The 72,089-nt window shown below is 35.5% G+C and overlaps 4 protein-coding genes and 1 long non-coding RNA gene across 9 annotated transcripts; 2 read left to right on the top strand and 3 right to left on the bottom strand.

Annotated features, from left to right (window-relative positions):
* Nucleotides 1-649: 649 nt before the first annotated feature.
* Nucleotides 650-21,063, bottom strand: LOC129941301 (zinc finger protein 1). Of its 3 annotated transcripts, none has more exons than XM_056049900.1 (4): nt 20,908-21,063; nt 3,438-3,965; nt 3,224-3,372; nt 650-3,160 (listed from the first exon to the last, which is right to left on the bottom strand). In XM_056049900.1, exons 2-4 carry the CDS (start codon nt 3,925-3,927, stop codon nt 2,186-2,188), a joined length of 1,614 nt encoding a protein of 537 aa, XP_055905875.1. In that variant the 5' UTR covers nt 3,928-3,965; nt 20,908-21,063; the 3' UTR covers nt 650-2,185. The 3 variants fall into 3 exon arrangements, with proteins under 3 accessions (XP_055905875.1, XP_055905873.1, XP_055905874.1); XM_056049898.1 differs by lacking the exon at nt 20,908-21,063 and adding an exon at nt 9,331-11,346; XM_056049899.1 differs by lacking the exon at nt 20,908-21,063 and adding an exon at nt 7,485-9,285.
* LOC129941300 (protein O-mannosyltransferase 1) lies at nt 7,347-58,982 on the top strand. Of its 3 annotated transcripts, none has more exons than XM_056049896.1 (7): nt 7,347-7,499; nt 40,873-41,911; nt 56,589-56,890; nt 56,954-57,214; nt 57,278-57,867; nt 57,934-58,120; nt 58,186-58,982. In XM_056049896.1, the coding sequence occupies exons 2-7, from the start codon at nt 41,232-41,234 to the stop codon at nt 58,902-58,904; spliced, it is 2,739 nt and encodes a 912-aa protein (XP_055905871.1). In that variant the 5' UTR covers nt 7,347-7,499; nt 40,873-41,231; the 3' UTR covers nt 58,905-58,982. The 3 variants fall into 3 exon arrangements, with proteins under 3 accessions (XP_055905871.1, XP_055905872.1, XP_055905870.1); XM_056049897.1 differs by lacking the exon at nt 7,347-7,499 and adding an exon at nt 21,461-21,546; XM_056049895.1 differs by lacking the exon at nt 7,347-7,499 and adding an exon at nt 34,114-34,219.
* A 6,454-nt stretch (nt 58,983-65,436) lies between these two features.
* LOC129951774 (uncharacterized) lies at nt 65,437-66,345 on the top strand. The gene has a single exon (XM_056064096.1). The coding sequence runs from the start codon at nt 65,437-65,439 to the stop codon at nt 66,343-66,345; it is 909 nt and encodes a 302-aa protein (XP_055920071.1).
* A 2,736-nt stretch (nt 66,346-69,081) lies between these two features.
* Nucleotides 69,082-70,364, bottom strand: LOC129938731 (proteasome subunit beta type-7). The gene is made up of 4 exons (XM_056046451.1): nt 70,182-70,364; nt 69,901-70,080; nt 69,366-69,837; nt 69,082-69,304 (listed from the first exon to the last, which is right to left on the bottom strand). The coding sequence occupies exons 1-4, from the start codon at nt 70,241-70,243 to the stop codon at nt 69,203-69,205; spliced, it is 816 nt and encodes a 271-aa protein (XP_055902426.1). The 5' UTR covers nt 70,244-70,364; the 3' UTR covers nt 69,082-69,202.
* Nucleotides 70,365-70,780: 416 nt separating this feature from the next.
* Nucleotides 70,781-71,241, bottom strand: LOC129943282 (uncharacterized). The gene is made up of 3 exons (XR_008781198.1): nt 71,164-71,241; nt 71,062-71,103; nt 70,781-70,882 (listed from the first exon to the last, which is right to left on the bottom strand). It is a non-coding gene; the product is annotated as an uncharacterized LOC129943282 (long non-coding RNA).
* Nucleotides 71,242-72,089: the final 848 nt, after the last annotated feature.

The following is a 72,089-nucleotide window of genomic DNA, read 5'->3' on the forward strand; positions in this document are numbered from 1 at the left end:
ACGGGGAGGTGAGAGTAGGAGTTGATAGACAAAGGAGCTTATCGATCTGCTAATAACAAATTTACAAAGTTTTATTTTGTAAATATCTCTATTTATCAAATATTTAGCAATTTACTAAAGGACTCCAAAATTGTAAACCTTTTTCGTTCGTTTTGGTAACCAGAAAATTTGTAATTGCCCTTTATTTTAAAAGAAAAAAACGACCATTTAATTTAAAAAGTGAAAGTTCGTAAAAATAAACAAAGCAGTTACGCTTAAACGGGCCTAATAATTGGAATTTCCAGCTGTTGACTGGACCACTCTCATATGGATTCAGTAAATTGCTAAAAGTTAAGTTGATTAAGGGCATGTTTACAAACGGTTTATTAATAATTTCAAGACATTATCACACCGATTGTAAAATGAAAAGGGTTATCAAATGTTAATTTTGACATTTATAGTATCAAAAATTCTGTCATCGACATTTATTTCCATACTTATTCTTATTTATTAATTTTGCATAAGGTTTTTTAAACAATGGATATCAAAATATTTCACGTTCATCGTTTATTTTGAAAATTTTCCTTACTTGCCATTAAACTTTAAATGCCATTAGAAAATGAAGAAACTCGTTAAAATCAAAAAGCTCTGTAAATAATACAAATGGTAGTTTAAAATTTAATTTAAAAAATATTTATTTTGTCGACTTCTTTCCTTGCCACGAAATCTATTTTTGTTTTCTTTACAATTACACACCATTTGTTTTACATTTTTGTATTTTCAATTTATATTATTTTAAACCATTTCTACGTGTAATTTGTTAAGTTTTTTCTTGATTTGTTATACTTTGTCCTTAAGTATTATAATATTTTTAATATTTTTTTCTATAGTAATATTTAATAGTTTTTGTTTTGTTTTGTTTTAATTTTTAGCGTTGTAAAAATACATTATTCCTATAGGTAAACATTCATTTTTTGTTTGTTATATATAAATTTACATAGTTTATGAATACATCAATAAATTGCTTATTTATGACTAATGCTTATTATTAATGTGGAACTTATACAATTTGTTGTTGTTTTGTTTATTTAAATATAAAAATATATGTTTTGTGTATATGCATTTGAATTTACTTTATTTGTTATATGAGTGTTTGAACATAAATTTTATTTTTGTTTAGTTTTTATTTTCGTGCATTTTTTAATTGCATAAAGTATATTTTATTTGAAAATATTTATAAAAAAATAAAAATTATTCTACACAATTTAATTAATAAATTATATATAAACAATTGCTTTACATATTAAAAATCTGTTTTATTTTGTTGTTCTGTTTTTTTTCTTAGGTATTTTATCACATATTAAATAAAATAACAGTTTTAAAGGAATTTTTAATAATAAGAGAATTACGGAAATAAGGTTAATTTATAAACATGGCCTTTCTTGTTCTATAAAATATACAATTTTGAATCTGAAGAGTGATTATGCGGCAGCGAAACTTTAATGGACTAAATTTTAAGTAAGGAGTGAGACTGGGCATGACTTTGACTTTTACAGTGACGGAAGACAGGCAGTAGAGATGATTTCTAACCAAAAGTCGAAATGGGCTAAATGAGCTACAAGTAACAATGCGTGCCAACTTCACTATTTTTGTTGCAATAGCTGTTAGAAAAGTTTCTTTCATGACTTGTTATTAAACTGCTCTCAATTAGTAGCTCGTTTTAGTTAATATTAAAATAATTCTGATTAGGAAAAGGAAGTAGCTCACATAAAGATACGATTTTTTAAGGTGTCGTTCACATTGGAATATTTTGAGTAAACATTTTTTTGAAGTTTTATTTAAATTGAACCAGACACTTTTAGTTATGCTAATGTCACATTGATAGATCAACTGTCAAATCAATCAGAACTGACAGAAGGTGCTTAATATAAAGCAATTTATATTGTGAAGTGCTGAAGGACTTAGGATATTTTGTCATATGTCATCGAAAATCATTAAAAATTAACAAAACTTTGAACAATTTATATTAAGATGCAGAGACGTTGTTTGTTTCTTTATAAAATTAGGCTAAAATTTGTATTTTTTGTATCTCTTATTCTATTATGTACTAATCAACAAAATTCCTGGAGGCATTAAGGATTCTACTTACATCGATTATAGAGGCAAGGGTGGCATCAGGTTGAAGACCGCTTTGCCTCTCGCACCCTCAGTTCATCATTTGATTTTGTTGTGGTTGCTGTTGATGTTGCTGTGCAACATTTGGTTGTGTTTGGCCGAGATGCTGCTGCATTTGTTGTTGCTGATGCATTTGATGTTGCTGTTGTTGTTGCACAACTTGCTGTTGATTGGTTTGTTGCTGGGCTTGTTGCTGTTGTTGTTGTTGTTGTTGCTGCTGCTGCTGTTGTTGCTGTTGTTGTTGCTGCTGTTGTTGTTGTTGCTGCTGTTGATGTTGCTGCATTGCGGCTTGTGCTTGTTGCTGTATTGTTACATTTGGTTGCAACATACTAGTTCCGCCATTTTGATTTTGCATACTCAACTCAGCCTTAACGCGCCGTGCTATGTGCGACCTAGTGTGTTTCCGCAGGTGATCCTTGCGATAGAAACCCTTGCCGCATTCGATGCATATGTGACGTTTCTCTCCCGAGTGGATGACAAAATGCAGACTCAGCTGTTCCTTTCTCTTGAAGGCTTTCAAACAAACCGTACAAATGAAAGGTCTTTCAGGATTATGCGACTGTTTGTGACGCGTTAGATGATCTTTCCGCTTTAGAGCGGCATTACAAATATCGCAGATATAACGTCTCTCAAGATTATGTCCCACGAGATGCAGTTCCAGGAGATCCTGTTCCGGATAGGCTACTTGACACTCGGGACACATATAGAGCGTACTGCCATCGAGGGCTGTAGTTAGACGGATTTCACCTGGACGCAATTTGGGTTTTCGTTCCTTGGGGTGTTTCTTACGTTTTTTCTTCTTGGTAGTTGTCCCCGTTGTTGTTGCCGTTGAAGTCGATGCATTAACTGAGGTGACTTGCTGAGGATGCTGTTGCGTTGTAAGTTGTTGTTGTTGCTGTTGCTGCTGTTGTTGTCCCTGCTGCTGATGCGGCACAAGCTGGTTTGCTGTAGCTTGGTGCTGAGGTATGGTTATTGTGCTTAGTCCAATTGGTGGTGCTGTTTGTACCTAAAATCAATAAGAAATGTATGTTAAGCTTAGAATTTACATTTAAGCTCTGTGTGCACTTACTACATTTTGATTTTCTTTCTTAATTGTTTCGGCTGAGTATTTTAAAAAATGATGAAGGGACAGTGGAAGGGTACTCGCAGGCAGATGTGATAAATAGTCCGCCACTGTTGTTCCAGGAGTCAGACTCTGCCACGTTGTATTCTGCAACACTGAAATAAAAGTCAAATGTCAATTGATGATTTATTTTGACATTTGTTGTCGATTGTGGTTTTACCTCCTCGCTTTGTGTCCACACTTTGCTGTTGCAGTATTGCATTACAAAGATCTTGTGTTAGTTCCTGTGGCGCCTGTTGGATATGTCCACCTGTCACTCCAGAAACAGTCGTCGAAGTTAGGGCATTCTGAGCATAGGAGATGGTTGGTACAGCTAGGCGCTTATCACCGTCCGTCTGTTGGTTATAGGGATTTGCTGTTGTATATTGTTGTTGCGTCAATCCTGTTGTCACCAGATGACCATTGTTGTACTTGTCTGCATTTGTGGCATCTTCTGTGCGGAACTTAGCCGTAGGAATTGTACTTGTTGTCGTTTGGAGGGGTTGATTGAAATGTGTCATATTGACAGCTGCTGTTGAATTGTGATAACGATTACTGGATGTATCTTGATTTGTGGTTACAGTTGTAACCAGTGGCGCTGATGTTGATGTGAATTGTGGTATTCCAGGTATGGTTCCGGGAAAAGGACCCCCAAATGGTGTGAAGTTCATAGTGAAGAACAATAATTAAAAGGTGCCACAAGGAAAATCTATAAGAAAACAAATGAATGAGTAAAAACTTAACGAATCTTCCTAGGATAAAATAATTTTTAGATATCTATTGACTAGGGGCATATGACAGAAGGTATTGTAAACACTTGATTCGAAATGTCAAACGATCAACTTATTTTGTTTCACACTATATAACTCATTTGGATTTTTTCTATCTTTCAATAATACAGTTTCAAATATAAGAAAGTATTTGACGTTAAAGTGTTTCCATGTGAACGATCTTTTAAGCGGTTGATTCTTTTATTTTAATAAAGATTCGGTTTTCTCTCCTCTACTGACCAAAATATTACACCAAGTATTAAAGAAACGGTTGAATTAAATTTGGATCCATTTGGGCGGACAAACGAAATCGTCTTTAAAGAATTTAACAGATGTCAGCCATGACATCTACATCAAATGAAGTTTAACGTTTATGCATTCGTTTTAATTTAAAATCCTATTATATCCTATATATGTATGTATGAATGTCTTGTAAAAATAAAGTCTAACCTTTTTCCAAGTAAGTTTAAAGAAATTTTAAAAGCTTTGTTTTTATCTTTGACTTTAGAAAAAAAGTTCCCTTTTTGCAGAAAAAACTGTTTTAAGAAAAAACGTTGTAAAACTTTGACTTGTGTCGTAGTTTTTATTACTTAAGGCTTTATAATAATTTGTATTTCAATGGCGTCAGTGAATGTGAACGGCAAATTTTTTCAAAGATGAGGCTGCAATAAAAATAAAAATGTTAAATATACGTCAAAGTTCTTGCTGTCAACGTACCGCCAACGTGTAAAGTGTCAGTAAATACTTATTAACGCATTGACTCGTATAACTTTGAAAATATAACGTTTTTGTGACTTCTACTTTTGACATTTATTTTCCATTTTTACAATTAATTAAGCTGAGCATACACTGGCTAAAAAGCCAATTTGAAAAATTGATTATATTCATATTTTTCATTTAGGTCTCAAAAAATGTACTTATTTTTTTAAATACTAAAATTAAGGCATTTGTAGGCAGATAACCATTTCAGAAAATAGAAACTGTTTCTACTATTCTTTGTTTCAAAGTTGGAAACTTACACTAGAGAAAATCAAAATAGACAGACTGAGATAGCTGGAAAGAAGTTTTTAGATTGTGTGCTGAAACTGTGTAATCAGACAGAACTAATTGGCTTGTTCATTCCCCACACACGACATTGCCGAGCCTTGGTTTGTTGGCTGTGGCACACTGATTTTTGACTTTATGGAAATCAAAATGAATCGACAGAGCAAAACCAAGTCATGGTTGCCAACTCCTCAAGCGACCTATAGACACCGCACATGTTTTTAGACTTGTCTGTGTGTTGGATTGAGCAGACACCGATTTTCGGTGTCAGATTCTTTTCAGTTGCATTTGAATGGCTGTTGTTTCAATTAAATCTTCAAGCTTTAACGTCACTCATTCTGATCTGTCCTCAGCTTTGAGATTTCCTCCAGAATTCATGTATGTGTCTACGATTTGGTAGGTATTGAGGCAGAAGCGGCAAAAATGGGTTTAACGGTTAATGAGGGCAAAACAAAGTACATGCTGTCGTCTAGAAAGGACATACAACACCGATGTTTTGGTCAAAACGTCACAATCGATAGATGTAACTTTAAGGTAGTCAAGGACTTCGTCTACCTAGGCTCCGCTGTAAACGCAGAAAACAACACCAGCGCTGAGATCAAACGCAGAATAACTCTTCCTAACCGCTGTTTCTTTGGACTAAGAAAGCAATTGAGTGGTAAAGTGGAAGGTGACCTCACCCAACTTGGAGCGCGAAACTGGAGACATCTAGCTAGGGACCGAGCTCTATGGAGAAGTTTGTTGGGTGAGGCCCTAGTTCACACAGGACTGTAGCGCCACCTTAAGTAAGTAAGTCTACGATTTGGTGTTCCTTTGTGGCGAGCCACAACGGGTACACCGGTGTGCAAACAAGTGTGATTTCTATCGGCCGCTTTACAGTATCTAAACAGAATTTACCAGAATCTTTAAATTTTTAATTTTCCAACAAAAGTATACCATCTGTCAACTTCATTATAATTGTCAATAATGATTTGACCAGATATAAAAATTGTCAGTTCCAAAGAGAAGTCTTACAAAACTGTGACACTACAGGCTCAAGAACAACATTATCAATGCGTTCACTCAAAAATATATGTCAAGGCAAGTGTCAATGTACCCGTCAACGCAATGACAGTAGGCAGGTTCAGACAACATAAGGGACTTTAATTGCAGTCAAGTTATTTCTTTTCCAATTTGTCTAGAAAATCTTTTACACAAAATATTAATTGAAATTGTGCCAAAAATAAATAAATCGTGGAGAAATTAAGTCCAACTTTCAATTAGCAAAAAGAACATGATCGATTGTCAGTTTGACATAAGTTCACTTGATAGTAAGAGAAAATTTTCTTGACAAACTTTCCAGTCCAGTTTCCAATAAAGTTGCTTTAATTGAAAGGCAGTTTTTTGGCAGCTGGCCAATCAGATGCTAGAAACTTGCCTGCCCAGTATTTTTCATTGGCAACTAAACGAAGTGACATTCTTGGGACTAATTGTGACGTCAGAAAATTGAAGTGTAATAGTAGCTTAAGCCTTGAATTCTTAGATTTTCACACTTTAAGCTCCACTTACATTATTTTTAAAATAGATAAAAGACGACTTGTTCTCTGATAAGAAGATTAATTTAGAAATATTTTGTCTACAAATTACAAAAGTCAAATTATTGATTGTCTCCCGAAATGGATGCTTTTAGCAACACTTGTTTTGTCAATATCATAATATTTGTAAGTGTTTTCAATAAAAAGTTTTACATATTTCACTTTAGTAGTTTATGGTGTAAACGCACTTTTTTCACCAAAACCTTTATAAATCCATAAATGCTTCAACAAAATAATTTTAGTATAGATTTTATGACACTTTCCATATCCTTTGCAGTCACTCTAATTCGTCCTTCTGGGAACTCAATCAAAATATTTACCATCTTAAAAAAATGTAATTGAATGCGAAAAGCGAGAACAACGCAACAGGCATTTTTTATTTCGGGACACAATCTTCGAAACAACAACAACACAAAGTTGTTTCTTCTGTCAAAGTTGGAGTGTCAACAGGAAAACAAAAAACAACCATATTCTAAGATTAAGTATATACAACCCCAGCCTGGATTATATTCACTACCTGGTCATGATGTTGTACTCGTGTTTGTATATAATCAAAACATTTGCCATAAATAAGGACATGCGCTTTAGAAGAGTTGTCATTGTTTTCAAAACCTACTCGTATAGAGATAGACTCCAATTCAACACAAGAAAATGTATGCACATGAAGACAAAACCGATACAAACGTCAAACTAAAATATCCTCGAAAAGGATTTGATTTATTTAACTTAATTTGTTGTTTGTGTTTTTTATTTTTTTTAAAAACAACAATTTATCGTATGAAAATTAATATAAATTCAATTTGAATTTCAATATTTATATTTGACAATTAACACACACACCTTTCCTTTGGTCCTGTGAGTATAATTCATCGTATCCATGTTTTATTTTTTTTGTTTTTGATCGAAAAAGGAACACAATTTTAATATTTATTTAATTAAATACGAGTATCCGAGTTGTGTGCGACGACAACGCAGTAAACAGTAAGTGAATGTAAAGCCAACAAATCAATTGAAAAAAGGACCTCTTTTTATTTTGTATTTTTAAAGAAGTGTGGTTGGGTGTTAAATTTTATTTTTTAAGTAGTCCGACAACGACAACGACAAGAACGATGCAACTTGAATGCAGTGAAAACAAAAAATAAAACCCACTATTTCTTCCTTGCCCTGTAACACTCACGAAAAGACTCGCCACGACCGTTAATGCAGTACCTGCTTTTAACCCCACGTTACACAGAATTGAACTGCCAAACAAACCCGTCCCCGGACGGAAAGGACTGAGTTAACTCCTGAGCCGGGTAAAAGTATCGCATAAAAAGGGGACTGGTTCCCCCTTGTTTTCTGTGTGGTGATGTGAGGTGAAGATAGGGTAGTAAAAAGACAACCACCTCGCCTGACGCATCGAGGTTTGAGGTTTGAGGGCCTCAGAAGAGGAGGCGTTGTTGGTATTGTCGCCACCGCCCGCCACCACCGTATCGTATCGTAACGTAGAATAGTGCGAGAGTTGGGGTCCTTGAAAAGTGGGTGGACGAAAAAAAAAAAGAACTGCTAAAAAATTTAACGTATGGATTGGGTGATTTTTATTTTCCGTCTGTTTTTCGCAAGGATAAGGATAAAAATTGCTAAAGAACGCGAAAAAACTACATGTGGAGAGTGAAAATTGTACAGTTTGGGGGACTATTTGTCTGTCAGAAAGTAGGCTGCAGAAGCTGCAGAGCAATATCAGAAGTTGAAGAAGGGGTGGGGCTGACAGACAGTGTGGCAGAGTAGTGTGTATATCCTTGATGTGGCTGTGTGTATACGAGTATGTGTTTTCTGTGAGTGAATGTGAGTTTTGGAACAAGATGGCTGTGCTATGGCGAGCGCACACCTGCTCCTACATCCCCCATAAACTGTGTTTGATCCTTTCACTTGACGATATCCTTTTGGCGGTGCGGTAGTGATGTGCAGTGGCATGGGTTGGGTGTTGCGATGGCGGCTCAGCGGTGCGGCAATGGCACAAAACGGCAAAACGGCACAACGGATGGATATGATGATGCACCATCGCACGACGACGACGACGACACGATTGTGTGTTGCTTCCCGAAAAACGGGCAAATCGATTTCACTTTCACACGGGGATCCTAGGCTTGTAGACTTGTAGTACACATCCTGATACCGATAGGTGCTTTTATGCTTTGTTGGATGATGGTGTTTTGTGAACGAACAAGGGGAAAAGAGAGAGAGAGAGTGAGAACGCCGAGGAAGGTGAAGGTGACCAACGAAACGAAACGACGATGACGACGACCGACGCCTTCCGGGTACTGCGATGGGGATTAAGCAAATCTGATTTCGTGGTCCTGGGTCCTCCTGGCTCGCATATAGGATGTTGGCACGCAGGAAACACATGCATGCGATGGGTAATGATATCGTCCACAGTGGTGGCTTCCATTCGCATTCGTATTCGCATTTTAAGCGAAAGTTTCGCGTAACGTAGGTAGGTATAAACTCTACGCTAGATTGTATGCTATGCAGCTATGAATATCTACAGCAGAGGACGCACTGCAGGATATTGATTTATACCCACTTCTCTGCAAAGAGAGTTGTACGTACGAGTATTTGCCGTTTTCACTCGACCTGTCGCCCGTTCGTCGTGAGTTGGTCGTCCCTATAGGTACATATTCATATATTTCGTATCGTAGGTACTTACCACCAAAAATGTTCAAAGGAATTTCACGTCGTCGTTTTGTTTATTCCTCGTGATGTTGATGGTGATGCTTCTGGTGCTTCTCGTACTCCACTTCCACTCCACGTATAGCCGTTTATCCTTATTCAACTCCCATTTACAGCTGATGTCCTTTGTACTAATAAAATGGTGGGTCGTCCTCGTCCACCACCCACTTTCGAAACCAGAGATGAAAAAAAAAACTTTCGCCGTCGTGCGACACTTTCCCGAAAACCCGAAGACAGAATAATACGTTCGTAGAGCACACAATCCTTGAAAAAATAAATAAAAAAAAAAACAAAACAAAAATTCATCCAGGACGAAACCCAACAACACGACGACGACTGTAGGTATCTCTGTGTGTTATGGGTTTTTCTTTTTTTGGTTAATTTTTTTGAACTATTTTCTTCTTTTATTTTCGTACCACTCGCGGCGGGCGTGTAAATATGGGCAAAAAGCAGCGGAAGACGTCAAAGTGAGGTGGAGTAGAGTAGAAAGGACGAAGGATGAAAAAAGATCTCCCCGAATGTTGTTGGCCGTGGTCGAAAACGAAAAATAAAGGATTTCAAAGAACCGGCAAAGAGAGTAGTCGAGTTCGAGTCGAGGTGTAGGAGTTTCTGGTTTTTTTTTTTTCTTTGTCCCAATAAATTTTTTCGTCCTTTCGTCCTGAATTTTGGAGAGTGTTGCGGTGGCGTTTTTATATTTCTACTCGTCGTCGTCGCTCGTCGTAGTTGTTTCTCGGGAAAAAAGGATACGGTGATTTTTTTTCGCCTCCCCTTTTTCTTTTAAGCACAGCAAAGGAAAAAATGTATATGTAGCGTGTATATTTTTATAGAGAGCGAGATGTGTGTTCCACAAAAAGAAGGTAGAAGGTGGCTGGCTATGGCTTTGGCTTTAGCTTTGGCGTTGGCTTTGGCTGTACACTCGCAACGAAACACAGCACTGAGAGATCCTTTTTGGTTGTTGAAAAGGAAGAAAATTTATTGTTTGTTTGCTATACGGTATTCGGTATTCGGTATTTGGTATACGGAGCCACACTCCACACTCCAGTCAATCCCGAATTGGACTGTTTTCTGTGGGGGGCTGTTGTTAGGGATGTCGATTGTGCTGTGCGGTGTTGAGGGGTGGCAGGGCGGCTGCTGTATGTGTGTCTGTGTGTTGGGGTTCGAGTTCGATTTGTGTGTTTTTTGCTTCGTTCTTCTTTTTTTGTTTTTGCTTTGTGTATTTGATGATGGGGAGTCCTTTTTTGCTGTATGACGAGGCTTTTTTTATTCCTTCCCTATTTTTATACCCTAACTACAAACCATATACAATCAATTTTTTGTTATGTGTTCGGTCTATACGGCGCGGCGCGACGTGGCACGGTGGTGGAACGATTAGAGAGACGGTGCAATGGGGGGGATGTGCAGTGTTCAGTTTTTTGCAAGGACTCGTATTTGGTATCATTTAGAGCTATTTGGTCCTTTATCGTGCTGTTTCAGCTGGCTGTTTTTATTTATTTTTGTTATTGCAAAACAATTGAGAGCGAGACAAAAATATTAAATCACTGGATGGATATGACGGCACGAGGATGTTGTTAAGGGTGTAGGGGGGGAGGGGTGGTATGCAAAGGACTATAGCCATAAGGGAGATACATTTTTGTATACGGAATTTTTGTGTGGTGGAATTTTGTGTTTTTTACGAGGGTTTTTAGTATATTTTTAGGAAATATCTCGTTCGGCTATAGCATTGGAGGAGGGTATTGGAAGTTGGGCTTTTTGAGAATCGAGTCAAAGTCGGAGAGTTTTTGTGTTTTTTTTGTTGAATTTGTTTTTGTATTTTTGTTTTGTATGCTTGTGTCTGTGTTTTGGTGCGAGAATCTTTGTGCCTTGGGTTGAAAGTTGAAAGCAGGCGCATGCACCAGCGATGATGGTGGTATGGATCCCTATTGGCATTTGTCACATTTGTATATGTATGTATGGGGGGGTTTTATGCATTTTGATACATTTTTATTTATATATGTATGTATGTATTTTTGTATACCGTTATCTACAAATATATATACAACTTATAGAGAGAGATAGTTAATTTTTGTTTCATTTTTCTATGTATGTAGGTATAGGTAGGTTTAGTGTTGTGTATCGTGTTGCAATATTATGCATTTTGATGCAATTCTTAGTCCTCTTGTCTCGTATAGAGTTTGCTTTGAAAGGGGTTGGGGACGGGGATTGGAAAATAAAGTTGTTTCTTTTGAATCAAAACGACTTTCGTTAGAATTGGAAGGTACATAGATAGGATGGGATATTTTGAGACACTTTGAGTGTATGATAAGTGTTGCCGTGCGAATGTGGGATGAATTCGAAGAAGACGAAGGCTTGAAATACTGAATAATGTGGGCCCGCGAAAGGAATACTTTGGTGGTACCTAATTGGGTGAAAAAGAAAATCTTTAGGTTACAATGTCAAGTTAAATAGGGAGTTTTTATTCTTTGATGGTGGGAATAAAGGTTTTTCAGAAAAGTGGACTTTAAGCAAAATATATTTATGAACAAATTTGTATCGTAACATTGATTAATATTTAAAAACTATTTTTTAAACAAACAAACAGAACTAAGGACAATAATCTGATGGCTATAAATTTTAATTATTAAATAGTATAATTTATTAACATTTTAAAAATCTCGTCAATCTCAATAAATCTTCAAAGAGAACTTTGAAATATAAAAAGACTGATTTTTAAAATTGAAATGAAATTTACTTTCTTTTTAAAGGTAATCTTCTAGCATCAAAATTTAAATATGATTTCTGGCATATGTCTATATTCTTACCTTGAGGTTGAATTAACGATGATCTTTTTTAACATTTTTGGCCGTATATCTGCAGTAATGCTGTGAATGTTTTCCTCTAAGGGTCTATAGCGTTCACTATTGACTTTAACGTTTTGGTGAGTACAGTTTTTAAAAAAATACGTATACCAATTATTATAAACCTTAAAACACACCCAACAATCAGTTTCTTGTGTACATATGCAACAATGTCTTAAAATACCCTTTAGGTTTATCATCACTCTTAATACGACAGCTTTTTACTTTACTGACGTGTATATTGAAGAAAAGCTTCAATACTAAACAAATTTAGCTTATGGAAAACTCAAAAACAATGACTTACAAAAGGGCTTTTGAATAGCTTAGCTTTCCCATACTTCCGAACGGATAGAAAACACCATTTTTGCAGGTGAATCCTCCTTCCCCTTCAAATATAGTCGAGTCCCTTCTCTCTAATATCATGGAAACGCTGATTAATTATCAGCTTAAGAAATATCTCGAAGAACGAAAGCTTTTTAATGACCTGCAGTATGGCTTTTGTAGCATCAGGTCCACTGGTGATCTCATGGTTTATCTCACCGAACAGAGGAACACATTTTTACATCGTTTTGGATAAAGTGAGATTATCGCACTTGATATTTCAAAGGCATTTGATAGAGTTTGGCACCAAGTTCTCTCATAGAAGATGCGTACTTTTGGTATTGATCAATCTTTTCTTCTTTGGATTAAAAATTTCCTTTTAAATTTGAAACTCATAAAATAAATGCTGGTGTCCCACAAGGCTCCATTTTGTCTCCTATTCTCTTCCTCATATTCATAAACGATCTCTTGTCTGATAATTTGAATCCATTAAACTGTTTCGCTGATGACAATACTTTCAGCTTTTCATATTAGTTTCTAGATCGGCAGCTTATTATAAGATATCGACAGCATTGTCCAATGAGGACCGTGTAGAATTTAATACTTCAATAGCTCAATGCTGTTTCCAGTCATAACCCACCACCGATGCCGTTATCCATGAGTGACACTTTCATTCAGGAATCTAATCAACTTTCCGTACTCGGTATGTGTAAGACAGGTCACCTCTTATAAACGGTGATTTTTTAAGAGCTTGAGAACTTTAAAAAAAAAAAACGCATAAAATTTGCAAAATCTCATCGATTCTTTATTTGAAACGTTAGATTGGTCTATGACATTTACTTTTTGAAGATAATTTCATTTAAATGTTGACCGCGGCTGCGTCTTAGGTGGTCCATTCGGAAAGTCCAATTTTGGGTAACTTTTTCGAGCATTTCGGTCGGAATAGCACGAATTTCTTCGGAAATGTTGTCTTCCAAAGCTGGAATAGTTGCTGGCTTATTTGCGTAGACTTTAGACTTGACGTAGCCCCACAAAAAATAGTCTAAAGGCGTCAAATCGCATGATCTTGGTGGCCAACTTACCGGTCCATTGCTTGAGATGAATTGTTCTCCGAAGTTTTCCCTCAAAATGGCCATAGAATCGCGAGCTGTGTGGCATGTAGCGCCATCTTGTTGAAACCACATGTCAACCAAGTTCAGTTCTTCCATTTTTGGCAACAAAAAGTTTGTTAGCATTGAACGATAGCGATCGCCATTCACCGTAACGTTGCGTCCAACAGCATCTTTGAAAAAATACGGTCCAATGATTCCACCAGCGTACAAACCACACCAAACAGTGCATTTTTCGGGATGCATGGGCAGTTCTTGAACGGCTTCTGGTTGCTCTTCACTCCAAATGCGGCAATTTCGCTTATTTACGTAGCCATTCAACCAGAAATGAGCCTCACCGCTGAACAAAATTTGTCGATAAAAAAGCGGATTTTCTGCCAACTTTTCTAGGGCCCATTCACTGAAAATTCGACGTTGTGGCAGATCGTTCGGCTTCAGTTCTTGCACGAGCTGTATTTTATACGGTTTTACACCAAGATCTTTGCGTAAAATCTTCCATGTGGTCGAATAACACAAACCCAATTGCTGCGAACGGCGACGAATCGACATTTCACGGTCTTCAGCAACACGCACTGTACGCATTCGTGTGGTTGGTTTAATGTTCAATAAAGTAAACTGAGTGCGAAACTTGGTCACAATCGCATTAATTGTTTGCTCACTTGGTCGATTATGTAGACCATAAATCGGACGTAAAGCGCGAAACACATTTCGAACCGAACACTGATTTTGGTAATAAAATTCAATGATTTGCAAGCGTTGCTCGTTAGTAAGTCTATTCATGATGAAATGTCAAAGCATACTGAGCATCTTTCTGTTTGACACCATGTCTGAAATCCCGCGTGATCTGTCAAATACTAATGCATGAAAATCCTAACCTCAAAAAAATCACCCGATAGAATGATCACATATTCGATATCACCGTAATACTCGCACTTCTAGGAATACTCAACAGTTTACCCTTGATCTCAATTTTGAACTTAACCTCTCATCGGGAATGTGGAATGCTTTACCGAACTCTTTTAAAATTCAACATTTGTAGACTAATGTCCACCAGTACCTCCTCTTAAATCCTTTCATATTTTCCTAACAATTGCACTGTGTTTAAAAGTTAACAACATGTTGAGGGTATTAATAAATCCAAAACCCTCCCAATCAAAAATAAAGTTTTTTCATTTAGGAACATTTTTAGAAAATAGATTTGGCAGTTTTTCTTTAAGAAAAAATAGGAACCCAATTGAAATATTAATTGAAATTTTTAAGAATTGATTTTTCCGACCCGAATATGCTCACACTAAATTAAAGCTTTAAATTTATGTTCATTTTGCGGTTTCAAAAGTAAACGTACATAAAACATTTGTGTATAAAATATTTTATTTCATGAACGTTGACATTCTGTGTGAAACACAAAAGCATTTAACGGACCACAACGCGAATTGTTGCAAGCATCGATTCTTTTGAGTTAATTTTCGACCACTTTTTTAAACTAATTGGGCGGTATTTCAGCCAAAACTTGAAGAATGTTGTTTTTAAGTGCTCAAGAGTTAAAGATTTATATGCATAATATATGAAAAAGTGCAGCAGTGTCAAATACCATGATCTTGAAGGCCAGGTTGATATCACCACGACGCGACGAGAAATTACGCGGCCAGGAAATTTCTCCCACACCGTCTTGTTGAAATCACATATTTTTCAAGTCGTATTCTTTCATAGCAGGTAAAAAAATAGTCGGTTATCATAAGACCGACGGCCATCCGACCAATACTTATGTACGGGGTTGCAGTATGGTGGACTGCACTGGAGAAAGTCACATACTCCGACAAACTCAGCAGACGCACTGCATGTCTCTGCATAAGCGGGGCATTAAGAACCACACCCTCAGCAGCGTTAGACACTCTCCTCCATCTGACACCCCTCGACATATTTAGCAAAAAAGTGGCAGCGAGGACAGCTATAAAACTCAACGCCTCATCTCAATGGACCAACAACAATGTGGGCACTCCATTATTTTGAACCTTTATAAGACAAAAAGCTCCTAGATGACAAAAGCATTCATTTTTATACAGATGGATCAAAGACAAATGAGGGAGTTGGTAGTGGTGTGTACTCAGAAAAGCTGAATCTAAGCATCTCATTCCGCCTCTCTTATCATTGTAGAGTCTTCCAACCGGAAATTTTAGCGATCAAAGAGATTCTCTACTGGATAAGAGAAAACTTGATATCAACTCCTGATATCCGCATCTTCTCTGATAGTCAGGCTGCTATCAAATCCATTGACGGTGATCGTCTCTTATGGAGATGGCGTAGCATCCACAAGGGCCACAGAGACATCACCAGGATACCTATTTCTCCTAAAAGGGAGAAGACCTATAGCTACATGTAAACTTCTGCTAAAAGAAGCAGCTCTTACGATAGCAAACTCTATGTGGCACACTTTATCAACGTGCGCAGCCACAAAACTCATATGGCCTTCACTGGACCTAAAGCGTTCTAAAGAATTGTTATCTCAAAGCAGACTTCATATTAGCTCCCTAATAGGTGTCCTTACGGGACACTGTCTTATAGGCAGACACGCAATACGACTTAGTGTAGCCTCAAATGACTTCTGCAGGAGCTGTATAGACGAGGAAAAAAAGGAAACTATCTTCATTAAGACTCAAACTTCATCTGGGAGAATACTCTTTTGATAATCCCAGTGAACTAAGTAAAAAGGATATCAAATATCTTCTTCGCTTTATAAAAAGCTCAAAATGGTTTCACTAGTGGGAAGTAACTCTCTAGATTCATGTGGTATCAGAATGAGCCTTTTCTTTTGGCCTAAGTGTGTGGATTATGAATCCGCAACCACTTTAACCTAACCTAACCTTACCTATCATAAGAGCATAACGCTCAAAATTGAAGGTGACAGTCGTTCCATCGTGGTTTTCGAAGAAGTAAGGTCCAATCACAACTCCGGACCAAAGAGCGCACCAAACAGTTACTTTTTGTGTATGTAATGCCATTCTCGCAACCCCTAATACAATTTTGTTTATTAACATACCCACCGAGTGATAAATGTGCTTCGGTCGCTGGAGGTCGTTAAAGAAATTTGTTTTCGAAAGATCGCCGTCCACCACCCGTTTTTCAAGCACCATTCGACGTATCAACGACGGTGTTATATGGATTTAGCTGTAGATCCAAATGCGAAATACGCCATAATGTGTCAGACTTTCAACTGAAAAATAAATTGGTTTATCAACTTAGTTCGACAGACGTCGAATTCCAGCCCTTTACTTTTGAAACCACCAAATAGATAACCCGCTTTTATACGAAAGGTTTTTGTAAACATTTGATTCCTTTTTTCGTTGTTTTTTAATAAAACGAAGAAAATTGTGCTGAAAAGGTTTGGGCACGATTGAGCGCATTTTAAAATTTGGCATTACGAAACCTCGCTTTCAAAACCTTACAAAATCTCTCATAATAACAACCCGCAACATTAGGATCTTGCAAATTAAAATCTCGGAAGTTATAATCTTGCACTGCCTTAAAATGCCTATGAGTATTTTTGATACCTCGAAATTTTTTCTGAAAGAACTAGATTTTGTTATGCGATGTTTTAATAATGCGAAATTTTGAAAAAGCGGGATTTTCTGAAGGGAAATTTTAAAAAGCGAGATTTCCTTACAAGAGATATTAGTTTGTGGTCAATTGTAAAGCTGCCTGCTGAAAATTGGTAAAAATTGAATCTCGACCCGTGTTTTGTTGAAAAATCTATCCATAGTATAGTAGGATTTTACACGAATAACAAAAACAATATCCGCAGTAGGAATACTACCGATAAAAGTTAAAGTAGAATCTTACTATGGATGGGGTTTGGCATTTATACAAGTCTCGAATGGATCTTATGTGATTTTGTTCTGAAATGTTGGTACGATTGATATTGCATTTGTATCTCGATGGCTGCGTCCGTTGAGTAGTTGTAACTTGGAATCATGTGCTTTCCATTTGGGAAAAAATCAATCTGTTACTGTTGGCGTTATTTAGTTTTGTTAATGAAATTGGACTAATGAGGCTTATTTCACAAGAGAAAACAATAGAAAAGTTACTTAAGTTTTGCTCTGTTTCCACCAAAAATGTAGATTAAATAAATCTTTTTGGTGTTTCCACCGCACAAGAAAATTTAAAAATGATTAAGTTTGACAGGACTTTCTAAAAGGCAAATGATGTTTCGATGTTTCTTATGAAATGCAAGTTAGATAGTTTGATTCGTATTAAACAATCAAGAATTGAATAGTTTTCAGTAATTCATTATATTAGTACAATTTTTTGGTTACAAAGTTTAAGTATTATGGTTATGAATTTTAGATAGCTTTGGCTTAGCCGTCATAATAAAAAGGAAAATTTAACTTCACATATAATCAGTCATTAACAAATTTCTGTATTTAATAATAGATTTAAGAAAATTACACAAATCTTTCCAGTTTCTTCCGTTTAAAATGTGTAATGTTTCCATCATTGTAAAACGTTCCTTTCCTTGATATGCAATTCTTAGGTGTTTGAAGATTGAACAAATGCTTATAAAATGAAAGTTGTCTTCTTTGGCCTTTATGTTGCACAGCGTACCACAGTATGGACTGCCGTTAAGGTAGATGAGCTAACATCTCGATTTCAACAGCAGCGATATTTCTACGTAGATAAGGTTATCCTGAAAGTAGTTGTTACTGCAGAGGTGATAATTTAATTGTGAATATATAATTCTGCTTTCAGATTGTCGTGCTTCTTCAATCAATGAGTTACGAGTGTAGTCTTTATTTATTAGTATTAATTAGTAAAGTTGTTCTTTTAAGGAGTCTAGGTTACTGAAGTTTTTAAAATGTAGTCTGCTTGAAACTTCAGGGTATTAGTAAAAATCTTAGGCAACCCTGTTTCAAGATATAATGCATAATTTGGGGTGTTTCTTGGTAGATGAAACATTCTTTTTTCAGAAAATTTCGGTGACATTTTAAAACCCCTTCAAATTATTCTATTCCCCAAATTTGAGCAGCATAACGGACCAAATTTGAGCAGCATAAACATACCATAATGCATTATCATTTCTTTACAAATTTTGACTCGACTCCTATCCCCGACCCGCATCGAGTCGAATCAAGCTCGGTTCAACTCAATTCAGGTATATAAAGAAGTGAGTCGATCTTCAACCCACTTCAACACCACATGTTAATGTAGTAGTTTACGAACAAACCCCCTCCTTAAAGCAATTGTTTAATGATCTTTTTTTTATAGAATCTCAATTTCCAGACAATTTCTTAACATTTCTTCTTGAAAATTGTCAATTTTATTAGTTTTAGTAATTTTTTTTACTGAAGTTAATTTTAACTTTTGATTTTTACAAAACTTTCTTCTATTTGTGTTTGTTTTTATTATTATTCTGACAGGTCTTCTTTCACTAGTACCAATTTTTAAATACAAAAATCTGGCTACTGCCGATGGGTTTTCTTTGGAATTTTCTACTATACTATTTACAGAATGCCAAAAAAACACGGGTATTATATGTGTCCTTTAAATTTATTTTACTTTATACAAAATATTGTTATTAACTTTAACAAAGATTGAGTTGTTTTACAAAAATAATAAAATGACACTTAATTGTTTCAAAAAATTATAATTTTAAAGAGGAATTATTTTTTATGGGAAATTATCAGTGAATGTGGAATCCATTACTCTTTATAGTAAGGATTGAAAATTCACATATGTAAATAACTTTGATTTGATTTCGAATTCGATTTGGGTCGAAATGCAATATCTTAAAATACTGCATGGTTAAAATTCTGTAACTCAAAATGCTGTGTTGTCAAAATACTGTATCTGATAATACTGTATCTCAAAAAGTGCGCACTTTTTTACATTATCAAAACGATTTTTAATTGTCAGCCTATTTACAGCATTTTGAAATACAGAATTTTGGTATACAGAGTTTAAAGATACAGAATTTTGATCATACAGTATTTTGTACATACAGTATTATGAAATACAGTATTTTGAGATACAGTATTTTAAATACAGTATTATAATCCATACAGGACTTCGAACCCAACCCGTTGTTTTATCGTATTGAAGATCAAAGAAAAACTTTCGTTTTCATTGGTGTCTATTTGTCTGCCACTAACTAAAGGCGTTGAAGTAAAGGGTTGGGCATAAGAACCTGACACATTTTAAGGACCCTCAGCGGCATCAAAACATTAAGAGGTCGGGTTTGAAGCAAATAAAAGTAAACAGATGATTTTTTGATTAATTTTTTTTAAATCACATCGTTCAAATGATGACCATTTCGTTCAATACAATTTTCGAGCCGTTTTTCCAATTTTTTGAAAAGTTTTTGTAAAATTGCAAACGATATATTCCCGATTTCGGTCTCCATATTCGTCCTAAGTTGGTCCAAGGTACGTGATTTATTGATGTAGACACGTTGCTTCAGATAACCCCACAAAAAGTAGTCACAGACGGATAAATCTGGCGAACCGGGCGGCCACTGAAACTCGGTGCTGCGAGAGATTAAACGGTGCTTGCGTAGGAATTCCAACGTAACTCGTGAGGTATGGCAGGTGGCACCATCAGATCGGCGAGAAATTTTCAACGCTTGAGAATTTTTACGGCCGAACGGAGAGGACTTTTCTGTAAAGCACTCCTAACTCGATCAACGTTTTCTGGTGTGCGCACCGTGATCGGACGCCAGGTTCCTTTTTATTAGTCTGGGCCGTTTCCCGAAAGTTTTTAATCCATACCTTAACCGTATTCCGCGACGCGACTGGATCACGAGGATTTAATTCGAGCGCACGCTGCGGAGCAGTCCACTTTTCCATGTTGACACTGAACAACTAAAAAAAAATAAACGTTCAACCGTCTACTTTCCCTTCTCGCAACCACTAATATCTCGCGTCTCGATAGGGTGCCAGGGGTCCTAAAAATGTGTCAGGTGTTTATGCCCAACCCTGTATATTGCTTATGATGATTTATTATTAAAAGTTGAAAAAAAGTCTAAAATAAACTTATTTCTTAAAATTAAAAATATTAAACTTGTGTGCCCCATTTATTTTAGTCAATCATTTAAAAAATAAATGGTCTCGAAATAATATTGACTTTGAATCTTAAAAACTTTTACAAATTTTACAATTTCCAAAACTTGACGAAAATTCCCTTACATCAGCATCACTTTCTTATTAAATAAGTATTAGAAAAGTCATAATTTAAAATAAGGATGCATAGATATAGAATATTTGAAAATGTGTAGATACATATATAGATAAAGGTACCTACCCCGCAACCTATTCCAACAAAATTTTACTCAATCGAACAGCACCACCATATACGATATCCTTGGGCTTTTATACACAACACTAGATTTTCTCTTTCCACCATTAGGAGGTTAGGTTAGAGGTATACCTCCTTTAAGCTTATGCTTATACTACAAAACTGAAAACTAAAACTATGCTCTTACTCGTCCTTCTCGTATAAAACGTACACTCAAACTCAAACTCTACCACAGGCACAGAGGCATAGAACTAGAACCTAACAAACACCGTCACCATCACCATCACTATCACCATCACCATTACCGCTCATCCTTTCTCTTCACCACTTCTTTCTCAACTATATGTATGTAGGTATAGACGACGACGGACGCTCCCCAAAAGAAATATCCTTGAAATCGTTCAACAACTATAACAGAAGAGCATAGAGCTATAATATAGTAGTTTCGTCGATTCGAGGATAGGAACAAAAGCTTCCACTTTCCTAATATTGTTAGGGACGGACGGACGGAATGAGTGAGAGGACTATATATGAATGATGGTGGATGCAAGCAAGGCAAACGCAAAAGGCGCACACAAAATGGTTAGGGTTCTGTCTGCCTGCGCGTTGTGCAAGGATGCACTAAAGTGGTGACTCACCCTTGGGGTAAGTTTGGAGTATTTAGAGACTATGTACTTTCATATACATCTATTATAGATACATATTTTTGTGATCAGTGTGGGGGGATGATGCGTGGCATAGGTTCGGGGAGCCCCCACCATCAGAACCAGGACCAGAAGGGTGAGAGGTTCAGAATCAGTATAGTGGTAGCTATAGAGACGTCGATAAGGGTAGTTAGTGTATTTTCTAGCTGATGTATGTAAATCTCGCCATTAGTGTAGAAAACGTTGAAAACGGGGTTGATTCTAAATTGTATCACGGTGTATAGCGATTTGTTTCTAGTTCGGCTTTTTGGACTATAGTTAAAAGCATAATATGTATTGGCACTCTGATGGTTTGATGTTTTTGTTGTAGTTGCTGTTTTGGGAGCTTATAAGTGGTTATATAGATTTTCACTTTTCTTTGAAATTCACTTGTTAGACTTAACTACAATTTAGAACTAAACAGCGTATCCAATAACACAAAGTAGACTGTAGACATATTCATTCAAAAACTTATTGTACATTTTGAAAAAAAAAATATTATTATTTTTTTATTAAGCATGTGGAACACTTTACATTAACTTTATTTGACAGCTGTCAAACATGGAATTACATCTAACAAGAAATTGACTCTTTTTACTTTTTTATTCTGAGAAGTAGAATATCTGCATAGAGCCATTTATATCCATACATGTACATTTTATTTTTCTGTCAAATGTATTCCAGTTTTTGAACATAAATATGACAGTTGAATTTTCTGTATATTATAATGAAGATCAACCATCCCTGAGTACTCGCACACAGGAATGGCTGAGAGTTGTAAGTCACAAGGCCCTAGTTCTTAACGGACTGTTGCCCCACTAAATTTATTTTGCTATTGAAGATCAACGATTTAATATTAAAATGTTTGAACGCTTCTTTAAATGTCAATTTTTGTTGATCCGGAAACATCTATGAATCGATATTTGACGTTGTTTCCCTCTGATTAGAAATGAAAATTATATACTGATTGATCGAAAATCACACAAAGAATTTTTTTTTAAAATGAAAAGTGTGATTGCGCCTTTATTTTTCTCTAAAAATTTATTTTTCTCTAAAAATGTATTTTTCTCTTTAAGGGGCCAGTTATAGCTATCATTGGATTCGATCGGGAAAAATCTTTGAATCGATATTTGACGTTGTTTCCCTTTGATAAGAAATGAAAATTATTTACTGATTGATCCGAAATCACACAAAGATTTTTTGTTTAAGAATAAAAAGTGTAATTGCGCATTTATTTTTCTCTCTTTCTATTTTCCGTCCGGAAAATCATTTTCCTGAACAACTGATACTTTTATGCCCAAAGGTGAAACGAATCATTCCACTGATTTGTGATTCAATTTCACACAATTCCAATGGCAGATTTCTGTCAGTACAAATTTTTCGGTAAATTTCAATCAGGAAACTTTTTTTAATGACAGACATTTTTAATGATAGCTATAAACGACCTGTCAAAAATAAATTCCAATATTTGTTTTCAATGATAAAACCCAATGACAGCTATAACTGTCGTCTTAAAGACGGTTTTCACATTGGACTTTTTTGTATAGAGACTGAACTTGACATTTGACATATTTTGAAAAAAAACCAAAACAGGGTTGCCTCATATTACTGTCTCTTTTTGAGCATATGTGCAGAAGAAAAAAAGAGACAACAATAATTATGAACCATCAAAATGGCTGCGTTCAATCTCAGATAGGAACATATGTTATCCGGATTTATCTTTGCTAGTGTACAACGTGTAACAAAGTATCTGCTCCAAATAGTAGGGCTATCAAAAAATAGATCCAAAACGTCTGATATGTGGCTATCTGACAATACAGTTGACTCAACATTTGGTTGAATTTAAAAGCTCATTAAAATTGATTTAAACATTTAACATTTTTTAGGAAAAAATAATGAATGATATTATTTGAATTAATATATGAATAAGTTTTATAAAAACGAATGATGAAGAAATTGTTTGACATTGATCGCAGCCAAATTGAAAATTCTGTAATATGTATGTATTTGATTAAATGTCAAGTAAGTTTGGGCACAATCATTTTTAAACCATGAAACTGGCATTATAGTATTCTTAAATTTCTTCTCAAGTGTACACGTTGTATTCTACTCTTTTTTCCATTTCACCAATTTCTCTTGCTCTTATCACAAACACGCTTCAGCTTCGGCTTCACCTGACGTTTACGAGTTCAGCCATAGGAATTCAATTCATGCTATCACAATGGAGATTCGACCTCAAGTTTCGTTTGACAATCGTAAGGAAAATAACGTAATGTGACTCCAAACGGAAGCTCTAGTTCAACATCTGCTTTGTCTGACAGCTCAACAGCTGCAAAAAAATGTCAACAAACAAAATATTTGCTCTTTGGTGGGATGAAATAATAGAAATGTCATTGAAAGCAACCTCGAAGCAGGCCGACCGTAACCCAGCCGAAGCTGAAGCGTGTTTGTGATTCAGCCATTAATGATTTAAAATGTCTTCTTCAATTTTCCACTTTTTTTTGAAACGTCAAATATAATGCCCCTTGCTAACGTCAGTTTTTAAATTTGACCAATTAGAGCCTCTGAATCCAAATGCATGAATGTTCCATTCCTGAAATTAAATTGAAGTTAAATAAAACACATATATGTAAGCCAAAACGTATTCTAAATAAATTGGCCCAACAGTCCTTTGCGAACTAGGGCCTAGTGACTTACAACTCTCAACCATTCCTGTGTGCGAGTACTGTTGTCAGGGATGGAGGGGACCTACAGTTTATTTGCCGAATCCGAACGGCTAATTTGAGAAAGCACTTTTTCATGACAAGAGTTACTCTTGGAGAATTTGTCAATTCCTCGCAAGAGGCAGTACCCGTGAAAAGACTTTAGATGGCATAGGCAGGGATCGAACCCAAGACCTCTGGCATGACAGTCCAACGCACTAACCATCACGCCACGGGTACTACAGTATTCTATTTATTCTAAAATTGTTTCTTTATGTTATGAAATCTTAAGTTATAAATATAAATTTTTCAAGGTATTGATTGTATAACTAATATGTTAAAGAGCTAAATTAAAAAAAAATAATTTTGACATATTCACATCTATATTTCTGAATTGTCCAGCTGTCAAAATAAATCACTTTTATTGACATTTAGTTATCAGATGACAGCTATTGCACATAAGTTCTGGAGTGTCTTTATACATATTTGACAATAATATTTAGTTTGCTCTCAATGGATAACTTCAGATAATGTTGCATTCTTTGAACATTAATTTTTGGTACTTAGTTTATTTATCAAATGTCAATAATTTTAAATTTGGAACATTACTTTATTAACCTCTAACTTTATAGTTGATCAAAGCGAAATCCTGCTTAAGTGTTTTTTGTGATCCAAAAATTAATTTTTACATTTCATTCCCAGTGATATTTTATCTTGTAAAATAATAGTTGGCATCACTTTAACTTTTTCATTAAAAACAGGGTTTCTACATCAATATGTTTATTTAAATGAAAATTAAATAGTTTTATAATTAATGGAAGTGTTTAGCAAAATAAATATAGTGCAATAAATTCTATATTTGACAAAATACGTAGGCACCATTTGTCTTTTAAAAAAAGAACAACAAAATCATCGTTGAACAAAATGATGGATGGGCAACTCCGATCTAAACGTCAAATAATATAATTTAAATATGATGATCTAAACTCTTTTATTTTCTAAATTTGATCTAGATTGAATCATTGTAAAAATAAAAAGTTGCTATTCCTTACAAAAAAGCTACAATTCCATCATAATGTTAAAATAAATTATACCAATTCTTTTCCCATTTAAAAAGGATTAGGAACTCTATAGGGTTTTATATATGAAACAAAACATGAAAGAGAATTGTGTAGACGAAAATGCATCACAGAGTAATAAAGTTCAGCTTTCAGTTGTATGAAAAAACATGATCACCTGTCAGGTAGATTTTTCCTGATTGACTTTCCTGTCAACTTTTCAATAAAGTTCAGCTTTTAGTTGTATGAAAAAACATGATCAGCTGTTAGGAAGATTTTTCTTGATTAACGTTTTGCTTAAAGTGGGCAAGTTAAGTGAACACACGGGACTTCATTTTGAGTCAACTTCATTCTTTGAACGTACATTTTGACAAAAGCAACTAATTAGTTTTTCAAGTGTCATAAATTTTAAACTCAGAACTATACTTCACTAGCTTCTCTCTTAAGTTGGTCACTCAAAAACTACTAAAACATAATTAGCTACAAAATACTCCTCAGGAAAGTTACAATGCCCACTCGAAATATTACTTACATATTTCTTTTCCAATCAAATACGATTTTGCAGAAAAGAAATAAATCACATTGTAATAAAGTTCAGCTTTCAGTTGAATGAAAAAAATGTATTAGCTGTCATTTTGACACAAGTAGGCTAGACTTGATAGAGAGATTTTTCTTGATTAACTTTTCTGTCAATTTTTCAATAAAGTTACCTCAATTGGTAGGAATTTTATTTGCAGATACCGGAAAATTTCTTTTCCTTAATGTGGGCAGGTTCAGTCAACACACGGGACTTCATTTTCAGTTAACTTCATCCTTTGAATGTTTATTTTGACAAAAGCAACTAATTAGTTTTTCAAGTGTCATAAATTTCAAACTCAGAACTTTACTTCACCAACCTCTAACTTCAGTCGGTCGTGCAAAAACTACTCAAAACATAATTAGCTTCAAAACACTCCTCAGGAAAGCTACTTTCAAAATATTACTTATGTATGTATGTATGTTCTTTTAAAATCAAATAAAATTTTGCAAAAAAATAAATAAATCACATTGTAATAAAGTTCAGCTTCCAGTTGAATGAAAAATTATGATTAGCTGTCATTTTGACACAAGTAGACTTGACTTAATAGAGAGATTTTTCTTGACTGACTTTTCAGGCAACGTCCCAATAAAGTTGCCTTAATTAAAAGAAGACAGTTTTTTGGCTGCTGACCAATCAGATTCTAGAAACTTGCCTTTAAAGTCATTCCCAATGAGGGATATCTTAAAAGTCAATATTTCGCGTTGATCTTGATTTTGATCTTGATCTTAAAAACACATTTATTGGCTTATGACATCTCTCCTACTGACGGGTAACTGTCAAACATAAAGAAGCTAGCGTATCAAAATTACTAATACATTTTGGATGAAGTTCTTTTCCAGTTCGCCTTTTCAAAAAAATATCAAGAACTAAAGAACCACAATTAACATTCCTTCCTATACCCACTCTCCTTCTTTAAGATTGCAAGAAACTATAAATAAAATCCATAAATCAATATTTTCCCTCGTCTAGACCCCAACAAAAGAATCCTTGAAGAAACCTTTATTATTGTTCCATATAAGCAAAGTTCATCGGATCCTTAAATCGTCCAAAAACTTCAAACCACCCAAAATTTGAATTTCCTTAATTCCACACTTTACGAGTAAATATTCAACCCAAAATGGAATACAACAGCGGAAAACAGAACAGAGAACCCCACGTCGAAAACGACGAACGACGACGATGATACGGATGATAATAACGACAACGAGAATGACGACGACGACGACATACACCCTTCAGCCATTTATCCATCCCTTTTGCTTTTCATTCACAAATTTAGCTTGAAGCCGTCTCGTCGTCGTTGTTGTCGTCGTAGTCGTCGCCACTACCACCGCTGCTACTTCTGCTGCTAAACTGAACTGAACTCATCGACAATCTGTCCCGGCCGGTCGGTGGTGGTGGCGACGATGATGGCGGTGTGGTATATCTCGTCGATGCAATGCTCAACGATATTCTGTATCTTCTTCACCTGAACTTCTACACTCGAGCCACCTCAAAAACACCTCTCTTAATACAACCCCAATTGAATGTACCACCTCCAGATACGACCATCATTTGACGAGCCCTACATATGGCCTACCTGATGATGTCTACCTGGAAGTTTCTGGGTTTCTGGAGCACAGCCGCTAAGTGCAATCACACTGCTGTGCCATGCTATTCCATGCCATGCCCTGCCACATTGGCATTGGCATCACAGAGACTAGGACGCACTTTTGTTTTGGGGTAGAGTGTTCTGTTGCTCCAGCTCCCTCGCATTTTCTATATATATATGTAGCATCCGCACCGCACCGCACAAAACCTACTACCTACCTCTTCTCATCGCATCGCATCGCCCAGACGTCACCCGCTGCGCCCACTACCATTCTGCTGCTGCTTCTACTGGTGCTGGTGCTGGTGCTGCTGTTGCTCGCCATTAGCAGGGATGAGAATTCTTTCCATACTTTGGGGTTATTTCCTACTATGATGACGATGACGATGGCGATGGTGATGGGTTTTTGCTATTGCTTCTGCTACACCATCAGTCGGTTTGGTGCTGTTCTGGAGCATGAGGGTGGTCCTCGCGTTGAGGAAAGGATAAAGGCAGACAGGCTGTGAAAATAAAAATACGTTTGGAGATTTTTTTTCATTATTTCTTTCTCATTCTTCCACTTATGTGTGCTCCGGCTTTTCCCTCCCTTCGCCCTTCTCTTTGTTCACCCTTCTTTTTCTTCTTGGTCCCTCTGCTCCCTGGAATGTTCGGTACGAAGGGCTAGGGCTATAACCAGGACAGGAGGTCCTTATAGCTGTATTATTGTGGTGGATTTTCTGTTGTGGTTTGGTTTGGTGTTGATGGAGGTATGAAAATAAAAAAATACACAAAAGAACAACGACAACGACAACGAATACGACGATTACGACGACGACGACGGCGACGGCGTTGAGGATGATGATGACGATGAGAATGACGACGACCTCGACGATGAGGACGATGTCAATGACATTGACATTAAACTAGGTCGAGGACAAGGACACACACGGCGAAGCAAAGCAAAGCAAAGCAAAGCGAAGCGAATGCCATGCCGTATAAACTGAATATACCGGTTCTCTGGCTGGCTGCAATCACACCCTCGAAAAAGGATGAACACTTGAAAAACAGGCGAGCTCAAGAGTGGGTGATGTTGGGTTGGATTGGAAAGTGTGGGACTACTATAGGTATAACTCTGACTGGGAACTGGGCGTGCGAGAGCAATCGGAACTCTTGGTCTGGTTCAGGTTTTGGTTCTGGTTCTGGTGGATGGCTGATGGTGCGATGGCGCTTCTGTTCCTGCTCCTTCACACATAATTTCGGCAATGGGCCTGAGCCATTTAAGGGGTGTGTGATGTGTTGTGTATTTATGGTGATGGTGGACGGCGAAGCGAGGCACAGCGGTGAGGTGGGCTTTGGGCTATGTATGAATGGCAGTGGGGTTGGTTTCCTTTTTTTTTTTGGATTTCTCGGAAAATCGTTGGTCGACCTTGTCGTCTCTGGGCAAACATAGACTGTTGATAGCTGGAAATCGGGTGGAATCCGTCGTGTAGTGTGGAAGTTTGGTTTTTTGTATATGCTTAAACTTTTCGATTCAACACCGGGTATCAGGGCAATGTTTATATCGTTATCGTCCTCACTTTGTATATGCTTAAACGTAGGTTATCGTAGGTATCCTATAGATGTCTAGATATGTGCATCTACCTACCTATGCTCCCTGAAGTGAGCAATGCGTGTATCACGGGTGAGTAGGTAGGTAGGTAGGTACATAAGTTTCAGAGGACTTAAATGCAACGAGTGTATAATTGACGTAAGTGAATTAAATGGAATTGGAGTTGGATGCGGCCGATGTGGCGTATGAGTAATATAAATACGATATGACACGAGAGTATTATTTAAGGATTTTTGGTGATGATAATCATGAGTTGAATTTTATTATGTTAATAAAATATACAACAATGAGTGATGGTTGATTTATTTAAATGCATTTATGTGTATGTATATTCCTTTTATTTATATTTGGGTCCATTCAACAGTTGATATTAAATTATGACATATCAAATTGTCATATTTATAAATTTGAGTTGTTTTGTTGTTCATAAGGAAATAAGGATGCACAATTATTTAATGTGTATTTAATTAATTAATTTGTAGTGTTCAAGGTTATAATAAATTGGTGTCAAATGAATGATATATTAAACTGAAAAACATATGAGAGTGTTGCCATCTTTAAAGATGAATTGGATCAAAAAAGAGGCTGGGATGCGATTTGTCTTGCTTAAAAGTTTGTAGGTTTTTGTGTTGGGTTAAGAAGATTGTCAGTTGAATTATTCTTAAAAATTTAAAATTACCAACTATATTTTTAATATAAAAAAAAGGTTTAGTTTGAAAATCTAGTTTTGTTAAATAGAGAACAAATTTTTACCAATTTTAGTAGCATTGTGTCGTATTAGGACACTGTCTAATAGGAAAGCACACCACGAGACTAAGCGTATTCTCAAATGAATTTTCAGAAGCGGTATGGACGAGGAAGAGGAAGAAACGGTTCTTCATCTTCTCTGCATATGCCCTGCTCTGGCTCGAAAACGCAAGAATTACCTAGGAGAATTCTTCTTTAACGATCTAAACGATCTAAATCATATCGGTATAATCAGCCTCTCACGTTTCGTAAGGAACTCAAGCTGGTTCCATTGAGCTTAGGAGGAAGCCTCAAGATTCATGTGGTTTCACAATGGGCCATTAAACTAGCCTAAGTGTGACCGTTTCCATTTTGGACAGCCACTATAACCTAACGTAACCTAGTAGCATTTCTTATTTTTTTTTTATAAATTGGATTAATGAAATTAATTTGAGAGATATCACGAACCGAACTTCAATTTTTACCACATTCTGCGTAGTTTTTATTTCTTGTAGTTTTTATTTCCTTATGAAAAAATGGACTGTTGGAATTTTATAAAAAAGCTAACTGAATGCGGAAAGAAATATTCTCTGTAAATTAAAAAAAAGTGTGAAGATAAAATTTTTAATTACTGAAAGTAAATTTTAACCAAGTTTTAGTAATGTTTTTTTTTGTTAAGTTTTAATTCTTTGTAAAACATTTACATTCTTTCTCAAACATTTACTGAATGTTGACAACAATACTTTTAAAAAGATAAAAGTAGTTCTAAGCCAACATCTCAAAGTTTAAAAAACGATATTTGAGTCGAAAATCGATTTTTACAAACTTTCATAATTTTGTTTGTTTAGGTTTTTATTTTTTTGTAAGAAAACTGATAATTCCATTTTTCTTACAATTTTTTCAAATGTTTAAAACGGCATTTCTTATAAGTTAAATTTAGTTGGAAGCCATAATCTCAAATTTTGGAAAAGATATTTAAGTCAAAAATTATTTTTTACCAAATTTTGATAAATTTTCTTTAAAGTTTTTTTTTTTTTTGTAAAAAAAAGTTCGATTAGATTTTTCTCAAAATTTTACTGAATGTTGACAACAATATTTTTAAAAGATAAAAGTAGTTTAAAGCCAATATCTCAAAGTTTTGAAAAGATATTTGAGTAGAAAATCAATTTTTACCAACTTTCAAAAAATCTGTTTGTTCAGTTTTTTTATTTTTTGTAAAAAAAACCGGTCAATTTGATTTTTCTCAAAATTTTTCTGAATGTTGAAAACAATATTTTATTAGTTGAAATTAGTTGGAAGTCATTATCTTAAGTTTTTGAAAAGATTTTTGAGTCGAAAATCAATTTTTACCAATTTTTTTTAAGTTTTTATTTGTTGTACAAAATTTTAAATTTTTCTCAAAATCTTCCTATATGGGAAGTTAATTAATTGGGTGGTGCAACGGTCCGTTCAGGAGAGGAGCCTAGTGACTTACATTTCTCAACCATTTGCTGTGTGTGAGAACTGTTACCAGGGATGGAGGAGACCTACGGTTTTAAGCCGAATCCGAACGGCTAATTTGAGAAAGAATTTTTCATAACAAGAATTACTCTTCGAGGATTTGTCAATTCCTTGCAAGAGGCAGTACCCGTGATGGTACTTTTAGATGGCATAGGCAGGTATCGAACCCAAGACCTCTGGTATGACAGGCCAAAGCACTAACCATCATGACACGGGTACTACTTTCTGTTTTAATTATAGAGGATAATATTGTTAACATAGACTTTTGTAGATTGCTATCCCGTTGGTTGTAGTTTTAGTTTAAATTTTAGTTTTATAGTTATATTTGCCATTAAAGAATATTGTTCGCCTTGAACAAGCGAGCCGAAATAAATGATAAATATTAGATAAATCTCTATGAATAGTACTTTAAATATTCCTTAAATTGTATGTATATTTATTAAGTTGACAAAAAAAAAAGATTGTGAGCGAAATTGTCTCAATAAAGATAACTTGAACTTGAAATTTAAAAAAAACGCTATATTTATTTGAAATCTTTACTATAGTGCTTGAGATATGGATGCCAAAAAAAGATTCCTGAAGGTACACACGCACACATATACAAATGTACATCAATCTAAAAATCTTTGATTTAGATTCTAGAGAGTAGAGACCATTAAATGTCCAGATATATCCAAAATTTCAATTCCACAAATCTAATATTTCCAGAACGAGTCAATATTTTGTATATAAGCACTAAATAACTGCATACTAAAAATATTTTAAAAATAGTGTTTATAAGTAATTAAGTAAGTAATTAATTTATTTATAAATATTTTAATACAGTTTGAGTAAACAAAACGAATTTTATTAAGCTATGGCATAGCCGTCAGCTCATATAATAAAATTTAAATGAATTGATTTAAATAAATTCAGTCATTAAGAGATTTCTATGCTTGTAAATTAAATTGAAAAAAACAGTACCATAATTTATAATTTACATAATTTTATAATTCTATTGTTTCTTCCATTGAAAAACTAAGTCTTAACATTGAGCAAATGTGTATAAAATGGAAGCAGTCTTTTCATTATCTAGTGATCCTTTCATGTTGCATAGGGAACAGAATTGCTGGAAATATTCGTTGTATGCACTGCCATTTCAGGTTAGGAGCTCACATCTGAATTTGAATATTAACGATATTTCGTTATAGCTGAAAGTGTTTTCAAAATAATAATATATTTAAAAGGTTATGATATAGTTGTATGTAAATTATTCTGCTCTCAGACTGCTCAGCCTTTGCTACTAATTTTTCTTAAGCAAAGTCTTCGTGTTTTTGAATTATCTTGTAAAGCTGCTCCTTAAGTTGAATCAGTTTATTCAAATCAAATTGAATAACTTCTCCACAACTATCGCCAATATTTTTCAACCCACCAGTCCTTATTCCGCATTTCATAAAGAAGCAAAGGAGTATTTTCTTTGTGAAACGAGTATCTGAATGTGAAGCAACTTTAAAGATGAAGTCGGTCTGCATCTCAAGGGTGTTGGTAAACAGTTTTGCAATCCCCTTTTCTAAATAAATTGCTTGGTTAGGTGTTCCATTTGGCAGATTAAAAAGTTTGTTTATGAAATTTCTTTGGAGCTTCAAATTCATTCGTTCCCCAAACTTGTGCCGCATAGCAAAGAGATGTTTTAACAACACATTACATTTTAGTTTGAGAAAATATTTCTGCATGTCCTATTCAGCAAGCTTTACGAAGACTTCGCCTTTTCAATTAGATGATTTTTGAAATTCATCGTTTTCAATTTCAATTTCACGACCAAATAATTGTAATCTTTAGCGATTTCAAGACGATGGCCATTGTAGAACCTTTGCACAGTTTAAAAGAAAGCTTACTGAACAGAAATTTCAACATATAGTTTGACATCCTTAATCTGAAATCAAACTTCTGTAAAAGTTTGTTCTGCAAAAAATTTCTTCACAACATTTTTTCAACTTTCATTCAAGATAATATTGTATTATATATTTGGTCTTTTTTTCTTGTCTAAGTTGTCCTATATACCTGTAAAAAATCAAATTAGTTTTTACTGTGTAAGTGACAAGTCTGAAATCTGTCATCTCAAAATGTAAAGCTTTAAGACAAAAAACTGACATTTGTTGTTCTTTTTAAAGATATTTTCTCTACATAATGAAAAATATGATCATTCTTAAAAGATATCAAAACTATCCAAGAAACTGACTCTCAAAAAATTCTCAGATTTTTAACAACATTCCTTCCGCTAAAAATTAAAGAATTTCCCTACGCATGTGTCATTGATGCTATTTTTTAAAACTTAATGTTTTCTTACTATATAGTTCCAAAGAACTACGCATAATGTTTTTGTCTTAAATTCTAAAAATACCTTGAAAATGCAAATAAGGCTATCCTCTCTCTCCATGTTGCTCTAAGGCTATAGCCAACATTTTTGAATACTCTTTCAAAGCTCAAGTCAAGTGCAATATGCGAACATTTTTGTATAAAACAAACCACATATCTATCTTGAAATTCTACTTAACAGTCATCATAACAACAAAAACAACAACAAAACCTCAAAGAAAACGTCTTTAAGAGAAACACCTGTCTGATGATGTCTCAACCTCAAAACTATACCTTTACAAACCTCAACCTATCTTACCTACAAATCACGGCTTTAGAGTCTCTTATTACACGACGACGACCTAATCCCATCTTTTCAATACCTGTTCGCTTCATTCTGACTCTGAACTGCTGGAGTGCTGGTAGATGGCTGTGGGAAGAAATGAAAGTAACACATCATAACAGTTCTTCGTGGTTTGTACTTACTTACACACTTTTTAGCCTCCATCTCCATCTCCAGAGGTTTTGTTTACAAAAATCTTCTTCGACACTAAACCAGGTGAGTTTAAAGTGAAAAAAGAAAGAAAGAAAATGAAATAACAAAACAGAAGTTAAAAGAAAATAACAAAAGAAAAACCACTCAACAAAGCAAAAGAGTACAAAATTATAAGAGATACTTTTTATTTCCAAGAAAGATACATTACAAGAAATGATACAAATCAGGTTATGAGTGTTTTAGATACATTCATATATGTAGATACTTTTGAGTTGAGAATACAAAATACCATATAAAGAGCTACGCGATACTGTTATAAGTTGCATAGTTACCTTGCCTTTTTATTGATTCTTGATAATAGCAGCAAAAAAACATACCTAACATAAATAGGGTACATTATGCAAAACTCCAAATAAAATGAAGTTCTAGTAAAGTTTTCCAAATTTGTGGAATTTGCGGAAATCAATCATTTATTAAAATTATTCTAAAAAGAGTGATTCAAATTTTCTATTCACTATTCATTTGATTGCATTCATTCAACAAACAATCAATTGATTGCAGTCATGGGAGAATTTTACACATTCTTTTCATTAAATTTTATCATGTTCAGTCTTTCTTATTAAAAAATAGGGTTTTCCATTCAATGGGAGATTTCATTTTGAAAAGAACGATATTGGGGCAGCTGTCACCTTTGGACATTTAACAAGTAAAAACAAGATGAGGTCTGGCCCGCTTAGACAACTCATTGCAATCGTTAAAATCTACTACAAATAAAATATAAAACTTGCTTCTATTTCCAAAGACTGTTTAAAAATAGTTATCCCAAACAAACAAATGTTTGGATTCCGAAAAAGGTCATAAAAAGTACTTGTTTTTTGTGTCACACGAATAGAGACAAGATCTAAATCTACCTGTAAGACACTTTAAAGTAAAAAAATATCAAAAAATCTTATGGTTTAGGTGAATACTGGTTTTAATGAATGGATTAAAATAGTTTCTAGTAATTTTTCCTGCCACCCGATTTCTAAATTACTTCAAGTAACCTGTGGTGCATGGATTCATAGGGTACTGTCAGATATTTGAGTGAATTTTGGGCCCAACACCGTTTGCTTCAATATTTTTTTCGGTTTTTTTGGTATTGTCGTCCTGTTTCGTAGACTATTCTTGAAAGCCAGCCCCACACGTTTTCCATAATGTTCAGGTCAGAGGAATATAGGGCCATAGTTTTAGTACAGCTCCACTGTTCCGTAATAGGTGATTGCTCCCCATTAAATTACACAGCCTCCTTTGATGTGCCGTTTTTCAAATAGATTTCTTCCGTTTTTTAAATCATCGAAATAGAAGCAATAGAAGCTCGTCCAAATTAAATTTTTTTATCGGAAAAGACGGCCGATTCCAACTACGCTGATTTGTTCTAAAATTAAGGCGTTAGCTCTTGCGTGTCGTATATGGTCTCCCTTCTGTATCAGCTGGGCAACAGGCAATCTATTAACATTTACCACATTCCTTTTCTTAATAATGGGAAACGTTGAATTTGAAATAGCTTTCACTATCATCTGCCTTTCCTCGAATGATTTGGATTTTTTACACTTCCTTTGTTCTTTTTTCCGTACCTCTCTGGGTCCTTGAGGTAGTTGTATACAATATCTTAACTTGTTTTAATTTTGCTGGCTATTAAACGGATGGTTTTGCCAAGATCCCGGTAAGCTCGAATTTGTCCTGTTTCCTCTTTCGTTGGACCTAACTTCTACCTATACTTCTTCATCAAATTAATACTCTTACTAAGCTCCTAAATAATCAGAGTATCCTTATATTTATCAACTTAATTCTAACATAATTGAACTTATAGAATGGATATAAACTTAAGTTTTAAGTAATAAAGAAGAAAAAACTTAAATAGACAAACTTGAGCTCAAAATAATAACTTAAATAATAAAAATAATCAACCCATCTGAAATTTAGAAAAATTGAAGGCAAAAGTCATAATTGCAGCTGTGTTCGATGTGCCCGCAGTGTTAAGTGGTGTTAGAAGCTTTGCTTTGATTTCATTGCCATTTATGGACAACTTATCTTCTTTATCAGGATAAAAGAACTTATAAGAATCTGGTTTCCTTTTTAAAAAAGTGACATCGTAGATATTGTCATCCTTCTCACTAATTTTGCCAACAAATTCTAGAATTTTGTCATTATTTTCATTGGAACATTCATCTAATATAAAGTCGTTTGGATTCAAATCGTCTTAAACCAAGCTAGTACATTCTCCCTGTTCTGCTACAACTAGATCAACTGATGAGTCATCATCAAAGTTGAAGTCCAGCACAACTTTATCCAAATCCGAGCTTTAGTCCTTAGGCTTTTTAGCTTTCTTTAAACGCTTAGCATTTTGATCTACTTTGAGTCGCTTATTAAATCTGTTTCTGTTGATCTTGGCGTTTCCTGCTGGAATTCTTAAACTCATTTTTTTCTGGATGGCGTCTCGATTAGTGTTTTGTCTCGGGCATCTTTTGGAAATGGCCTTGAAATTTCAGGTGATCTAAGATTTTCCTTGAAAATATCACGATAGTGTTCATTTGAGTATTGAACATTTGATTCGTTCTTTTCAGCAAAAAGTATTGGTTCAACCACTTGTGGTACTTCAGTCACTAAAGCAACCACATTTTCCTCTACTTGAGCCGTAGGATACTCTGGCAATTATAGGTTTGTGGCCGCTGCCCACTCAAAATCTTCTTCCGTGAAAGCATTTCTTGAAAATGGAAAAAATCCTTGTTTTGAAAAAGGTGAAACTATATTTTTTGGCACAAATGCTGCAGTAATGGCTGTATTGGCAATACCAGCAAGATCGTGTATTGTAATAGTTTTTCCAGGATTATTAAGTAGCTAGTCTTTTTGCGCCACTTTTGCTGAAATGGTCCCAAAACTGCAACATCGAGAGGTTGAAGACGATGAGTACAATGAGGGGGAAAAGCAAGCAGAACAATACTTTTGCAAAACTTGATTGAAATGGTTTTCATGATTGGTTGTTTTTTGGATGTGTTCAAGAACTTAAATGAAAAGCACTCCCGTCATCTAACCACTAGTGGGGCTATAAATATAACCTACACAACCGATTGGTGTTCCAGCAAGCATTTCCGTGATATAAAGCTCTCGGAAAGATAAATACTGGAGGAATTGAGTTGCCAGCTAAATTAACACACAAAGTTATCAACTGTCCTCTTTCAGCAGAAATACACTGTGCAATTTGTTTTTTTTTTCTTTATTGCTATGACGTTTGTGGCCTGTACCATTGTGGTAAGACCTGTTTCATCTAATAAATACACAATTAGTGTATTACCGCCTCTAGGCACATCAGACCATTGTATCGTATCTGCAAAATTCTCATGTCGAAAAAAACCAGTTAAAGAAAAACCTCCTATGAGAACCGTTTGGCAATATAAGAAAGCCAACTGGGACGGTCTCAATGAATTCTTCAGGAACTTCAACTGGTCACTATGCTTCCTCGATAGTAACGTGGATTCCAGCACAGAAATGGTAACAAATTTAAAATTTTGTGGAATGAGAAATTTTATCCCGAATAGGGTGAAATCTATCAAACCCAAAGAGAACTCATGGTTTGATTCGAGCTGTAAAGAGGTTATTAGGTTCAGAGATGTAAGTTTCCGTTGTTATAAAGCCAACCCGACTGAGGAAAACCGGAATAAGTTTAAACAAGCTAGAAAGACCTGCAATGGTCATATTCGACGAACCAAATGTTTGCATGATCAGAAATTCAGGCAAAAAATACTACAATTTCCCAAAGGTAGTACAAATTTCTGGTCATTTGTAAAAAATGTACGTAACACCACGTCATCCTCGGTTCCAACGCTCGTCCACAATGACACTCCCTATGTAAGCTCGATTGATAAAGCCAATTTGCTTGCAGCACATTTTGCTGTTAATTCGACGCTACCGGAAAGTGTCATGAGTCCTCCTGTTCTTGAGAGCGTAAATGATTCTATGGGACGAATCTTCTTTCGCTCTCGTGCAGTCGAAAGAGTACTGAAAGACCTTGACGTACACAAATCCACTGGCCCTGATAGTATCCCCCCTATTTTTCTGAAGAGGTGTTCTTCAACGCTGGCAAAACCACTGCGTAAGCGTTTCCATCTGTCCTATTCTACAGGTCTCTTCCCGAGTGGATGGAAAACTGCGTTTGTCCAGCCTATCCCTAAAAAAGGCGAATCCTCCTCTCCATCAAACTATCGTCCAATTGCACTTACGTCCCTTTTTTCTAAGGTCATGGAAACGCTGATTAATTTTCAGGTTAAGAAATATCTTGAAGAAAGGAAGCTTTTTAATGACCAACAGTATGGCTTTCGTAGCAATAGGTCCACTGGTGATCTCATGGTTCATCTCACCGAACAGTGGAACAGATCTTTACATCGTTTTGGAAAAAGTAAGATTATTGCACTTGATATTTCAAAAGCATTTGATAGAGTTTGGCACCAAGCTCTCTTATCGAAAATGCGTGCTTTTGGTATTGATGAATCTCTTCTTCGTTGGATTAGAAATTACCTTTCTAACCGTTCAATACAAGTTGTATTACTTCAAGTCTGAAATTCATAAAAAAAATGCTGATGTGCCCCAGGGCTCCGTTTTGTCTCCGACTCTCTTCCTTATATTCATAAACGATATTTTGTCTGTCACTTCTAATCCATTAAACTGTTTCACCGACGACAGTACCCTCAGCTTTTCATATTCGTTTCTAGATTCACATCCTTCTCCTTCGGATGTGGAATTTAAACGGCAGCGTATGATAAGCTCATTGACAGCATTGTCCAATGGGGAATCAAAAACAGTGTAGAATTTAATTTTCCGTCCCATTTTGATGTTCAGAACTTTAAGACCAATGTGCACCGGTATCTCCTTTTAAATCTTTCCCTATTTTCCTAACGCTCGCACTGTGTTTAAATATAAACATATAAAGGGTACTTATAACCCCTTGAGTGCTTGTGAATATAAAAAATAAAAATATACACACGGTCGGGAGTGAAATCAAACTTACCAAGTGGTCTCTGATAATTGGTTTGGAATTCTAGAACATTGTGCTTGTAAATACTTGTTGATCGAGACAAACCAGTGTTTTCGGGCTTTCGCAGGGACAGATTAGTGTGTCTTTTCATGAAGCCTTTAATCCAATCGATCCCAGTGTAGCATATTGGAATGCTAACGTTCGATTTTGAATGTATTTTAACCCATAATTCATTTTAGAACTTCCAAGTAAGTAATTCTAAAGCGTTGGTAAAAGCTTCTCTTGTAGAGAAATTGCTTGAATAGTCTTGACTTTTGAGCGATTCGCTTTGTTCATATTTTGTAATTCTATAAAATAAAGTATTCGGTAGAATACCGTAAGTACTAGCAGCACCTCTAAGGGTCATTGTTTTGTTTGAAACGGCCGTGATAGCACTCTTTATGTCATTTTCGTTAGCTTCTGTAGCTCTTTTCTTTTTATAAAAGAAAAGTAAACTGAAATTATTTAAAATGTAATGCTAATATTTTAAAATTATGTTCACCTACAAATTATTTTGAAACACAGATTGAAATGCAGCAATACAAATAACATATATAAGAAATCTTGGGGCAACCTTTGAACTGCCACAAGATGCCATTTCTTAAAAAATGTTTTATAAAAAAGCACTTTCTTAAATATTCATATTCAAGCTCACCTTCATGTGGTTCAAGATGAACGTCAACCTCTAATAAAATTAATTTGCGAATAAAAACTCTCACCAAAACATGTGTACACTCTTATAAAAAAATTTAAAAAAATCGATATCGGTAAAAACAACATCCACATCAAACTACTTTGCGTCGCTGAGACCCTGAGACACTGAGAGACCAGCGAAAGTCATTGAGGGTTAAAGATAATAGTATTGCTAAGTGAAATATTCTAATTTGGTTTGAAAATATTTTTAAAATCAGATTTTATCAGCACTGTTCAAAGATACCCGTGTTCAAAGGTCCCCCCCTCTCCCCTACTTTAAAACATTTCGTATATTAACCATGAACTTTTGCCTTAGTTCAATTTTATTTTTTCAATTATCGCGTTCAATGAAGAACTGATTTTTGATTTTATAAGTCGGAACAAAAACCGTTCCTCTGCGAAGACGTTACACATTAACCTAAAATGTTAGATTTTTAATAAGCAAGAATTTTCAAATTGCAGACATTTTCATTTATAGCTTAAACCAACCTGTCAAAAAAACCATGTAATCAATAATGAGAACCAATGAAAGCTATAACTGGTCCTTAAAACATCGCAAGACTAATATTAAACAACCTGTATTGATTCTAGGCATTTATTGTTTTTTCTTTTAAGACCGATAAAATCAAATTTACCCTACACAGAAACAACAGAAAAAAATGCAAAAACAAAAGCCTCATTCACGGATCGAACCTTTAACTGGACATCAACTACAAATTATAAAGATCTACCTATTTAGGTTCCCAGCACCACAGGCTATAAACCAATAAAATATATGAGTCTTTTTTCATAGATACTTTTGTATCTAACTCAAAGAGACTTCTTAAAGAGAGTATGATACAAATTATGTAGCCACTCGCTCTAACGTCTTTCTTCCCTCCATAGGTAGCCTCTATAGCTGTGATTTCTTGTTATTCCCGCAACTTCGCATATTTTCTTATAACTATTGGTTCAAAATATTTTTATATCATTTCAGACTCTTTTGAGACTTTTTCTTCGACTTCAAGCAGACAACTTCTTTAGTCAGAGTCTGGTGTTACGTGGCGACGGTAACGGAATTAAAAAAAAAAAACGACACACACATTTGATATAAAATTCGTCTTAAGCTTTCATTCAAAACATTTTAAAAGAAGACAAAATTGTTATTCTCGAGACAAGAGAAAGTGCCAAAACGTGGGTGCTCGCAATTTAAAGAGAAGAAAAAGTGCTAATTTGAAGAAAAACAAAGATGCCTATCAGGAAATTGAAGGCAATAGGAAGTGTTGTAAGTTTGTATATTTGAGTGAGAACGAACATAAAAAATAAATTATACATCATCATCATTATTCCAAAACAATGGCCACCTTAACGAGTACTACGGTCTTAAAACGACGTACCACCTCAGCAACAACAACAAATTCAACATCATCAGTTAAAAAATCGAATAATAAACTTAACCACGTAGAAAATTCTTCTACGCTAACGTCAAGCTCGATTGCTGCTGCCGCTGCAGCAGGAAACGAAAGACTCCATCAACGTAGTCGTAAAGGAGGTGGCAGTAGCTCTGGGTCTGCGTCTAATTCTGGTTCAAGTTGTGAAAAATTTGAGAAATTTTCCACAGATCGTTCGCCCTCCGTCTCAACAAATGCTTCATCATATCATGAATTGTGTTGCAGTGAAATATTGGCCAATTTTCAAAATACCACCGATACTGAAAAACTATCGCGAACAAGTGTTGCACGAGCATCATCATCAGCTTCAGCGTTTGCAAGCGATCGTGATGGTGATGCCGCCGCCTGTACGTGTTGCTGTTGCTCCGATGGAGCAAATTATTCCATCATCCTCAATTCACAGCACCAGCAGCAGCAGCGTCAACGCCAGCTACAGCAGCAACAACAACAACATCACCAGCAGCAGAAATACGAGGAGCGTGCGAACTTTATGATAAGTCTGAAGTTTGATTTGGTAGCTTTGTTGTTGTTTGTGGTGGCGTTTTGTACGCGTTTCTATAAGCTTTCCACGCCGAACAATGTAGTGTGAGTATGAAATTCTTTATTTTCAATTTATTTGCATAACAGTTACAGTTTTTTGAAATACCTCTGAAAGAAATCAAAAACTCAATCGTTTATAAGCGAAATTGAAAGAAGGTGCAGGTCTCTGGGACATTATAGAGACTCATACGCTCGAGTTGAATGTCTCCTTAAGAGATGTGGCCTACTTTTATGTACATATAGGTATTTCTTGGTTTCTTGGCTAACTTTTAAAGAGAGACATACTCGTGGACTGGTTGTGCTAAGAACAACTCGTTGCTGAAGCCTTAATCACCTATTGCCAGTTTCCAGCTCGAAGTGAGTCCGAGTCGAGTTGAGGTGCATGGGTTCTTCTGGGCTGTTAACACTAAGGTGCTCAATTAAGTAAGTTAAGTAGGTTTGTTGGGCTGGCTGGTTTATTTAGCTTTCGTTCCCGTTTTGAATCACTTGTGATTAGCCGATGGCGAGCGGTAAGGCTGTAGTGAAGTCGATGGTGATATGGCGGGAATTTTTGAATGTGCTAATTTGTTTGTATATGAAATTTCTGACAACTATCATAAAGTGGTTTTGGGGAATGCTGTTGAAATAAGTCAATTCAAGCTTGAGCTGCAAACCACTCCTCAAAAGACACATTTTTGTTTTGACATAAGATAAAGTCTGCGAATATGAGACCTTTAGGCTAAACTATCATAAGTATCATGAACTTGCTTCATTCTTGTTTTGTTTTTTTAAGATTTAATTACCAAAAGGTATCGCTACCTTGTCTACTTGGTGACTTATAAGGGAAGGCGTGTCGGAATGATAGTTTGTATCGTTTCGTTTACACGCTTTTATGTGGCATTTAACGACTTAATGACAACATTCTTGTTTTAATGACAGGTTTAAGTACACGTAAGAGTATGGTGCATTTTTTCAAACAGGGCAAAATGTTTGTTCTTGTTATGGTAAGAGTATTATACTTGGTTAGGGAACCTTTGTTTATAAAATGGATAAAGGTGCTTTTATGTGTGTGATAATCTAGAGATTTAAAAAAAAATGACGAAAAGTTTAACATTTCAAAAGGTTTTGATAATCGGATAAAGGAGTCATGCTTTTATGTTAGCCCTTTCTTTGTTTATATTGTTTTTGTCTTCTCTAATGTATAATGGACTCTATGCAGGGCCGTACTTTAGAAGAGGAAGGCATGGTCTAAATAGTTGAAAAACTTTTCACTTATGAAAGCTTTTCAACTGTTTTTTAAATAGGTCTCTTTCAAAAACTTACATGAACTTTTTGTATGTTCAATACAAACTCTTTTTAAAATACCTTTTCACTGTTTTGAACTCATTTTTTTATAATAAGTTAAGTATAAAGAGTTTGGAACGATTTTAATCCTTTAAGGAATAACACGTTTAACAAATCACTAAAAATTGTGCACCTTAGAAAAATATTAGCTAAGTGAAAGTATGCACAAACAATATTAATGTTTTTGGTAGAATTACTTTTATAGATTCAAGCCAAAAGTTTCGAGATTCAAATAATTTTTTTTAGTGGCCAAAGGTCAACACTGAATCCCTTTTTAAGTTTATAAGTAGGAACAAGTTGGATCCAAAAGAAATCAAAAATTGATTTTTTTAAATTCAAATTAAGGTGACCAAAAGTTTTATAATTTATGCAATAGTTTCGGAGAATCGAAGAAAACAATCGTGTGGAACTCGATAGCTCAACGCGGCGAAAGAAAGCTAGCTAGAAGAAAGATGTACTAAAATAGAATTTATTTCAAATTGTTTTCAGTTGGCCATTCAGATATGAACGCTGGAAATTCGGTTGATTTTCAGAAATTAGACATTTTTGATTGCTTAATTAACTTTAGTTGGCGCTACAAAGCATTGTGCTCCTATAGGGCGCAAGTAATAACTTTCGCCAGCTTACTCGATCTCTAGCTTGCTGCCTCCAGTTTCGAATACCAAGTTGACGTGCGTCGGCCTCATCTTGATCACTCCACCGGAGATAAGGCCTGCCTCTGAATCTTGTTCCCTCATGCTTGGCGTGGAATACCTTACGGCCTGGAGCTTCGATGTTCATTCGCTCGACATGCCCTAGCCATCTTAAGCGTTGTACACGCAGTTTATTGACCAGTGGCAAGTCGCTGTACAGCTCGTATAACTCCTGATTAAATCTTTTCCGCCAGATGTTGCTTTGCCTGTCAACAAAAACCTTTTGCACCATACAGCAAGACTAGGATGATTAAAGTTTTGTGCAGTGCCTCTTTGGTACTTCAGGATAGGGCCTTATTCCTCAACTGCTTACTTATAGGCCAAAGAAACAGCGATTAGCTAGTGTATAATTCTGCGTTTGATCTCCGCGCTGATGTCATCTGCGGAGACAAATTCATTTACCACCTCGAAGTTGTACCTGTCAATTGTCACATTTTGACCAAGTCTACGATGTGAATCGACTCTATTTGACGACAGTAAATACTTCGATTTGTCTTCATTAGTGTCAAGACCCATTTTCTTCACCTCAGACTCAATATTAGAGAAGGCACCCTTAACTGTTCGTTTGGTTCTTCTCATAATGTCGATGTCATCTGTATATCCAAGATATTGTGTGTTTTTTGAAAGATGGTGCCACTTGTATTGGCGTTGTTGTTGCGCACTACTCTTTCAAGAACAATATTGAAGCAGCTACATGACAGCTAATCGCCTTGTCGAGGTCCTCTTCTGGTTTCGAAGGTTTCGGTCGAGTCTCTTCCAATTTTGAGCAAGGAACATTTTCCAGCGTCATCCTGATAAGTTGTATCAGTTTGGTAGAGATACGAAAACTCAACATGACACGGTATAGTTCGTTCCTGTCTACACTGTCATAAGCTGCTTTATCGCAGAGAAGGCGGTCACCTTTTTTATGGATTGGGCAGATGGTGCCTAAGTTGCATTCGCCGGGCATGCTTTCTTCCGATCAAATTTTAGTAACTAGCTGGTGCATGATCCTTATCAGATCTGCTCTAGCGTACTTAAAAAGCTCCGTCTTCAGACCGTCATCACCGGCAGCTTTGGTCGACTTCAGCTAGTTTGATCTCACTCTGGTCGGGAATCGTTGACTTCATCACCATTAAGCAGCTGACTTTGTCTTGACAACGGTATTCCCCTCCTTATCTTTGCAGGCTCCAGGGCGGCTTGTTGTTTTCTTTTTTACTCTTCTATAAAAGCTCCGCACCTGTTTCCTGTTAAAATATCCCTGGATCTCCTCGAATTGACGCTGCTCATGGGCTTTTTTCTTTCTTCTGAGCAAGCAGTTCTCATCCCTTCTCTTGTTGACGTAGAGCTGACGGGAAGATCGTTTCCTCCTTTGCTGTACACCTCCGGGCGCATCTCGTCCGTTGTAGGGTTCCTCGCAAGCTCTAGGGATACTCGATCGGCAAAGCCATTGGCGCTATGCTCCTACTGCAGTCTTCCAACGTTAAATCTTCTCCTCGAGGTTGTTGTTTGCCTAAGAGCTTCCATGGATATTCGTACACGCAGTTTAGCACCAACTAGGTAGTGGTCGGAATCTATGTTGGCTGATCTGTACGTACGAACGGCAAGTATGATAGAGAAGGGTCTTCCGTCAATAGCAAAATGATCGAAACTTTCCGTGAATAAGCACATCATTCACTTTTGTTTTCTTTATCGGAGCCCAAACCTTTACAGAGTTTCAACTTATTGGTAATTTTTAAAGAATTGTCTCCCTGTATTCTCAATCGTTATAACGGGCGATTTCAATGTTCACAATTCTTCGTGGCTTCGCCATTCGGGCCAAACAAAGCATGAAGTAATGTGTGCTGGGGTTTTTTGCTGAGTTTAACCATTTTACTTAGCTTGTCAATGAGCCTACTCGTATATCAGACGTTAACGGCCGAGCAGAAAATACACTAGACTTGTTTCTCACTTCTGATCCTGATAAGTACACAATCAGTGTATTGACGTATCTAGGCACATCGGACCACAGTGTCATATCTGCTAATTTCTCGTGTCAAACAAATCCAGTTAAATAAAGAGCTCCAAAGAGAAGCTTTTGGCAGTACGAGAAAGCCAACTGGGACGGTCTCAATAATTTCTTTAGGATCTTTAACTGGTCGCTGTGTTTAATCAGTAGCGACGCAGATTCCAATGAAGATATGATTTCTAGTATGATTCATCTGGGAAAAAGTTTAAGCATAGCCAGGAAGGCCTATATTCAAAGGACCAAATTTTTACATGACTAAAAATTACGACGAAAAATACTGCAATGTCCCAAAGGCAGTAAGAATTATTGGTGCGATCCGAGTAGTTGGAAAACTGCATTTGTTTAGCCAGTCCCAAAAAAAGGCGAATGTTATTCTCCCACAAATTACCGACCGATAGCACTTACGTCCCTTCATTCTAAGGCCATGGAAACGCTGATTAATTATCAGCTTAAGAAATATCTTAAGGAACGGAAGCTTCTTAATGACCAGCAATACGGCTGTCGAAAATGCGTGCTTTCGGTATCGACGAATTTCTTTTTCGTTGCATTAGAAATTTTCTTTCGAACCGTTCAATACAAGTTGTTATGGGATTCAAGTCTAAAACTCATAAAATAAACGCTGGTGTTCCCCAGGGCTCCGTTTTGTCTCCGACCCTCTTCCTCATTTATATAAATTATCTCCTGTCTGCTATTTCTAATCCAATACATTGTTTCGCTGACGATAGCACTCTTAGCTTTTCATATTCGTTTCCAGACTTACAACCCTGCTCTTCGGATGTGGAACTGCAACGGCAAAATATGATTAGCTCATTAAATTCCGACGCAATGCTGTCTTGCATCGTTAAAGCGAGATAAACCTTTTTTTCCACTATCTATGAGTGGCACTTGCATCAACGAAACGGCAAATCTTGGCATCCTCGGAATGTGCATGATCAACCACCTTTTGTGGAGCGATCACATACGCGATGTTGCCAAAAATGCCTAGGTTTTTTAAGACGTTGCAAGAAATTTTTCTCTCCTACTGATCTGATCTAACTTATTTAAGCCTCTTGGACAGTATTCAAAAAAGAGCTTTTAAAATGATTGGTGATACTAACATCATCAACTCGTTTACGTCACTGGAACATCGACGCAAGGGCTCTTGCCTCACCCTTTTATATCGTTATTTAAACGGACTATGCTCTAGTGAAATAGCCAGTTGCATTCCTCCTCTTAAATAATTTAACCGTAATACCCACGCTTCTAGAAATGCCCATCAATTTCTCTTTGAGCCCAACTTCGGCCGTACTATGAAGTACAGAGATTCATTTTTAGCCGTACTACGCGAATGTGGAACTGCTTACAACGCTCTATCTTTCCCTGTCATTGCAATGTTCAGAAATTTAAAATCTATGTTCACCGACACGTCCTATCCAGCCCTTCCCTCTTTTCCTATTGCTCTAACTGTGTCTTTGGCATATTAACATATTAAAGGTATACAAAACCCTTTTAGTGTTAGCTAATTATAAAAAAAAATCCTGCCGTTTTTATAGAAAAATCGATTTTTGACCAAAAAAATTTGACTTTAAAGAATAGTTTAAAATGCGTTTAAGGCGAATCTTTATAAAAACCTTAATTTCCAAATTAAACTCCATATTATGTCACTAGTAAAAGTTACGTGTATTAAAAAATATTGCACTGGTACTTTTTAAGGAACTAAACTGTCTTGAAGTTTTTCATTACATCAGCATCCAAAATGCTAAAGACAGTGATATGATAAAAAGATAGAAAAGACCAAAAATCTTTTAGTTCTATACACAATTTAACTTATTTTAGCATTTTAATTAGTTTCTAGAAAATCTCATTGGTTATGATATGAGTTTTCATTTAACTTGATGTGCGGTTTCGTTTTGAAAAACATTAAATTTAATGCTTCATGGTCTTAAGTGTTGACCTTAAAGCCGAACTTCGATTTTAGTGTATCTGCTCAAATTTTAAAAGTACCCATTTTTAACATAATTTTTTTTTATATTTTTGCATTATATTTTAAAAACTTGATGTTATAGCCGACATATTCGTCATAAAAACAATACTTCGTTTCAAAAGTGATTTTTTTTTTAAAACTATAAATATTATTGAATATTAATAAAAGAAATGAATTGCTTCTTAAACAATCGCGAATCTTAGTGAAAAAATCTACGTGATGAATTAAAAAAAAATTGTTTTAAATATTTTATCGAATTCCAAAAGAACTATTTGAATTTGACGTGATAAAGTGATTTTGGATCTGAATTAACGCCATCAGAGTCCATCGGAAAATTGTAATTTAATTTTTTGGAACAAAAACCTTGTGGGCTAAGTAATATCTGTTATTATTGTAGATGTAGTGATACTTGGTAAGAGTATCTTTTCATAAAACATAAGTTTTGTCTCTAAAAATCTAGAGACACAAAGTTTTGGTTTAAAGCCTTATTTTAGTCATCAGATAAATGAGTCATGAATTTGTTTTTGTCTTCTAAAAAGTATGCTGGATCATATAAAAGTAGTCCTTTGTCCCAAAAACTTCATAACATATAAAAATAAAGTGCATTAAACAGAATATAAACAAAGCCACGTTTCTGCCATTCACCACTCCGCCACGCCAAGCCACGCCATCAACCCTGACAACGGCTGCTTGCCATATTGTCGACTAAACTTACCTTTTACGACTTGGTCTACTGAATCACTATATACAAATTGAACCTTTTGGCGAATATGCCAACAACTAAATCAAGCAACGTCACAAAAGCCGGCTTTTAAAATGTTGAGTCACTTTAATTTCCATCAAATCTACCGTTAAGGGCAATGTTTACAGTTCAATTTATGTACAAGTATGATAATTAATTATTAATTTAAAAGTTATTTATGCATAGGTAGGTTGACGAACACGTGTAACTGGTTAGAAATAAATACTTTATATGAAAATATGCAAACCTAACTCAGGAAATAATCATTAATAGTTTCGGTTGCAATTTGTGCTTCTTTTTTGTTGTTGTTATTCAAGGAGAAAGTGTAAATTAAATTGTTAGTTTTATTGAAGAGAAACGATTCGTTGAGTTTATATAAATAATATTTTTGAATTAATGTTGACATTTCGGTGAAAATATAAGTTTTTATGTATAGGTGAATCGTTTTATTAGTTTTCAATAAAATAAGGTTAATAATCTCTGTTTATAAATTCATGTATTATGAAAGCCGAACAAAATGAAATTAAATTAAAATTAAAACTTGATAAGATAGCTGCAGTAAGAAACATTTCCGCTTATGAAATTAGCAGTAATGTATATTTTTGTCTAATTTCGCTACCCAGAACTTGCCTACATCATAAAATATACATGCTAACACAGCTTTTCAAACTTATAGGAAAAGCAAAAAATTAACTTATTTTTAAATATTTAAGAAATATATGGGCCCAATTAGCAACATTTTATACTTTTTTTTTAAATATAGCGCCCAATTCCCGTTAATGTGCCGAATTATCTCGTCCTTCAGCTCTTGAATTTTTGCTCGCTTATCGACGTAAACCTTTTCTTTCAAAAAGTCCAACCGTGTCAAATCAAATGATGTTGGCGGCTAATTGAAAAGGCCATTAAATTTGCGCAAAATAAAGCCATAAAAAGTTCGTTATCTTCTCACGTATTGGAAAATGCGGCCCGATAATGCCGCCAGCCCGTAAACCCAATTAAACAGTGACTCTTTATGGGAGAATAGGGTTTTTGACAATCATTCTTGGTTTGTCAAATACGGCAATTCTGCTTATTGACTAATCCATTGAAGTGAAAATACTCCTCATCGCTGAGGATGATTTTCTTCGAAAAATGATCATACACTGTTGCCATTTCTTGCCACCATTTTGACCATTGACGACGTTTAAAACGGTCAAAAGGCTTTAGTTCTTGAGTTAATTGCACCTTGTAAGTGTGTAAATGTGAGTCTATATGCATAATGTTCATCAACTACGAGCGTGAGAGGTGCAATTGTTGGGCACGACCGACGACGAGTTGAGGTAAACAGCTCTTTATAAATACAATCGCTAACAGCAGCAATATTTTGTGCAGTACGAGCTGTACGAGCAAGCACTAGTGTTTTCACATCTCCTACAGACCCGGTTTTCTCATATTGTTGCACCATTTTTCCAATTGTACGCACATTTGGACGATTAAATTGACGGACAAAAATCACGTGCAAGATATGCATTCTGATTTGGACACCCATTTTCATAAAAAGACTAAACAATTTTAACGCGTTGCTCGATTGAGTATCCTTCCATTTTCTAAATATTAAATTGATTTAGTCTTAAATTGAGAAATGTCAAATGAAATGCAGAAAAAAACGTGACGTTTAGGTGTCGTTCACATTTAACAACGGCATGTAAAAGTTAACCACCCTTTTCTTGCAATTTTACATACTTCTCGAAATGCGTTGGAAATATTCAAAATAATAAGGAATTTTAAACTCAGTTAGTGTAGTGGAATGGTGTTCCATTGTATTTCAAGCTGTTTATTGTTTATTGTTGCAGTTCCACATCCGAAGAAGAGGGGTGTGAATCTGAAAACGAATATAAAAAGCTAAGAGTATTATCGTCAGCGAAACAATGTATTGGATTAAATGTTGCAGACAGGAGATCATTAATAAAAATGAGAAAGAGTGTTGGAGATGGAACAGAGCCCTGCGGCACACCAGCATTTATTTTGTGGTTTTCAGACTTGAATCCATCCAATACAACTTGTATTGAACGATTCGAAAGGTAATTACTAATCCAATGAAGTAGGGATTCATGCAAACCGAAAGCACGCATTTTCGATAAGAGAGCCTGATGCCAAACCCTATCAAATGCTTTTGAAATATCTAGTGCAATAATCTTACTTTCTCCAAAACTATGTAAAGATTTGTTCCACTGTTCGGTGAGATGAACCATTAAATCACCAGTGGACCTATTGCTACGAAAGCCATACTGTCGGTCATTAAAAAGCTTCCGTTCTTCAAGATATTTCTTAAGCTGATAAATAATCAGCGTTTCCATGACCTTGGAAAGAAGGGACGTAAGTGCAATCGGTCGATAATTAGACGGTGAGGGAGATTCGCCTTTGTTGGGAATAGGCTGGACAAATGCAGTTTTCTATCCGCTCGGAACGAGACCTGAGGAGTAGGACAGATGAAAAAGCTTACGAAGTGGTTTTGCCAGCGATTAAGAACAATTCTTCAGAAAAATAGCGGGGATACCATCCGGACCAGCGGATTTATGTGTATTTAGATCTCTTAGGACTCTTGCCACAGTACGAGTGCGAAAAAAGATTGGTCCCATAGAATCACTAACTCGCTCAAGTACAGGCGGAGTCATAACACTCACTGGTAGCTTAGAATTGGCGGCGAACTGCCCAGCAAAGAGATTTGCTTTCTTTGAAGAGCTAACAAAAGAAGTGTCATTGACAACGAACGTAGGAACCGAAGAAGAGGAAGAATTCCTCATGGTTTTACAAATGACCAAACATTTTTACTGCCTTTGGGACATTGTATTTTTTGCCGTAACTTTTGGTCATGTAAAAATTTGGTGCGTCGAATATGGGTGTTGCAGGCCTTCCTGGCTTGTTTGCATTTTTTCCGGCTTTCCTCAGTACGGTTGGCTTTATAGCCACGGAAACTTATCTCTTTGTCCCTAATAACCTCTTTACATCTCGCATCAAACCAAGCGTTTTCCTTGGGTCTGATACTTTCAATCCTGTTCGATATAAAAGTTCTCATTTCCAGGAGAATTAAACTTGTGATTATATCAGTGCTGGCGTCAACGTCACTATCGAGGAAGCATAGTGACCAGTTAAAGATCCTGAAATTATTATTGAGACCGTCCCAGTTGGCTTTCTCGTATTGCCAAACGGTTCTCTTAGGAGCTCTTTCTTTAACTGGAGAGTTTTTACACGAGAAATTTGCTGATATGACACAATGGTCAAATGTGCCTAGAGGAGATAAAACACTAATAGTGTACTGAGTACTGACCAGGTTCAGAGGTAAGAAACAAGTCAAGAGTGTTTTCTGCTCGACCTACCACGTCCGATATTCGAGTGGGCTCGTTGACCAGCTGAGTTAGGTGGTTTAACTCAGCGAAGATCTCAGCACACACACCTTCTGGTGTTAACTGGCCCGAATGTTGAAGCCATGAAGAATTGTGTACATTGAAATCGCCCGTAACAACGATTTCAGTGCGAGGATAGGACGAACAAATTCTTTGGATGGAATCAAACAAAGCATCAAATTCACGAGAAGTTGATACTCTGTCTAGATTTGGGCTTACGCCCTCACAGTACCTCCATAATAAAACTTTTTTTATGTATAACGAAATTGAAACTCCTTTACTAAAAAGATTTATTTTTGTTTCATAATTCCAAAGAATTTGACAAAACATCGTTTGCCTTGTCAAAGTAATTCCCTGTTATTTTGAACAGCTGTTTATATCTTCATTAAAATAATTCCTGATCTTTGTTGTGCCTTTTATACATAAGTTTAGATTTCGCTACTGCACAAAAAGTAAGCGATAATGAACTCAAAAATAAACAACAATTTTCTCTATATGTACATATGTATAAGAACCCAAGTATCTATTAGTATTTAAACAGGCTGACCCGACAAACGTTGTTTGGCAATACAACTTATTTCTAGTGAATATTTTTATATTGATTAAGAATAGGCAACGGCCTATGGGGGACCGTCTCGAAACCTACCGCGTGCTGTTGTCGTGTGTTCTTTCTGTCTTCTGCCCTTTCTCTGCTGTCCTTCTGTCTTGTATTAATGTCTTGTGTTGTTATCATCTTACATAGTATAGTCGCTCAAGGTGATGTGTTCTCTACTCTGTACATTTATGTGCTGAGTAGTGTGTAATGTAATGTAATGTAGTAATGATTAAGAATAAACAATTGTTTAAACAAAACGAATGGGGTATTTCATTTTTTTAAAACAAATAAAATTTAAAGCGCTTCCGATTTTGAAGACTTGTCAACTGTGAAATGTACTCGTAAACTGTTGAATTGTTTGTGTCTGAAACTAAGGAACAGTAAACGGCGGATATGCTTTGAGTGTCTTGTTTGCGGTTCATATTATTTTTGTTGGCGAATGTCTGATTTATGGTTAGCCATTCTTTGTCGAAGGAGTTGTTTAGTTGTGCCAATGTAACAGAGATTGCATGGTTCGTCCGGTTTTCCTTTGCAGTTTATTTTATAAACTACGTCTGAGCGGTGATCCTTGTCCGTTTTCGTCTTTAGGCATGTAAATAAAGATGCAACTGTCTGATTTGTCTTATATGCTAAGTTCACGTCAGGGTTGTTTTTGGCGACAACTTCTTTGAAATTTTCCGAGAGTTTGGGAACATACACAACACTTTTATAAACACCTTTCTTCTCTTTTCTCTTTCCAACTTATTTCCGGGAGAAACTTGATGTTTTTGACGAAGTATCAAGTTGCTTATGATTTTTATCGGAAAGCTATTGTCAATGAGTATTTGTGTGACTTTTTTCTCATTGGCGGAGTGGTATTTTGGCTCACTCAACGCAAAGACTTTATTTATGAGATTGGAAGCTGTATTCATACGCATGTGTTAATAATAACATTATAATACGCATTTAGGGGATTCTTTTAAGGCAAAATTTTTCCACATTTTCGGCATTGATAAATACGTCTTAAAAGTTGGGTTTATTCACTTAGCCCCATAGAAAAAATGTAACCGAGCCAAATTGAATAATATTGGTGGCCTATTGACGTTACAAAATCTTGAAATAACGAAACCAAGAAACTTCTCACGTTGACGTTAAAGTGTTTTGTGGTATGTAATTTTTCCCGTCTTCTTTCAACCACATTTTATCCAAGTATTTGTATTGACTTTTATTACTAAGCAATCCATTATCGTAAATGGCAATCATTCAACTATTATTGTGATATTTTAAATGACAGCTGATTTTAATAGTTGTTAAATTCCATCGCTACCAACTTGAAACCATAAAATAAATAACGTTGTATGACAAATCCAACCAAGGAACCTGCGAGTTTGGCTATCTAAAAGCTAAATTAAATTCTGAGTCTGATTCTCGTTATGTTTTCGATTTAGAAAAGTTTTGTTTGTAATAAAATAAGTTTGAATAATAAAATAACATCTTTATTTGTTAACAATATATTTTAGTCGAAAATCAATTTTAAGCAGTTTCGTTTTAGAAAAAAAGTTGTCAATTCGTTCTAAAAACTACACCATAGGTCTATTTTCCCAAACAGTTTTCCTTTGCAACTGAACCTAGAGTAATATCCTCTAAAATAAAAGTGAAATTTCAGTTTTTTTTAAAAAGTTTTGAAAAGTAAAAGTGTTTCACCAATTTAAAATGCAGCTTTGCAATAAATTCCTATTTCGAAAAGTTACAAAGCAACTTTTTGATTATGTTTATTAAAGTCAAATATGCACTATAAAACGTTGACAGATTTATTTAGACAAAAATATTAAATAAAGGTTGTACAAAATAAGAAGGTTTCGAGAATCGATTGACTACTAAACAGGCAGTTCATTTGCATATTCCGTACATAGATGCAACACCATGATATTGGGCTCCATTCCCAGTCCTATGATATGTACGCAAAAGTTGTTGCAAAGGGACTTAAACACAAATTCCACTGACTATTGAATTGTAGTTAATTTTGTGACAACACAAAGTTAATCGTACACTTTTCGTTAACTGCAAAAGTCTCTTTTCGAAAAGTCATTTCCAATATCGAAGATTATTCTGAGCTTTAAGTTTTACTACTCTTTGGTCAATATTTACTGACCTTTTTATGTTAAGAATATTTACTGACCTTTTCATGTTAAGAATATTTCAATTTAAATTATTTTGCAACGGTTGTAAAATCGGCTAAGGTAATTTATGACAATCAAAATGAACGAATTTAATATATTAAAATTGTTAGTCAAATTGGTAGTCATTTAGTAATTTTTCAACAAATATATTGTTCCTGAATAGATCTACCACACGCTTACACAAACGATGTGAACATTTTGTCAGTAACCTTTTTTTCGTTGAAAAAACGACAAAGCTTATGACATTCAAAAACTAACCAAGAAAATTACGATTTAATTCAAACACATATTTCATAGGAACCACTTTAAAATTTCACCATGGCAACAATGAATTTTGGCAATATTGTAATCTGAAATTGTTCTTTAGAATTTAATTAAGTTGAATAATTTTACACTCAGGGAAAGCTTAGTGATAGTGTATTTTAGCTATCAAATGTGTGATATCATCTTAGCCGATTCAACCCCAGCTTTTCCAAAGCAACTATGTTTTACTTTAAACTGTCAACTATCATCAATATCGATGGATTAAACAACCTTTACAAAATCAAACAAATTTGAAATGGATATGATTCAACACGTGAACCCGATAAAATTTAAAATTCATGTTCTTTGATAAATTCGTCAAAAGTTGAAAAAAAATATCATTTTTTTGGTAGCTATTATTACTATTACTATTACTACTTTATTTTCAAAACGGTTCATATATTTGTTATTAGTTTTCGACAAATTTTCAAAACAAAATGCTATTTACAAATGAAAATTTCTGTTTGCATATACATAATGTATGTAACTGAAAAGCTTTTCAAAATTTTAAATATAATTTACAAAGTCTATTGTTTGGTGAAACAAAACGAACAAATTCTTTGCAAAATAGCAAATTTTTTCACTTTTCAGAAAAGAGTTAGTACTTTGCAAATTTGTAGTTTTGCAAATAGGAAAACTTTTCAATTCAATATTTTCCTATTTCGTATTTCCGTTTGGTGAAAGGTAATTTGAAAAGTATAAAAGTGAAAAGAAATTAAATTCATAATACTGTCTAGAACAGACTTTTATTTAAAAAACACAAACAAAAATCAACTAAATTTCAAAAGTTGTTATAAAAACGTATTTTGAAAAGGTACAAAAATGAAGACATTAGTTTTCTTAAGAGTGTTGAAATTTAAAAATTTTTAAAATTGATCAGAAAATAAAAAGTATCATTATTTTCAAGGCCTAAAAAACTTTAAGAAACCATAAAATGATCTTAAAAGTCATAGCAACCAACATTTGATAGATCATTCCAAAACTAAATTTTTTGCTGGAGGACAAGGAAATACCAAATAGGTACGAGATATGCAGGATTGTGACAATCTACAGAATTTATTTTAATTATCTCCAGAAGAAACTTTTCCAAGTGGAAGGGGGACAGGAACTTATCCCTTATAAAGCCAAAGAATAAACTTCGAACTTTTAAAGACATTAAGTGAAATAACACGCGCTTTAATCAAGCCAGATTAGAGAAAACCATAGAATAAATACAGAGCATTGACCAGGCACATTTACATCATTTTTTAATCACAAATTGAAAAGCTAACTATACCGCATTAATTGAACCCCCTCCCTATTATTACTATTCAAGTGTTTCGTCCGTCACAAATAGAGTTTAAGTTAAAGCGAACATTTAATTACGCTAAGCTAATATGACTCTTATACTACATATATGCTAGAATTCTTTATATAAATGATTCGAAATTATATTAAATTTGAGTTTAAATGAAACTAACATTAAAAGCAAACAAACCTCAATTTTATTAAGTTCGTGCATCAGCTCTTTTGTTTTACACGATGTTATCTTGTTTTAAAAATAATTACTAACTCTTTTTCTAATTTTGTTTCCAGTTTCGATGAACTTCATTATGGCAAATACATATCACTGTACATAAGAAATATTTTCTTCTTCGATCAACATCCACCTCTGGGCAAACAGCTTATTGCAGCTGTTTCCAGCTTTGCTGGTTACGATGGTAATTATACATTTCCAAGGATCGGTTCGGCCTACACAAATACCGTACCAGTTTTTTGGCTGAGATTCTTGCCAGCACTGTGTGGCAGTGTTCTTTCACCAGTTGCTTACAAACTTCTCCTTGAAATTCCACTTAATCGTTGGACAGCTTTATTAGGTGGTCTTTTGATTATTTTTGGTAAGAAAAACTTTTAACTTTTTTTTATTTGATAAACATTGAATTACAAAAATGTACTTTTAGATAATTCTCTGCTGACACAGTCAAGATTTGTGTTGATGGAATCGATGTTATTGCTTTTTGCAACGTTGGGTCTTTTGCATTTGTTACGTTTTCAAAAAAGCAGTTTTGCAAGTCCTCGATGGATCATCTCTGGATTGGCTTCGGCTTCGTTCTTTGCATTTGCATTGAGTGTTAAATATGTGGGTTTTTATTCAGGATGTTTGGCATTCTATTTGATGTGTCGTTATCTATGGAATATGCTTTATGATGCATCTGTTACGGGTTAGTTACCTTAAATAACCTTCAGTTTTTAAGAACTAAGTAATTTTAAAATATATTTTTAAGACTTCCAGATAATTCTTCAAACTCTTAGTCGAATTATTATATTCAGCATAATTCCCATTGGAATTTACATTGGCGTTTTTTATGTCCACTTAAATACCCTCACAAAAGCTGGACCACATGACAATGTGATGACGAGTGCCTTCCAAGCGTCTCTGGAAGGAGGTCTTGCGTCGATAACAAAGGGGCAGCCCTTAAAAATTGTTCATGGGTCCCAAATCACCTTGAGACACACTCACGGGCGAGCGTGTTGGCTTCATTCACACGCTCACGTCTACCCTGTGAAATATCCCGACAAACGAGGTTCTTCCCATCAGCAGCAGGTCACTTGTTACAGCTTCAAGGACGTCAACAATTGGTGGATTGTTAAGAGGCCGAACAAGGAGGAATTGGTTGTTGGCGATGAGATGGATACAATCAAAGATGGAGACATTATTCAATTGGTTCACGGGATAACTAGCCGGGGACTTAATAGCCACGATGTGGCAGCACCAATGACTCCATCGTGTCAAGAAGTCACGTGTTATATTGATTATGAGATAAACATGGCCGGACAACTCTTGTGGAGGGTGGAGATCTTGAATAAGGACACAGTAAGTATAGAATTCAGAATGATAAGCACTTTTTGGCTCAACAATAATTTGTATGTTTCTTAATAGGAAGGACCTATTTGGCATGCGATAAAATCTCAAGTCCGACTTATTCATGTAACCACTGGTGTAGCTTTGCGCTTTAGTGGGAAACAACTGCCGGAGTGGGCTTTCAATCAGCATGAAGTGGTCGGTGACAGGATCGTGAACAACAAAGATGCTATTTGGAACGTTGAAGAGCATCGATATACCAAAAGTAAACCTTTTTGAAGCAGCTCCAAATGTCAATTTGCCTTAATTTGTATATGTTTTTGTTTCCAGCTCAAGATCAACGTGAACGCGAACGTCAACTCCTCAATGCTGAAATGATTCCAACGAAGAAAACTAAGCTCTCCTTTTGGGAAAAATTCTTTGAATTGCAATCCAAAATGCTTTGGAGTACCAAGAGTGACGTTTCGTCGCACATGTACAGCTCGGAGCCTCTGGAATGGCCTCTTCTCGACAAAGGAATCGCCTATTGGGTGGATAAGAAATCCAATGGTCAAATTCATCTGCTTGGAAACATTCTAATTTGGTACACCGGGACGGCCGGGATATTCCTGTACATCGGACTTTTGGCTTTCTACTTGATTCGACGACAACGTTTGGCTTTCGATTTGCCACCAAGTGAATGGCAGAGATTCATTGAAATCGGTGATATCTTCCTTGGGGGATATCTAATTCACTATCTGCCTTATTTCTTTGTGGAACGGACGTTATTTTTACACAACTATATGCCATCGCTGTTATTTAAGCTCCTGCTACTTTGTTATATGTTGGAGCATGTTGATTTTTTGTTAAGACGGTTCACGAGAAATTCCTGGTATCTGCGGGTCTATCGGATGGCAGTGATTTGTTGGTTTTTGGGAGTGATCCATGTGTATAGGAAACTATTGCCGTTGAGTTATGGAATCGAGAAGTTGACAGGCCATCAAATAACACAACTGAGATGGAAAGACACTTGGGACTTGATTGTTCACAGAGAATTATCAGGAAAATAATAACAATAAAATAAAAAGTCTAGGATCAATAAGTAGATAATATGTAAAATTTGAAATTAATTGAAATTATTATAAAAATACGAGACGGTACATACATAACTCTCAATGTCTGTTATTTTGTTTGCTATTTGTTCAAATGTCAGCAAAAACCAAATGTACAGAACTTTGAAATTAAAATTATCAAAAAAAAATCACAGAAATTCAGAGTAAAAGAAAGGACTTAATGGCAATTTTGTAAATAAATTAGAGATTTGTACTCTACGAAGCAGGTGCTCCACGTAGAATTCTTCAGTTGGCCAGATACGTTCTTTAAAATCATTCAGATTCCCAACAATGATTGTTCAAAAACAAAAATTGAAAACACCTCCAAATGACTCGATAGGGCCCTATCAATCCTTGGCTCGATCTTGTTTGGCCAACAAGTCGTAACATTTTCAAAGCACTTATTTATAAGTTTAATAAAAGTACGTACTTAACAGGAGCACCTTATCTCAAAAAACATGTTTTCTATTTTATTTATAAATAACATATTTAACTTTTACACTGTGCTTCGTATTTTAAAACATATTTAAGAAAATATAGGTAACTTAAAAATATTAGGATTTCTTCCAAACCACAAAAATTAGTCCCGAAAACGTTTTTGCCCACTTTTTTCTGTCATCCCTGGAAATATCAAATCTATATGAACTCGGTTTAAGTTTCGAATCCAGATTTCAATAGGGGTATGAATAAAAATCCTTATTGTTAAATTTTAATTTTCAAAGATTTAAGGAAATTTACATTTAAGTAAATTGTCATATTTTTCGTGAGATTATAATTGAGGTTGTTTTGTTTAAGAATAAATTATGTTATTAAACTAATTGGTTTTATTTTTCTTTATTTTCATTGTTGATGTTTTTCATGTTGATGTTTTTAAGGTTTTATCGTTCATATACGTTACCCGTAAAATACATATGTCCATTGAGTAAACTATTCGACAACACTTTGTTCTTGGCAATTAAACTGAACTTTTCCAATAGGCGTTGATTGCCTCAATTTAAATTCAACATAAAAATCAATATTTCATGCTACGTTTTTGAAATAGCTTTATTTAAATTAGAAAAATGAAATGAAGTAAATTTAATAATCTTCTGTATTCAGTTTAAATTTTTAAAGTATTTCATAAATGTTCGTTAAAATGGTTTTGAATAGAAAAAGTCAAAACGATTTGAAAATAATTTTTATTTTTGTAAGGAACCTGTCCTCTTTACAACATCAAGTTTTTGAAATATTTTGCAAGTTTATAAACATAATGTTAAAACGGCTAAAATTCTTAGTAGTTTGAATTTGTAATCATTAATAAAAACTAACTTCGAAATACATTTTTCAATGGTATGAGAGCATTAAGTTCAAGGTTTCTCAAATTGTTACATGGAGTCAAACAAAGACTCAGTTCTCGGTATGTGTGTCACCAACCACCTCTTGTGGAACGATCACATACGCGATATCGCCAAAAATACCGCAAGTTCTTTGGGTTTTCTTAGGCCCCCCCTCATCTGGTTGTTATCTACAGGGCTTATATACGTCCAAAACTTGAGTATAACCCCCATCTCTGGGCTGGTGCTCCTGCAATTTACTTAATCCTCTTGTATAGTATTGAACGTAAATCATTCATAGATGATAATATTATCATAAGTTAATTTACTTCGATTGAACATCGTCGTAAGGTTTCTTGTCTGACTCTTTTTAGCCATTATTTTAACGATGTATGCTCTAGTGAAATAGCCAGTTGCATTCCTCCCTTTGAACAGTTCAACCGTAATACTCGCGCCGTAATACTAGGAATGCTCATCAATATACCCTCGAGTCCAACTTCGGCCGTACTGTCAAACACAGAGATTCGTTCTTTAGCCGTACTACTCGAATGTGGAATGCCTTACCACACTCTGTTTTCCCAGTCATTGCAATATTCAGGAATTCAAAACTAATGTGCACCGACATCTCCCTTCAAACCCTATCTCCTTTTCAAAGTACTCAATCTGTGTCTGCATAATAAGGGCAGTAATATCCCCTTGAGTGTGTGCTTATTATAAAAAACATTTCCATTAATCAAAACACTAATGCAAGACAAAGAAAATGTAGAAGACAAAGATTTGTACTTTATAAAATCAATTTAATCCCTAGAATTTTGTTTTATTTAACCTTAGCCTTAAAAAATCTTTAATATTTTTAAAAAGTAATATTTTAGAAAACGGATTTGATGCGTGATCCCAATTCAGTAAAACTTAATCTTTATTTATTTTTTTTGAGAGAGGGAAAAAACTTACTTAATTTTGCCGACCAGTGAAATTTGCCGGTAATTTACATCAAAAACATTTTTACTCGAAGCACCACATTCATTATTCTCGAATAAGTGAAACATTATTCTTTATAATAATTACTAAAAACAAGAATCTATAAGGATAAAGCTTCAAAATATCAAACAAATTATTGTCTACAAAACTCTGCTCAGGCAAGCTACAAGTCCATCACGATTTGTATTTTGTATTGTAAAGAAACATTAGTTATTTCTTTTGAAAATTGACAAGGAACCTTTTTTCAGACATTATTATATGAAGTAGTGCAGAAAAATAAATAAATCATTGAATGGAAAAACGTGAGCAACTGCCATTTTGATAGAAGTGGACTTGTCTTAATAGTTAGGTAGATTTTTCTTTACTAACTTTCCAGTCAACTTTCCATTAAATTTGTCTTAATTGCAAGGTAATTTTTTGGCAGCTAGCCACATGGATAGGGACAAGCTTCATTTTTTATTTGCCGATAGTTCTTAAACCTTTAGCTTTCTTGGAAAAAAACAGATGTGGAATCAATTAATTATTAAGTATTAAGTTTATATTGCAAGCAAAGATTTTTCGATTAAGTTGATAAATACAAGTTTTATATTGGTTTTTCTAAAGAAGGTCATAAAAAGTACGTGATTTCTAAATTACTTCAAGTATCCATTGGTATATGCATTCATAGAGTGCTGTCAGATAATTGTGCGAAATTCGGGACAAGAACCGTTTTATGGCTTCAATAATCTGTTCGATTTGTTTGTACTGCCGTTCTTCTTTGGAGACTTTTCTTGAAAGCCATCCCCTCACGTTTTCCACGATATTTAGGTCAGTAGAATATGGGCCCATATTAATAGGTTCAAATTTTTCCCCTAAATCCAGGCTTTGGTTGGCTGTGCGGTATGTGTTGATGCATTATCTTGTTGGAAAGTCCATTGCCTTTCCTGAAATGATGTGCCTTTCTTGACTCTCCTTTGTGGATTTTTTAATACCTCTCTACGTTCTGGAGGTAGTTGTTGTTGTATGTATACAATATTTGATATTCTTCTTATTTTGTTGGCTATAAAACGGATACTTTTCCCAGGATCCCGGTAAGCTCGAATTTGGCCTATTTGCTTCTTGGTAAGACCCTCACCTCTTTCCATACTTCTTGATTCTTCTAAATAAATACTCTCACTAAGCTACCAAACAATCAGAGTATTCTTTTATCTGATTTAAAACACGCTAATAGGTAAATTTAGATGTTGTCTCTATTTAAGTGTTTATGTAACACAAACAAAACAGGTATGCTCTTTTTCGGAAAACAGCTAAAAAACGTGTATTTATTAGCTGAATCCAATTTTTTTGCTAGCAATATAAACTTAATACATACTTCATTCATTCCACATTTTGGTTTTTCCAAAAAGAAATATGGACAAATAAAAAACGAAAAAAGATGCTGGGATGCGATACACTCTGATAACTTCACATCCCGTTTGTCGATTTGTCTTGCTTAAAAGTTTCTAGGTTTACGTGTTGGGATAAAAAAGTTGTCAGTTGAATTATTCTTTATTATTATTCATATAAAAAAAAAAGTTTAGCTTGAAAGTCTAGTTTGGTTAAATAGATATTTAATCGAAAACAAATTTTTACCAATGAATAGATGAATATAATTAATTTGAGATATTATGTCAAGAAACGAACATCAATTTTTACCAAATTTCCGTACTATTTTTTGTAGATTTTAACGGACTGTTGTATTTTTATTTAAAAAAAAACTACTGAATATTGAAAACAATATTTCCTGTGAATTAAAAAAAAAGTTTCAAAACAATATTTTTAATTTTAATCGGAGTCGGAGGTTAAATTTTACCAAATTTTAGTATTGTTTTTTGTTAGGTTTTTATTTTTTTGTAAATTTTTCTCAAAATTTTTTGCAAATGTTGAAAACAATATTTCTTTTAAGTTAAAATTAGTTCGAAGCCATAATATCAAATTTTTGAAAAGATATTTGAGTCGAAATTTAATTTTCACCCACTTGGGGTAATGTTTTTTTAGGTTTTTATCTTTTATAAAAAAATACTGTCAATTCGATTTTTCTCAAACTTTCAACAGATGTTAAAAACGTAGTTTTTGTTGCACAAAATTGTTTTGGAGATAAAATCATTTTACTTACTTACTAACTTAAGGTGGTTCTACAGTCCGGGGCGGACTTGGGTCTCAACCAACATGCGTCTCCAGCCAACTCGGTCCCTAGCTAGCTGTCTCCAGTCTCGTACGCCTAGTTGGTTGAGGTCCTCTCCCACCTGGGTGCGCCACCTGAGTCGCGGTCTTCCTCTACTGCGCCGTCCCTCGGGATTGGATTCGAAGACCTTCCGGGCTGGAGCGTTGATGTCCATCCGCTCTACATGACCTAGCCAACTCAGCCGATGGACTTTAATTCTGCTAACTAGGTCAGTGTCGCTGTACAGCCCGTACAGTTCGTCGTTATTCTTTGATTAATTTCAGCGCCATAAATGAGAACCGGAATGATTAGTTTAGATGCTCGAGAGAGGACTTTACTACCCAATTGCCTTCTAAGTCCAAAAGAGCAGCGATTTGCAAGAGTTATTCTTCGTTTGGTGTCGTTGTCTGTGTTAATAGCGGTGCCTAGGTAGACAAAGTCGTTAACTAACTCAAAGTTATAGCTGCCCATGGTGACGTTTTGTCCAAGACGTCGTTGTTAAATCCTTTTTTTGATGACAGCATAAACTCTTGCCCTTATTGACCACTTAACCCATCTTCTTCGTCACAATGCTCAAAAACGTTATACTGACATCACGCTTTGATCTTCCAATTATGTCAATATCATCCGAGAAATTGAATGAACCTTTAGAAGATTGTGCCTTTAGTGTTGACGGTTGAGTTTTGAACGATTCATTCCAGAAAGATGTTGAAGAAGTCGCATGGCAGTGCATCGCCTTGTCTAAAACCTTTTTTGACTTCAAATGCATCGGTCAGATCTTTTACAACCTTGATAAAGCAGCGTGAATTCTCCACCGTCATTCTGCACAAACAGATAAGTTTGACAGGGATGCCAAAACTAGACATTGCTCGGTAGAGCTCTTCCCCAAAGATGCTGTCATACGCGGCTTTAAAATCGATAAAGAGATGGTGGGTATCGATTTGAAGCTCCTGGGTTTTTTCCAAGATCTGCCGTAGTGTGAATATTTGGTCGATAGTAGACTTTCCTGGTCTGAAGCCACACTGATAAGGACCAATCAGGTTGTTGACGAATGGCTTCAGACGTTCACATAATACGGCAGAGAGGATCTTATACGCAATGTTAAGGAGACTGATGCCTGTGTAGTTGGCGCAATTTAGAGGATCTCCTTTCTAATGTATCGGGCACACTATGCTGAGATTCCACTCATAGAGCATGCTTTCCTCCTACCATAATCTGCAGATGAGTTGGTGCATGCTCCCTACCAAGTCATCGCCTGCTGCTTTGAATAGTTCGGCAGCGATGCCGTCAGCTCCAGCAGCTTTGTTTGACTTAAGTTTAGATATAGCTATCTTCACTTCGTCAAGGTCGGGTAGGCGGAATTGTTGATCTACGTCGCCGAGGTTGAGTGGTTCTATCTCCCTTACAGCGGAGTTCGGTTCGTCATCGCCGTTATATAATTTGGAGAAGTGATCTTTCCATATTCTCAACATAGACTACGGTTCTACTATGATGTTCCCCTGATCATCCTTACAGGCTTCGGTTCGTGGCTGGTACCCTTGGGACGTTTTTTTTTACCTTTTGGTAAAATTTACGAACCTCATTCCTGTTGTGACATCCCTCTATCTCCTCAATCGCGTGCTTTTCATGCTCTCTTTTTTTTCCATCTTAGAAGCTATCTTCTCTTCTGCTCGTAGGGCTCGCGAGCAGCTCTGGTCCTTTTTTGCAGCGCCGTTTTGTATTTTTTTATTTATTTATTTATCTACGATATGAAAATATCAACAGATTTGAAAAAAAAAACTAGAACAAAGTAAAATAAATTATAAATATAATGTATGTATGTACATATAAGCAGAAGCAGAAATAAATAATTAAGTTAAAAATCAACATATTTGAGAGAATTTTTTAAAGTGGCAAATAAAATAGGCCCCCATACAACAATTCTCTTGACCTTAATGATCTTGGCGGTACATAAACATTCATTAAAAAAAGTAAATTATCACACAAACCAACTAAACGTGAAGTTTTGAGAATCCTTATGTCGGTTTTTGACCCTTTAGGACTAATTAATCACTTTACAAGTTATTTGAAAGTCTTGTTACAACAAATATGGTGCTCCAAAGTAGATTGGGACGATGAGATTGAAAATGAGCAACACGACCATTGGCTGAAGTGGCTTCAACAACTTCATGAAGTCGAATCCATCCACATCCCCAGATGTTATACTACAAAACCATCGATATGGAATGAAGAGAGCATACAGATTCATATATTCGTTGACGCCAGCAAAAACACCAGCGCGGCAGTTGCATATATGAGAATTCAGACTGAGTATAAAGTATCTTGCAAACTTTTAGCCTCCAAAACAAAAGTTGCACCGATTAAACTTACATCAATTCCGAGGTTGGAACTAATTGCAGCATTAATTGGAGCTAGACTTGCGTGCAGTATTGGACAGTCATTAAGCAATCCAATTACTAAAATCTTCTACTGGTCGGATTCGGTTACTCTATTAAGATGGTTGAGATCGGATGCTAAAACAACAGAGGGCCAATTTGTTGCATTTAGAATTGCTGAAATACAAGAACTAAGCAATATTGGAAATTGGCGATACGTACCTTCAGATCTGAATGTGGCCGACGATGCAACTAAATGGAAAAAAGGACCATCCCTCAATATGAATGATCGTTGGTTTAAAGGACCCGAATTCCTGCTTAGTGACGAAATTGAGTGGCCGGATGATATCTCACTGCAACCAAACCCAGGTGCTGAAATCCTTGAGGCCGTTCACCATATCTGCGAACCAGCTATTAAATTTGAAAATTTCTCAAGTTGGTTTAAAATATTGCGACTCACAGCCTTTGTACATCGGGGTATTCAAGTAATAATAAAAAGAAAAATTGAAATTATTTTATTTTCGAAATTCCTGATGTCATATGAGATATGAGTATAAGCGTGCTGAGATCTCATTATTTAAAATCATTCAAAGTCAATGTTTCGAAAATGAAATAAAGTGCTTGAAACAATATGGTAATTTATATGGTAATAGAAACGATGGTAAAAAACGATTTAGCAATGAAATAATTTCTCTAAAACCATATCTAGACGACGATGGTGTTCTCAGATCTATGAGTAGGATTGATAAAACTGACTGTGTGAGTAAGTCAACAAAACGACCCATAATACTTTCACAAAATCATTTTGGTACAAAGTTGCTTGTTACTGATTATCATGAACGGTTTCGGCACATTAATCATGAGACAGTAGTAAACGAGGTAAGAAAAAAATTCTACATTCCTAGGCTGAGACAGTTACTAAAGCGGATCAGAACGTCATGCAATCGTTGCAAAATACTTAGGGCAAAACCAGAATACCCAGAAATGTCTGAATTACCAGCTGTTCGTTTGACACCTTACACTCCTCCGTTTACCTACACAGCAGTGGACTACGGTGGACCTTTCGAAGTGGCCAATGGACGAAAGTTGGAAAAACGCTGGATTTGCCTATTCACCCACTTAGTGGTACGAGTGGTTCATATCGAAATTGCCTACAATTGCAGCACCGATTCGTTCATTTTGTGTTATCGGAATTTTCTAAGTCGCAGAGGACCCGTGAGGAAAATATTTAGTGATCGGGGAACAAACTTCGTCGGAGCCGAAAAAATTCTACGAAAAGACTAAAGCAAATCGAATCACAAACCAAAGCATCAAAATTTGTTAGCGCTGAACTTGAATGGTATTTCAACCCTCCTAGGTCACCACATATGAACGGGTGCGTCGAACGTTTAATAAAATCAGTAAAAACCGCTTTGTATGCTGTTAGTGACATCACCACTCACAAACCAAATGATGAGCTGTTTCGGATTTTTTGAATGGAAGTTGAGAATATGATCAACTCAAGACACTTAACCTACTTGCCCTTGGACAGTGAAGAATCCGAATCTCTGACACCTAACCATTTCCTGCGGCAGTTTGCTGGAGGTTCGACACCAACTCCTCTTGAAGACATAAACGAGAATGTAAAGCTGCACAAAACAAACGCGCTAATGTCTCAACTGTACGCGAAGCATCACTGGAAGAGATGGGTACAAGAATATTTGCCAACGTTAACCAGAAGGAATAAGTGGACTCAGCATGCTAAACCCCTTCAAGAAGGAGATATAGTTTTGGTTAGCGATGAGAGATATTCCCGCAAATCTTGGCCTAAGGGTAAAATACTCAAAGTTTATATGTCTAAAGATAACCAAGTAAGGAGCGCTACAGTAAAAACTATGGACGGAATTTATGGACGACCAGCTGTTAAACTAGCTAAGTTGGACCTAGATGAAGAAGTACATTTAAGCGAAGCACTGGATCAATGTACCGGGAAGGAGAATGTCATAAAAATCTCCAACTAGTTGGCATACACCCTAAACTCTTTACGTATCTTAGCTTAGTTATCGGTCTGGCTGCTGCTTAACTGAACGAAGCTATTTTCTACATACTTTATTTTATTGTTCTGTTGGCAGCTATATATTTTCACGGGCACAACATTTTAAAAAGATAGATACAACGGCCAGATACTTGGAGATACTTGATTGGCAACCTAAACAAGAAAAGAATAGACTGTAATTTTAAACGCTCTCTGTATTAAAAAGTATTTTAATACGTTTAAGATAAATAAAGTTACATTGTTTAAAATCGGTTTTCTTTCTTTTTTTAATAATAAATTGATGGTCACAAAAAGAAGTGACAAAAAGCAATGTATGGGATGGCGAGTTTGTTTCTGAGTAGTTCGCCACACAAATGGGAGTAAAACAAGCCTGTGTCTTAAGCACTCTACTCTTCATCTGGTTTATAATGATCGTAGAAACGACCGGTGTAGGAATCCAGTTTGGAAACTTACGAATACCTGCTTTAATGTTTGCTGATGACATTGTTTTTTGTCTGAATCTGTCGAAGGAATGCAGCGAACGATGAACCGTCTTGAAAACCACTGTAAACTTTGGAATCTGTCCTTCAATCTGGAGAAATCTAAAATGATGATCTTCAGGGAAGGAGGTGATAGGCACGCAAACAACGAAAAATGGAGATATCAAGGAGAATATGTTACTACTTAGGGGTGACAGTCACTGCAAACCTCAGCATGAGAAAACATTTTCAAAGTAAGCTGGCCCATGCAAAAAGGGCAGTTTTTTCAGTGTGGAACCGATGCATTAATAATGAATACATTGATCATAGTTCGAAATTGAATATTTTTCGTGCGACTGCTACCTCCATACTGCTTTATGTTACTCACCAAACATTCACAAAAAGCAACCATTTTGCTTTTTAAACACATCCAGCCCTATTATGAGATTCACCCAAAAACATTATCGTTTTCCCGAAATCTTAGAACTATTAAATCTAAAAACTATTCGTCCACTTTTTGGTTAAGTATAATTTGAACCAAATGCCGCTTCCACTCAAGCTAAAGCTAAGTGTACACGATTGCAAGATCTTTCAATATTGGCTGATTTTTCGCAAAACATTTTCACCAACATTCTATCAACCATGTTGACACACATTCTTATCTGTCAAAAGTGACAAATTCGGCAAATCCACTATTTAATTGGCCCTCTTCTTCCAATGTCTCCAAATTACTTGGCCATTGAATTGGTCGGAAAATGTAAACTACTCCCATTCTCTATTCCAGAAAAACAAGATTTAAGAATTAAGAAAAGGGTCGACAATACCATTTTTACTCCCATTCATTGGATTAAATTTTATAAATCATTTTACAACAGAAATGTTTGTTTTTATCAAGCTCCTAAAACCAACTTCTCCTTATTCTTCCATTGGAACTGGCAAAACTTCTTCAGTCACTTCGAATTTATGGATTTTTGTATTCAGCACAGCAGTGGTTCCCAATTTGAAATCATAATTCAACTAAAAAAAAAAACAATCAGCAAATACATTTTTCAGCCAACTTCTCATCTGTTTCACTTACCTTCCTCTCGCCCTTTTGGTTGGAGAGCTCATAATTTCTCAAATAGTCACACGAGTCCTTTCGGATGACACACAAATCGACGTTCGATCCGGAACCCAGATCGTTGAAGATACCAGCGCGGATTGCATCACGCACCAGCAACTTGCCTTCCTCCTCTTCCATGTCGGGCTTCCAGCGCGACTCAAAGACTGACATAGCAGCCAAGCTTCCAGAGCCCATAGTGGCGTAGGGCAGCTTGTCAGAGGATCCGTGTGGATGGATGCAATAGATGTACGAGCCAGTTTTGTCCACCCCACCGAGGACGAGAGCAGCACTAATGTGTCCCTGGTAGCGGAACAACATCTGCTTGAGCAGAGTGTTGGCCGCAACAACTGGAACTTGACGTCCGGTGTTCAAACGATGCAATTCCAATTGAGAAGCGATTGAGTCGGTGGTCATTTCGGTATCAGCAGCGGTACCAGCTCCACAGCAGCTTAAAAACAAATTCAATCATTAACAGAGTTCATTATGATGCCTATGATGTTCGGATACTTACTACATATTCTTGGCCAAGAAGTGAATTTTGGAGCAATTCTTGTCCGAGACAATTGGTCCTTCAGTGGCTCGAGTATCAGCGCCCAAGATCACACCATCCTTAAAAATGATTCCAACAATGGTGGTACCAGTTTTGACAACCTTTGGAGGCTTGAATCCATTTTGCATGAGTTGGGCATTCCTGAGACATCGAGAAAACAAAGAAATTTAAAGAACAAAATTATGAATTCATAGGTTATGTGGCCGGAGAATGACCGAGCAGATTGGAAACAACAAACCCACCTCTTGCAATTGTCAAAGTTAAATCCAGCTTTGGGAATATCTCTTGCGATATCAACAGACATGTTTCGATTGAAATTAGTTTAATTTTTTGTAGAATTTAAAGAAAAATTGAGAAATTTGCGGAATTATGAATGAGAAGCTTTCTTTGATGCCGCAGTGACAAAACACAAATTTGCGAACTGTCAAAGAGACAGCAATGGCCGAGGTTGATTTCAGTTCTATGGTGGATTGAATATATTTCCACCACAGTGCTTCTAAAACTTTTTTTAAATTAAGGTAAGATTATGATTTGGTATTTTAAATGCAAGCGGAACTTAAGCAGTTGAGATTTCAATATGTCAATGCTATTTGCTGTCATTGTTTTCACCATAGAGGAATTATAAGAGATGAAAATATATTTCGTCTATAGCTTTCACATCGACGTATGTATATTTTAAATCAGCTTCAATAATGAAATCCGGATGAAATAAGTCCTGTTTTTTTCGGCAAGTATGCAAGGATGTGGAACGTGCAGTATTTTGGCACAAGCGCGTAAGTTCCCTTTCATAAAGAACATCATTCCATTTGAATTAAGATTCCTAATCGTATTCTTCATAGAAACCGAGCGCAGTATCCGCTAAAAATCCATATCACCTGCCAGAGGAGAACCACGAAGTTCAAGGAACTATACAAACTATACAAACAATCAATAATTGTTACACCTGCAATATTACTTAATTTATTGTTTATTCCTTAAAATGGACTTGAATTACTTCATTATAAAGGTTCTTGTTCTAAAAAATATCAAATTATATTAAATATCGAAACAATTTAAAAAAACTTACTCTTAAAATCCCAATCGAATTGTTTTATTTTGCAAAATTAAAAGCTTGGAACTTACTTTTTTAGAGGATACGCTGCATTTCCTATGAACATTTTTGTCCTGAAAATGATTGAATTCTGTTAAATATTCAAACAAAACAAAATAAATACAAAAACTTACTTAAATGTCATATTTTGTTTTGAAAAATTGCACTGTGGAAGTGTCATAATTCATTTCATAAAGAATGAAAGAAAATTAAAAACAACACGTAACTAAATGTCAAAAGTTTTCTATTAGAAGGTATAATAAATAATAATAATAATAAATAATAAACTACCTTACCTGCTGTGGAGGTAAACCGTCCAGAGGTAAACCGGCGGTGGTAAACTGTCCAGAGGTAAACTGGCAGAGGTAAACCGGCGGTGGTAAACTGGCAGAGGTAAACCGGCGGTGGTAAACTGGCAGAGGTAAACCGGCGGAGGTGAACTGTCCTGCTTCGCTTTATTTCTTAAAAAACCCAGGAACTTCAAATCGATACTCACCATTTGTTCTCTTTATCGATTTTAGAGCCACGTTTGACAGTGTCTAAAGAAAAGAGATCTTCAGGGCAATGTCTAGTTTTGGTTGAGTGCACGCTGCTCTATTAAGGTCGGAAAAGATCTCACCGATGCATTTGATGTCAAAAAATATTTTAGACAATGCGAGGCAAATAACAGTGCAGAGCTCCCACACTAACACTAGAGGCACAATCTTCCTAAGGTCAGTTCAATCACACGAGTACACTGATGAAGAAGAAGATCAAAGGGTGATGTCAGTGGAGAGGTTTTTTTTTTAAGTGTTCAATGATGGTAAAACCAAATAATTGCTGTCCTCATCTCCTTCAAAAGATCATTGTATGATGACGTCCTGGATAAAACGTCACCGTGTACACTAGACATTTATAACTTTTATGCATTTCATATGTCAAGGACTGTATCTTCTAAGTTATCACAGTAAATTCAGACATCGACACTAGTGCTGAAATAATATGAAGAATAGCTCTGGCAAATTGCTGCTTATTTGGACTTAGAAGGCAATTGATTAGTATTGTTCTCTCTTGAGGCATC

This window comes from Eupeodes corollae, chromosome 1 (assembly GCF_945859685.1).
Source record: "Eupeodes corollae chromosome 1, idEupCoro1.1, whole genome shotgun sequence".
NCBI lineage: Eukaryota > Metazoa > Arthropoda > Insecta > Diptera > Syrphidae > Eupeodes > Eupeodes corollae.

Bases quoted from the DNA above. Each gene is read 5' to 3' on its own strand.
- LOC129941300 (XM_056049896.1), top strand. From the start codon at position 41,232: ATGGCCACCTTAACGAGTACTACGGTCTTAAAACGACGTACCACCTCA. The intron at 41,912-56,588 runs GTGAGTATGAAA...TTTTGTTTCCAG, and splicing joins TCCACGCCGAACAATGTAGT to TTTCGATGAACTTCATTATG. The intron at 58,121-58,185 runs GTAAACCTTTTT...TTTTGTTTCCAG, and splicing joins AGAGCATCGATATACCAAAA to CTCAAGATCAACGTGAACGC.
- LOC129951774 (XM_056064096.1), top strand. From the start codon at position 65,437: ATGTCGGTTTTTGACCCTTTAGGACTAATTAATCACTTTACAAGTTAT.
- LOC129938731 (XM_056046451.1), bottom strand. From the start codon at position 70,243: ATGTCTGTTGATATCGCAAGAGATATTCCCAAAGCTGGATTTAACTTT. The intron at 70,081-70,181 runs GTGGGTTTGTTG...TCGATGTCTCAG, and splicing joins AACTTTGACAATTGCAAGAG to GAATGCCCAACTCATGCAAA. The intron at 69,838-69,900 runs GTAAGTATCCGA...TTTGTTTTTAAG, and splicing joins TTCTTGGCCAAGAATATGTA to CTGCTGTGGAGCTGGTACCG.
- LOC129941301 (XM_056049900.1), bottom strand. From the start codon at position 3,927: ATGAACTTCACACCATTTGGGGGTCCTTTTCCCGGAACCATACCTGGA. The intron at 3,373-3,437 runs GTAAAACCACAA...CTTTTATTTCAG, and splicing joins TGTGGACACAAAGCGAGGAG to TGTTGCAGAATACAACGTGG. The intron at 3,161-3,223 runs GTAAGTGCACAC...TATTGATTTTAG, and splicing joins AGAAAGAAAATCAAAATGTA to GTACAAACAGCACCACCAAT.